Source organism: Amphiura filiformis, chromosome 3 (assembly GCF_039555335.1).
Source record: "Amphiura filiformis chromosome 3, Afil_fr2py, whole genome shotgun sequence".
In the NCBI taxonomy this organism is placed as follows: Eukaryota; Metazoa; Echinodermata; class Ophiuroidea; order Amphilepidida; family Amphiuridae; genus Amphiura; species Amphiura filiformis.
This window is the reverse complement of record NC_092630.1, coordinates 38396544-38450429: the sequence shown is the minus strand read 5'-3', so window position 1 is coordinate 38450429 and position 53886 is coordinate 38396544. Positions and strand designations below refer to the sequence as shown.

The window sequence follows — 53886 nt, the reverse complement described above, 5'->3', positions numbered from 1 at the left end:
TAAAATCTGTAGTCATTTTCAGAAATGTTATGCAGAATTTTGTTCTGGTTAAGATGATATCAAATATATATTTCAAAGTTGGACGTAACTCGACTTATAGCCAAAACGCGACCCCTATTTAGCACGTAAAGTCTCTGGAAAGCTTTTTTGTGGTATCCTTTATCTCGTTCAGCAGATAAAAACGACAACCAACGTGCATTTAAATTTGAGCTATCTGCAGTTGATAGCAAAATCACACGAATCCGACAAACACCAAAATGACATAAAACAGATAGAGAAATGTAAAGCTTTATTTCAAAGTTTGTTTCAGCGTCATACGGTATTCGGTTCTTGAGATATTTCAATTTTAATATTACCCATGTAAATCAATGCAGGAGCTCTATAGACACCGGCACCAGAATCGAGCAAATTACGGCATGTCTCGCCACATTTTCTTTTAGTATAAAAATGGGCACTAGGCCGAATGCAAAGCTATAAAGAAATGTTAAAATGACGAAGCTGACCAAAATTGCTATCTTTAGAAGATAGCAAGCAAAAATAATAATAATAATAATATTAAAAAAATAAAAAATATAAAATATAAAAAAAACCATTGCCTAGCACGGGTTGTAGATGATGATTCAGTACGGCGAGAAACGGCAAAACTGCATTGCGGGCCTAATAAAACAACAGAAAATATTTCACAAATTTAGAAAACGTCTGTTAGCAAAGTTTGTTTTGATGTTTTTTGTTTGTCTGTTTATTTGCTTGCTTGTTAGTTTTTCCGCTATCTACTCAAGATAGTTTTTATTTGTAAAATACAAAGAAATTGAGAAAGATTGAATATATTTTGTTAGCCCTATCTACTGATGATAGCATTTTTAAACCTAATGAAATAATACAAAAAGAAGGAAATCATTAGACTTAGCATGACGCGAGTCAGAAAGATCATTTGGTATATATTTTTATATTTCATGTTTGTTTGTCTGTCAGTTTGTTTGTTATCTACTTAATATACCATTTACGGTGCAATTTGCAAATCACCCGTTGCGACATCCATCATCTTCTATGGACACGCGCGAACCCACTTACGACCTGCATCATTTACGATCTGCATCATTTTCTCGTAACGCGCTCGCAAACGGCTATCTTCTGAAGATAGCATTGAATATTTCACAAATTTAGAAAACGTCTGTTAGCAAAGTTTGCTTTGATGTGTTTTGTTTGTCTGTTTATTTGTTTGCTTGTTAGATTTGCGCTATCTACTCAAGATAGTATTTATTTGTAAAATACAAAGAAATTGAGAAAAATTGAATATATTTGTTAGGCCTATCTACTGATGATAGCATTTTTAAACCTTATGAAATAATACAAAAAAAAGGAAATCATAAGACTTAGTATGCATGACACGAGTCAGAAAGATCATTTGGTATATTTTTTTTATTTTTTTTGTTTGTTTGTCTGTCTGTTTGTTTGTTTGTTTTATCTACTCAAGATACCATTTACGGTGCAATTTGCAAATCACCCGTTGCGACATTCATCATCTTCTGTGAACACGCGCGAGCCCACTTACGAAATGTAAAAATGACGAAGCTGACTAAAATTTAAAATGGCACTTATAAAGCAGAGATTATCATCTGCCTGTTTCTCTATTTTTACCTCTCCCCCTTTTTTTTTTTTTTGAATAGCGCGGCATATAAGGCCTAGGCCGAAGGCCGATTTTGTTATTCGCGCAGAGTAGGCCTAACCGTGCGCGTTTTAGGATTTTTTTTCCGCTACTATAGGCCTATCTACTGAAGATAGGCCTAGCATTTAGAATCTCATATAGTCCCAAATTAACGCCTATAGTCTCAAATTAAACCAAAACAAAATGTCGCAACATTTGAAATTTTAATTTGATCTTCAGAAGATAGCACATGATTCTATAAAATATCGCTTTAGGGTTCATATATCACTAAATCCGCCTGTGAAGCGGTTTCCGGTAAAAGTTTATCACGCCTATATTCCCAAACTTTGCATAAAAATTCTAGAAAATCTGTACAATATTAACAATTTTAGTGTTGAAAATCGTGTTTTACTAGAACTTGTGAATGTGATCTCTACAAATTTGAAAAGAAAATGCGAAAATTTGGGTGATATTTACGATTATATGCGCATGAACAAACGAGGTCAGAACGCAGTGAGTTAGCAGTCGGATGTAAACACGGGAAAATGTGGCCTTTTTCTATAGGCCTAGCACTAATTTTCTCAAAAATTAGTCGGACCTAAAATCTGTAGTCATTTTCAGAAATGTTATGCAGAATTTTGTTCTGGTTAAGATGATATCAAATATATATTTCAAAGTTGGACGTAACTCGACTTATAGCCAAAACGCGACCCCTATTTAGCACGTAAAGTCTCTGGAAAGCTTTTTGTGGTATCCTTTATCTCGTTCAGCAGATAAAAACGACAACCAACATGCATTTAAATTTGAGCTATCTGCAGTTGATAGCAAAATCACACGAATCCGACAAACACCAAAATGACATAAAACAGATAGAGAAATGTAAAAGCTTTATTTCAAAGTTTGTTTCAGCGTCATACGGTATTCGGTTCTTGAGATATTTCAATTTTAATATTACCCATGTAAATCAATGCAGGAGCTCTATAGACACCGGCACCAGAATCGAGCAAATTACGGCATGTCTCGCCACATTTTCTTTTAGTATAAAAATCGGCACTAGGCCGAATGCAAAGCTATAAAGAAATGTTAAAATGACGAAGCTGACCAAAATTGATATCTTCCGAAGATAGCAAGCAAAATTAATAATAATAATAATATTTTAAAAAAACAAAACAAAAAAAAAGCATTGCCTAGCACGCGTTGTAGATGATGATTCAGTACGGCGCGAAACGGCAAAACTGCATTGCGGGCCTAATAAAACAACAGAAAATATTACACAAATTTAGAAAACGTCTGTTAGCAAAGTTTGTTTTGATGTTTTTTGTTTGTCTGTTTATTTGCTTGCTTGTTAGTTTTCCGCTATCTACTCAAGATAGTTTTTATTTGTAAAATACAAAGAAATTGAGAAAGATTGAATATATTTTGTTAGCCCTATCTACTGATGATAGCATTTTTAAACCTAATGAAATAATACAAAAGAAGGAAATCATTAGACTTAGCATGACGCGAGTCAGAAAGATCATTTGGTATATATTTTTATATTTCATGTTTGTTTGTCTGTCAGTTTGTTTGTTATCTACTTAAGATACCATTTACGGTGCAATTTGCAAATCACCCGTTGCGACATCCATCATCTTCTATGGACACGCGCGAACCCACTTACGACCTGCATCGTTTACGATCTGCATCATTTTCTCGTAACGCGCTCGCAAACGGCTATCTTCTGAAGATAGCATTGAATATTTCACAAATTTAGAAAACGTCTGTTAGCAAAGTTTGCTTTGATGTGTTTTGTTTGTCTGTTTATTTGTTTGCTTGTTAGATTTCCGCTATCTACTCAAGATAGTATTTATTTGTAAAATACAAAGAAATTGAGAAAAATTGAATATATTTTGTTAGGCCTATCTACTGATGATAGCATTTTTAAACCTTATGATATAATACAAAAAAAAAAAAGGAAATCATAAGACTTAGTATGCATGACACGAGTCAGAAAAATTATTTGGTATTTTTTTTTTATATTTCATGTTTGTTTGTCTGTCTGTTTGTTTGTTTGTTTTTATCTACTCAAGATACCATTTACGGTGCAATTTACAAATCACCCGTTGCGACATTCATCATCTTCTGTGAACACGCGCGAGCCCACTTACGAAATGTAAAAATGACGAAGCTGACTAAAATTTAAAACGGCACTTATAAAGCAGAGATTATCATCTGCTGTTTCTCTATTTTACCTCTCCCCCCCTTTTTTTTTTTTAATAGCGCGGCATATAAGGCCCTGGGCCGAAGGCCGATTTTGTTATTCGCGCAGAGTAGGCCTAACCGTGCGCGTTTTAGGATTTTATCTACTGAAGATAGGCCTAGCATTTAGAATCTCATATAGGCCTAGTCCCAAATTAACGCCTATAGTCCCAAATTAAACCAAAACAAAATGTCGCAACATTTGAAATTTTAATTTGATCTTCAGAAGATAGCACATGATTCTATAAAATATCGCTTTAGGGTTCATATATCACTAAATCCGCCTGTGAAGCGGTTTCCGGTAAAAGTTTATCACGCCTATAGTCCCAAACTTTGCATAAAAATTCTAGAAAATCTGTACAATATTAACAATTTTAGTGTTGAAAATCGTGTTTTACTAGAACTTGTGAATGTGATCTCTACAAATTTGAAAAGAAAATGCGAAAATTTGGGTGATATTTACGAGTATATGCGCATGAACAAACGAGGTCAGAACGCAGTTAGCAGTCGGATGTAAACACGGGAAAATGTGGCCTTTTTCGGGCCTAGCACTAATTTTCTCAAAAATTAGTCGGACCTAAAATCTGTAGTCATTTTCAGAAATGTTATGCAGAATTTTGTTCTGGTTAAGATGATATCAAATATATATTTCAAAGTTGGACGTAACTCGACTTATAGCCAAAACGCGACCCCTATTTAGCACGTAAAGTCTCTGGAAAGCTTTTTGTGGTATCCTTTATCTCGTTCAGCAGATAAAAACGACAACCAACATGCATTTAAATTTGAGCTATCTGCAGTTGATAGCAAAATCACACGAATCCGACAAACACCAAAATGACATCAAACAGATAGAGAAATGTAAAAGCTTTATTTCAAAGTTTGTTTCAGCGTCATACGGTATTCGGTTCTTGAGATATTTCAATTTTAATATTACCCATGTAAATCAATGCAGGAGCTCTATAGACACCGGCACCAGAATCGAGCAAATTACGGCATGTCTCGCCACATTTTCTTTTAGTATAAAAATGGGCACTAGGCCGAATGCAAAGCTATAAAGAAATGTTAAAATGACGAAGCTGACCAAAATTGCTATCTTTAGAAGATAGCAAGCAAAAAATAATAATAATAATAATATTAAAAAAATAAAAATATAAAATAAAAAAAACCATTGCCTAGCACGGGTTGTAGATGATGATTCAGTACGGCGAGAAACGGCAAAACTGCATTGCGGGCCTAATAAAACAACAGAAAATATTTCACAAATTTAGAAAACGTCTGTTAGCAAAGTTTGTTTTGATGTTTTTTTTTTGTCTGTTTATTTGCTTGCTTGTTAGTTTTTCCGCTATCTACTCAAGATAGTTTTTATTTGTAAAATACAAAGAAATTGAGAAAGATTGAATATATTTTGTTAGCCCTATCTACTGATGATAGCATTTTTAAACCTAATGAAATAATACAAAAAGAAGGAAATCATTAGACTTAGCATGACGCGAGTCAGAAAGATCATTTGGTATATATTTTTATATTTCATGTTTGTTTGTCTGTCAGTTTGTTTGTTATCTACTTAATATACCATTTACGGTGCAATTTGCAAATCACCCGTTGCGACATCCATCATCTTCTATGGACACGCGCGAACCCACTTACGACCTGCATCATTTACGATCTGCATCATTTTCTCGTAACGCGCTCGCAAACGGCTATCTTCTGAAGATAGCATTGAATATTTCACAAATTTAGAAAACGTCTGTTAGCAAAGTTTGCTTTGATGTGTTTTGTTTGTCTGTTTATTTGTTTGCTTGTTAGATTTCCGCTATCTACTCAAGATAGTATTTATTTGTAAAATACAAAGAAATTGAGAAAAATTGAATATATTTTGTTAGGCCTATCTACTGATGATAGCATTTTAAACCTTATGAAATAATACAAAAAAAAAGGAAATCATAAGACTTAGTAGGACTATGCATGATACGAGTCAGAAAGATCATTTGGTATATTTTTTTTATATTTCATGTTTGTTTGTCTGTCTGTTTGTTTGTTTGTTTTATCTACTCAAGATACCATTTACGGTGCAATTTGCAAATCACCCGTTGCGACATTCATCATCTTCTGTGAACACGCGCGAGCCCACTTACGAAATGTAAAAATGACGAAGCTGACTAAAATTTAAAACGGCACTTATAAAGCAGAGATTATCATCTGTCTGTTTCTCTATTTTACCTCCCCCCCTTTTTTTTTTTTAATAGCGCGGCATATAAGGCCTAGGCCGAAGGCCGATTTTGTTATTCGCGCAGAGTAGGCCTAACCGTGCGCGTTTTAGGATTTTTTTTTCGCTACTATAGGCCTATCTACTGAAGATAGGCCTAGCATTTAGAATCTCATATAGGCCTAGTCCCAAATTAACGCCTATAGTCCCAAATTAAACCAAAACAAAATGTCGCAACATTTGAAATTTTAATTTGATCTTCAGAAGATAGCACATGATTCTATAAAATATCGCTTTAGGGTTCATATATCACTAAATCCGCCTGTGAAGCGGTTTCCGGTAAAAGTTTATCACGCCTATAGTCCCAAACTTTGCATAAAAATTCTAGAAAATCTGTACAATATTAACAATTTTAGTGTTGAAAATCGTGTTTTACTAGAACTTGTGAATGTGATCTCTACAAATTTGAAAAGAAAATGCGAAAATTTGGGTGATATTTACGATTATATGCGCATGAACAAACGAGGTCAGAACGCAGTTAGCAGTCGGATGTAAACACGGGAAAATGTGGCCTTTTTATATAGACCTAGCACTAATTTTCTCAAAAATTAGTCGGACCTAAAATCTGTAGTCATTTTCAGAAATGTTATGCAGAATTTTGTTCTGGTTAAGATGATATCAAATATATATTTCAAAGTTGGACGTAACTCGACTTATGGCCAAAACGCGACCCCTATTTAGCACGTAAAGTCTCTGGAAAGCTTTTTTGTGGTATCCTTTATCTCGTTCAGCAGATAAAAACGACAACCAACGTGCATTTAAATTTGAGCTATCTGCAGTTGATAGCAAAATCACACGAATCCGACAAACACCAAAATGACATAAAACAGATAGAGAAATGTAAAAGCTTTATTTCAAAGTTTGTTTCAGCGTCATACGGTATTCGGTTCTTGAGATATTTCAATTTTAATATTACCCATGTAAATCAATGCAGGAGCTCTATAGACACCGGCACCAGAATCGAGCAAATTACGGCATGTCTCGCCACATTTTCTTTTAGTATAAAAATGGGCACTAGGCCGAATGCAAAGCTATAAAGAAATGTTAAAATGACGAAGCTGACCAAAATTGCTATCTTTAGAAGATAGCAAGCAAAAATAATAATAATAATAATATTTAAAAAAAAAAAAATTTAAAAAAAATAAACATTGCCTAGCACGCGTTGTAGATGATGATTCAGTACGGCGCGAAACGGCAAAACTGCATTGCGGGCCTAATAAAAACAACAGAAAATATTTCACAAATTTAGAAAACGTCTGTTAGCAAAGTTTGTTTTGATGTTTTTGTTTGTCTGTTTATTTGCTTGCTTGTTAGTTTTTCCGCTATCTACTCAAGATAGTTTTTATTTGTAAAATACAAAGAAATTGAGAAAGATTGAATATATTTTGTTAGCTCTATCTACTGATGATAGCATTTTTAAACCTAATGAAATAATACAAAAAGAAGGAAATCATTAGACTTAGCATGACGCGAGTCAGAAAGATCATTTGGTATATTTTTTTATATTTTATGTTTGTTTGTCTGTCAGTTTGTTTGTTATCTACTTAAGATACCATTTACGGTGCAATTTGCAAATCACCCGTTGCGACATCCATCATCTTCTATGGACACGCGCGAACCCACTTACGACCTGCATCATTTACGATCTGCATCATTTTCTCGTAACGCGCTCGCAAACGGCTATCTTCTGAAGATAGCATTGAATATTTCACAAATTTAGAAAACGTCTGTTAGCAAAGTTTGCTTTGATGTGTTTTGTTTGTCTGTTTATTTGTTTGCTTTTTAGATTTCCGCTATCTACTCAAGATAGTATTTATTTGTAAAATACAAAGAAATTGAGAAAAATTGAATATATTTTGTTAGGCCTATCTACTGATGATAGCATTTTTAAACCTTATGAAATAATACAAAAAAAGAAGGAAATCATAAGACTTAGTATGCATGACACGAGTCAGAAAGATCATTTGGTATATTTTTTTAATAGTTCATGTTTGTTTGTCTGTCTGTTTGTTTGTTTGTTTTTATTTACTCAAGATACCATTTACGGTGCAATTTGCAAATCACCCGTTGCGACATTCATCATCTTCTGTGAACACGCGCGAGCCCACTTACGAAATGTAAAAATGACGAAGCTGACTAAAATTTAAAATGGCACTTATAAAGCAGAGATTATCATCTGTCTGTTTCTCTATTTTTACCTCTTCCCTCACCTTTTTTTTTAATAGCGCGGCATATAAGGCCTAGGCCGAAGGCCGATTTTGTTATTCGCGCAGAGTAACCGTCCGCGTTTTAGGATTTTTTTTTCGCTACTATAGGCCTATCTACTGAAGATAGGCCTAGCATTTAGAATCTCATATAGTCCCAAATTAACGCCTATAGTCCCAAATTAAACCAAAACAAAATGTCGCAACATTTTTAATTTTAATTTGATAGCAAGATAGCACATGATTCTATAAAATATCGCTTTAGGGTTCATATATCACTAAATCCGCCTGTGAAGCGGCACAAACACTTGTTAGGGGGAGGGGGGGCTGATGCAAAAAGGGGGCCCTGAAAAAATTTCCCTCCTCATAAGGGGCTGTGCAATAATTATGAGCCCTGGGGCACACCGACATCGCCTGGTTAATAATTTGTCAGCAGAGATACTAAAATAAATACCCGGGATCGATACACGTGAATTTGCTATGCACGAGTTTGATATGAGAAGAAAATCTTTTGATACCGGGATAGAAAATGATGTCCCGTAAATGATTTCGTATAAAGAAACCAGATGTGGTCCCTTGCACTTGAATATATATTTTGAACAGATATGATAGTCGTTAGCTTGCGTCTTGAGAAAGAACCGTGCGTCTTGAGTCAAAAACTGACAATAATGCTGGTTTATATGTGCCGACTCTTAGCGCAGTGTATAGGCCAATCGTTGAGGTAGTCTAAAAGAATATGACCTATGGCGTCCATGCTCGACCCACACATCAGCGAGGTCAGTAACCGGCTAATCGGGGCTATTGTCAGTAGCCTTAGTCAGATGTCCTTCGGCCTTTATACGATTCAAAACTATATTAAACAGGTCGATACAAAATGGCCATGCGTGGCGTTGGATTCAACCTACCATGGCGATTTCTGCCATGAAGATATCGGGGCGATGACACTGGGGCCGGGGAGGGTAAAATTGGGGGGGAAGAAATTGTTGGGGAGCCGAATGGAGGGGCAAGCAATTTTGGCAAGCCGAGGGGGGGGCAAGCGATTTTGGCACACATTCATGGGGTGCCTTTTAAATAAAACGCTCTAAAAAGGCTTAGGAAAACAGTACGGAAACGCTTAAATATGCACATTTTTCTGCTCGTTTCGCTCGCACCATGTATTTAGACCATTTCAGGTTTGAAAATTGGGATCCCCAAAATTTGGCATGCACAAGGGGGGGGGGGGGCCGGGGCAAAGAATTTTTGGCGGACCGAGAAGGGGAAAGCAATTTTGGTGGGCCGAGAGGGGGCAAGCGATTTTTGGCGAGCCGTTCGAAACTTTACCTCCCGAGGGGGGGGCTCATAATTATTGCACAGCCCCAAGGGGTGGGGGGGCGTGCCCTGAAAAAATGGCCACAAATTTTCCTGAGAAAATTGAGTTTAAATACCGTAAAATGGGGTAACTTCGGTCAGCGGGGTAACTTTAGTCGGTCAAATATATTTTTTTAAATGGTCATATTTTCGTACAGCAATATTGTTTTTAGTCATATTTGGTGTCAATTTGTTAAGAAATATGTTTGGAAGAAATAATAGTCGCTCATGTGTAATTTCCTTGAAATTTACGAAAAAAGCGGGATTTTGACCAAAAATCAGCATTTTTTTACATTTTTTTCAAAAAAAAATAAAAATCGATATTTGTGAGCAAAAATGTGTGTTTGATTAATTTTGCAAGGTGTCAAATGTCACAAAAAACAACAACTTGCCCATATTCAGCGAAGATCAATTTTTTTGATTTTTTTTTCCTTCATGGAATGTAATGCCCCAAAGGCGGGGTAACTTTGGTCAGGTCATTTTGAACCCCTAGGGCACCCTTACAAAATTATTAAAAAATCTTTTTCAACTTCAAGGTGTAGAAGTGAACCCTAATGTCACAAAAAAGAGTTAATTAGAAATATAATTGGTTTTGTTTGGAAGCAGTGGTTTAAAAACTCTGAAAAGTGCCCAAAGTTACCCCATTTTACGGTATGCGATGAATTTTTTTTTTGCATCAGCCCCCCTATAAACAAGTGTTTGTGAACGGTCCCTTAGCTCCTCTTCTCTTCTCTTCTCTTCTCCTTTCTTCCCCCTCTTAGCTCCTCTTCTCTTCTCCTCTCTTGCTCTTCCCCTCTCTTCGCTTCTCCTTCTCTCCTCCTCCTCCTCCTCCTCCTCATTAAGAATAACGAATATTCATGAGATGAAAAACCGAGGGGGCGTGACGTCAAAATCCAAAATGGCGCAGGCCTTGTCGGAAGAGGAGTTCCAGCGAATGCAGGTTAGTTTTCCACCTTATTACAACATTTACAAGACTAGATTACGTGTTAAATAAAAGTGGATTTATCATTAACCCGGTACTCTGTCTGTTATGTATAATGCTTGTCTGTAAGCGTTGTAATTGGTCTTAAACCGGCACGCTTAATCGTGTTTATTTTTGGGAGGTTGCAGAATTCTGCACCCCAGCCCAAGACTAATGCCGGGGACTAATGTAGGTTATAATTAAAGACAGAGATAAAAAGAATTTATCGCGTCTGATGTCACTGTCAATTACGATCCTTGATTGGTTAACACAGCATACACAGGTTAATAGCGCGTAAAAGGAAGACCGATCTATCTGGTGCTGATCGGAGAAAAGGAACAGCAGCAAATGGCGAAAAATTACGTACTTTACTTAACTTAAGGCAAAAAGCAGCTTTTCTAGGCATTGTTGACATGGTGCCTTCACCAAAGAAAGTTTCCTACTATAAAGACCTAACTTTTGAGATGGTTTGCATGTTTAAAAGTGCAAAATTAACAATAAGGCGACCGGTTATACCGCCGCGTTCAGCAAGTCATCATCACGACACTTGTAAACAACCATGCTCGAGTTTGATTGACAGATGACGTCAGACATGATAAATTCTTTTTATATCTGTCTTAAAAATTATTAAAAAGATTACATATTTTGTATTGTTCTCAGAAAAAAAACGGGTTTTCTACCTACACATGTATGCCGCTCTAGCTGAAATACAGCAAGATCATGAAGATAATGTACGATTTCCGTCAAATTTTAATTTTTTTTATTCTTTATTCAAAATGTTGAAATAATATTAGTAATAACTGACGGGAAGGGTTGCTGTCCATTTTAGGTTGAAATAACAAGGTAAAGTGAAAGAAACCCCACTGGTTATTTTGGCCATTTAACACGCAGTTCTATGGGAGGACATAAAGTCATAATAAAAAAATTATGACTTTATGTCGAACTTTGCTCTGTTGACCTACAAAGACAACAAATTTAGCCAATTCCATTTAGGTGCAAGTTGGGACATGTGTAAACATTACAAATATGCAAAAAAAATCAGGTTTGAAAAAATTAACCAATTTCATATTATAAGATCGTACATTATGGCTTTAAATGTAAGATACATGTAGTAAAATGTAAACCTGTATTTTTTAGCTAGGGTATCTCGAGCTAATGTACATGTACATGGTCATATACATTGTATGTATGGCCAATTTCTACCTATTCTTTGTTAATATTGTGGCAATATGTGAAGCCTGGTTTTACAAAATTATATTTTTAAAAATATTGATTTACGGTACCTTTTTTCTGGAATGATAAATTGACATTTGACAATGATTTGGAAATTGGACTTCAATCATACATATTTAGACAATTACAAGTTTTCCATTTGGATTTGAATGAAAAGATCATCCTATCATATTATTAGTCCACAAACACGATGAATTCGACAGTTGTGTAGCTTTTCGTCACACCGGAATCCCATCACTTCTTATTGGATACTGGTGGGATCAAGCGGTAGCTGTATTCGGGTCGTCATTTAGTGGTACTACTTTCCACGGTGACATTTTCCACTGCATCATTTTCGGAGGCATGATTTTTATTGATTCAATACACCTCTTGATAAATTTGTGATTATTTGTGCATTTTTCTCAAAAAATAATAACACAACAATTTGGTAACAAAAGTTATGTATATATTATAGGGACAAGGAATCTAGTTACTACACTAGAATTTTGGTGACTCAAGACAAGTGGTACGTTATTTAGGAAAAGAGGTACCTCTAGAATGTACCTCATTTCTTAACATAAACATGTAATGAACCACTTGTCTTGAATCACTGAAATTTCAGTGAAGTAATTTGATTCCTTGCCCTTTATATGTCTTTTGTTACCAGTGTGTAGTTATTTTTTAAGAAAAATGCAAAATTAGTCACAAAATAGTAGTACCACCTTAACCGTTGGACCTGAGTGACTAATTCACTGTTGGACACAGATCTCCCTTGATGCACAAGGTTATAGGGAGGGTTTACATACAGACAGGCATTACTGTGATCAAAACTGGCTGGGAGATATTTTTCATTCACTGCATCTGCCCAATAATTCAAATGCAGTAATGGAGAGAGTGGAGTGGATAATCTACCTGTAATTGAACTGGGGACCTCTTACATTGGAGTTAAAGACCTTGACTGATGGGCCATGCTGCTCTCAGCTGCTTTGTGTAAGTTGATTCCTTGAAAAGGTTTCTAGTGCAGAATCAGGGTTATAGCTAGCCCAAGTTGAGTGCCGGCTAATTTTACTATCCAATTAGAGGGCTGGCTCGGGGCACAATCTTTTTAGCGAACACAAGGGATATGGGATAGGCTAGGGGTATACCCCAAAAAATATTTTGGTTTTTTACTCTTTTATGATGAATAAAACATTTGTGGGAAATTTAAAAAAAAAAAAAAAAAAAATTTAGTGCCGGTCGGCACCGGTCTGTGCCGGTTACCCCCGACCGGCGTGGCTATAACCCTGTGCAGAATTGACAGAACAGAGCTGAAAGGGACATGTGTCGAGTGTTCAAAATTTGTAATCCCTGAAACTACAAAGAATACAAAATGTTATTAATTAGAGTTATTATCAGATGATTCAGATCAGCTAATGTCTTTTTTTCCTGCTTGTTTTCCAGGCACAACTTCTTGAACTTCGAACCTCTAATTACAGTTTGGTGGACCAGTGCAAAAAATTAAAGAATGGTAGGTTTTCAGTCCCGTGTCAGGGGAGCTGGGGGCAATGGGGACGGCAAAGAGTAAAGTGTTGACAAAAATTTGGCTTTGCCCCCCCCCACCAGGGTTCCGTTAAGGGTTTTAAAATGTCGTCATGTGTGGCGCAAGTTTGCTGACAAGATTGAAAAAACTTGCGTCCAGTCAGATTTTTGTGCGTCCATCTGAAATTCACGATCAATCACTGATCATACCGGGAAACGCAACGGCAACCCCTCGTTGCTAACACACGTACCCCGGGTCTACCTCATCAAATGTTGATTGTTAAAATAAAATTTTCGCCGTGATATTCCACCTCCAGTCGCAATGATAATTTTCTCATTTCTGCATCAGTTTTGTCGAAACATGGTCAGAAACAGCTGCAAAAACATGCGCATAAAGTCTGTCAATCTTTAGCAAATTTTCGTACTTTTACTTCCGGGTTTTACTTTTACTTCGATCCACGTGTTGTTGATGATGCTATAAATAGGGATGACCATCATAATTTCATGTTGCCCCTATTGCTACAATAGATTGTTTTCTGGAAAGAACTCATCAACAGAAGTATTTTGGTGGTTAAATGGTCAAAATCGGTCAAAAACTTTTCGAATTATGAATTTTCAAAGTTTCCCATTCTGACCGGTCATTGGAGCGAAATAAATTGACAAAGTCTAAATATAGCAATGTGAGCAAAATTGGTATAAGCATATATTTACCTTTTTATATTTCTTTATTTTAATATATATGCAAACATGAAACAAGCATATTGTGAAAGTATCAAAGCGGTTTCTTATGAAATGGCACTTTACTAGTCAATAGCATTAAGTATTTCTTCAAACCGAGGCACTGAAATCATGCTTTTAGAAAACATTTGCCAAAAATCATCCATAATGGCCAAAGTGGCACAAAATCAAAAGTCCAGGTGAACTTTTTTTCCACAACAATATACACTACACATAAGAAAAATACTAATGTACTACAAGGGATTTTCAACATAGGAATACAAACAATCAAGTACCAACATGCACAGCTTTGTCCTGATATCACTTCTGGGGTTTTAACAAAATGTTTAACCTCTATTGTGATTGGCAGCAGCATAAGGTATCTCTTTGATAGCTGATAATGCCCAGCCATTCAGCAAGTGGCTAATAACTGACCTTGATAGGCTTGAATGAATACTGTCATGTGCTACAAAACCATCACACTCCAGGGCCTGGTCATTCCATATGCTACAGAGAGCACAATACTTTAACAATGGAGTGAAAGACTCATTATTGATTAGGCGGCGTATTTTAAAAGTACAGCTCCTGTGCGTGTATAGCAACAAGTCAGTGCAGATGGTATAAATATAAGAAAATGTTTAGGGTTGAAATCAGGTGAAAAATACATCAAATGAGCACGAAACTTCACATTTATGTTCAGAAAGGTGTCTTCTTAGCATGATTCGAAAGGAATATGGAAATTCAAAGGGAAGCTGGTGATTTAATTTTTAACTCAAGATCTACTTGTTCAATATTTTAACCTTTGTACAGAGGGTATGATAGAGGTATTAGTGGCAACTCTGCCAAATTTCAGCTCAGTAGGCCACGTTTTTCACCTGAAATTATTGACATGAATATTTTGTGCCATTCTTGAGCAGTGCTGAACTCAGCCACTGGCAATTAAGCGCACTGTGGTGATGGACCAATTTTGATTCGCACTTACAGGAAAATTAAATAAGTTATGTTGCTGTAATTTGCAAGATAGTTACAAAATATAATTGGCAATAATTTCCCCAATTTTTACAGAAAAATATTGAAAAATAAAAGAATGAGATCAATTTAGAAATGTCTGTGCAAGCAGTGCACAGTTGAGCTCCCTGCATGTCTATGGGAGTGTTCTAATCAAGTTGATGGTTCATTGGTCATCCCTACTATAAAAGCTAAAACACGCGCTGCCACAAATAATACAAAAAAATGTTATCATTTGGATTCTGTCTTTAAAATTGCTTTTATTCATCGTAACAATAATACTAATAAAGGAAACGTAGATTATTTATGAAAAAATAAACTTAAAATATTAAAAAACGGAATATTGTCAGGTTGTGATAAATAACTAAATAAACATTAACTGCACGTCGTCAGTTCAGCATGCTTTGTAAACAAACAATTGCATCAATTGGGACTTTCCCCATCAAACAGCGATCGCGACGGAAAAAAAAAAAAAAAGTGCACGATTTCCTGACGTTGCATTTACAAATATTGCAGAATTTACTTCAATTCTTAGCAGGTTGGTCAAAATTTTGGGGCTTTTATTATCGTAAAAATAAAACAATTTCTTATTTTTATCATCAATTAATGATTAAATTTGAAGTTTTGTCTCGTCCACATGGATATAAAATACTTGATTAGCCATGTGAACTTGCGTCCAAATTTGTAAAATACGCGTCTGGACGCAATGACGCACACTAACGGGAAGCCTGCCCCCCACACACACACAAAATTCCTGGCTATGCCACTCTTTGAGTCAAATGAGATAATCCTAAAAATTGCAAAGATTTTTCGCCACAATTTACCGCAATCAAATCTGTATTGCAAAAGTCACCTGAAGACCTATCTGCACCTGAAGTTTTAATTTATGACCTCATCGTGTATATTCAACTTCCCAGATCACAGGTACCATTCCCTTGCTAGTGCTTATGAAGTTGAGTTTGGTCAAAAAGTATCTTCTACAAAATCAGAGTGTCCATTTCCTATTCACTCCATTATGAAAATAAGAATTTTAGGGTGTCCAAATTGAAAACAGGGCATCCAAATGACACCTGGACACCCCTCTGGCTAATGCCTTGGTTGAGTGTAGTTAATGCATGACTGGGAAGATGGTGATCTTGTAATCATATTACAGTATGTCTCCTGTTTACCATGACCACTGGATAAATCATGTCAATCTGTATGGTGTATTTATCTTTATTAGTATATTATATGTAAATATTGTGTAAATCACCCCGAGGTTGTTTGAGAGTAGGGCAATTAATGAACCAATAGCATTATTATTTATTTATTATTACATTATGTGATAATATTGTGCATTTGAGGATCCAGCATCCCTAACTTTGACCACTCAGACCCTTTTCTGAACAAATAGTCACTGATATCCATTTAAAGATTGTCCCATGTCAGTATGCGTATGTAGCAATTTAATACTGGACAATCCAGACTTCCATTCGTTTTATCTTTGCATAATCTTTGCATATAGCTGTAATCTAGGTATATGTTTGTATTTACAGAAGTGACAACTCTCAAAGAAAAAGCAGATAATTATGAGAAGGATCTTCAGAAAGCAAACAAGGTATGTACATGTATGCATTATCAAGAAGTTTGGTAGACTTCAAACTAGTGGAGAGCGTGGCGCAATGGTTAGGGTACTTGCCTTTAGTGCATGAGGTCCCAGGTAAAATACCCGGCGGTGGCAATTGCTAAAAAAAAACTTGGGAAAAAAAAAAAAGTATGAAATTAATTGGCGACTTCTGTAGATTAGATTCAGACTTCCGCTCTCCCCATGGTTCATTTAGAATTGGGTAAATGAATCATGAAAGTACTCAAATCCTTCGGAGGGGCGTTAAGCTATCGGTCCCATGTGCAGAGAGCCATACCTGCACACGTATCTCGCAGCCAGTTTCGAAAAGAGTAGGGTGTTAACCCCTGACTGTTCCCAACCCGTCCCGATATTCAAATGGACCCCAATGGAAATAAGCTTCAATAGAAGCTTTCTTGGGTTATCCAGGGTTGTCAAAACCCCGAACAAACAAATAAAAAACAAATCAAACTGTTTATGTGCACGAAGACTGGTCAGTGATCATGAGAAATGAGGAGTGTTTGGACATATTTTGGCTTTGCAAGACAAATTATTATGTTGCCATTTTAATGCAGCTTCCATAAAGAAAGTGGAATTTCTTTGAATTATGTGGTCTTTTTTAATTGTTAATTTGTATGATGTAGTGCTGTGGTCGGCACCGTTTTTTAATGTCGACATGACGATATAATTCGTATACCGACGTCGACAGTATGTCGACATAAAAAAAATTCTTAAAAAAAAAAAAGGTTGGAAACCAGAGAAATGCTGCTAATCAAAAGGAAAAAAAATGCCAATTTTTTTTTACAAAGTTGGATACAGTTGTATATTTTAATTACTTTTGCTTCTATTGAACAGCTAGCAATGCATACTACTTCAATGTGTCCCTGACTGTTCAATAGAAGCAAAGGTAATCAAAATATACAAATTTATCAACTTTGTAAAAATTGGCTTTTGGCTTTAGTAGCAGTATTTCTCTGGTTTCAACCTTGAATAACAAGTAATTTTGGGCCTATAACTTGCTTTTCTGGCCAAAAATATTTTTTGAAAATTAAAAGAATTTTTTTTGATGTCGACATGTCGGGATACGTGCCGACGTCGACATTATGTCGACATAAGGCATGTCGACCACAGCACTAGTATGATGATATATAGGCTACAATTCGGGGTCTTAGGCAGGATTTGAAAGTTTGGGTGTGTAAATTTAAAAAACTGGGCGTGTAAATTTAAGATTTGTGTACAAAGTACAGGCCATGTGAGCAAAAACTGGTGTGTATTTACAAATTTGGGTATGTAAAACACTCCCTACACGGCTGGCTGCCTAAGACCTTGGGCTACATGTAACTTGTTCAGTGTTCACTAGTTGGATCATACTTGGAATTAGGAAAATGTGATTAAACAAAGTTAATGTCTAGATACAGTACCTGTTTAGGGATAACAAAGTCATAATAATGTTGTACTCATTTGAGTACTAAGTTACAAACACACTTCTCTTAATTGGTAATTATTCAATTTGGTTTTCATTACAGACTATCAGTAAGAGCAAGAAAGCAAGGGTAAGTTTGTCCTCTTTCAAATTATGACCACTTGTATCTTTGAATGATAAATGTGCTTGCAAATATTATTGAAGCAGTGGGGAAATTGCCCGGGGGCCACTGGTAATAACAAGGGGGTATCATGCATGACCACAAAGTCTCAAAAAGCACCCTAAACAAGTATTTGCAAGGTTTGAAAATGCACCCCCTAAACAAGTATGACAAGTGTAATTTCTTATCCTAAACAAGTATTGACCATATTTTTACCCACATAAGCAAGTAAATTATTCATTTTCTTGACTGTATAAGCCCTTTATAACAACTGGGATACCCCCTGGTCAATGACCAGTACCCTCCTCCCCCCTTGGGGATTGTGTCATGAAGATGGATAATAACCAGGAACCATAGGTGTATGTGAAGGCAGGGGGGGGGTAGTGATTCCGGTCACTGCACACCACCGTCTGCCAGTGATAATATCACAAGCCCTTTTGATTGGCTGAACTCTTTCCCATGACATCATCAACCTGGCTGTGGAGGAGACTTGAATTAACAACTTCTGCTAAAATAATGTAAATCAATTCTTTCAAACCTATTGCGCATGGCAGGTGTAAAAAAAACTTTGTGTAAGTAGTTTAAGACATTTTAAAGTTTGTTATGTTATTACCATCAGGAAGTAGAGGCACTAATAGCTGAAAATGATAGTCTTCAGAGGAAGCTGCACAGTCAAGAAGAAGACTTCAGGCTGCAGAATTCTACTCTTATGGCAGAGTTGTCCAAGGTAGGTTTTCTCTACAGGTATGAAAAGACTGAAAGTGTCAATAAATTCCCAAGTGTACTGTTCAAATGAATAGTTTTGTTACTCTCAACATTTGTTGTAATTTATCATTCTTAAACATGTTTTAAATTTCAATCAAGTTTATTCATTTATAGTGTTACTAACTTGAACTCAAATGTGTTTATTTACAGTTATGCACCACAAATGAGAATCTAGAAAAAGAAGTGGACAAACTTAAGGCAGGTCAGGGGTCAAATGAGGTCAAGGCTGAAGATGGCGAACTGCAGGCTGAACTTAGACGGTTACAAGCAGTCAATGCAGCTCTACAGAAAAATGTTACAAGTGGGTTGCTTCTCTTATTTGTCTATTTTTGAGTAGGCCTATATTTTGCAGGGATAGTTGAAGTGAGACATGTATTCTAAATCTAAGTTACAAATAAATATCAATAGGCATTCTTGTGGACTTAGTATTGTCGAGATATTGGCTGATATCTATCTAAATATGTAGATTGATTCAGACACAAAAAGGGAATCGTAGAATGTCTTGATCTTGATTTAAAAAGGATTTATTTCAACGATCAGCTTTTGTTGTCCTCTCTCTTGTTGTGACAAACTTGAATGGTTTATTTGGGGCGCTAAATCCTTGGCCAAACAGATTAATCTGTGCCCAGTTACTGTAAATCGGATAAAATGAAATTATCTGGCAAAACCAGCACATAACAAGTATCCAATGTCATTATTTTATTTATTCAAGTTTGCTTTATTTTCATTGTTTGCCCAGGTATACAAGAAAAATATGAGGAAGAATTGGTATCATTGAAGAATAATATTCAGTAAGTTAAACCCAATGATTTGTGCATTGGTTTTTATTACCAGTAAAAGTTTTTGAGATTAACATGCATTGTGAAATAATCTACTCTGTATCACTAATGTCAATGTAATCATTATTTTTTATATAAATCCTTGAATAATTTTATCTGAAGGTGGTAATGTACTTTAAAAAAAAATTATCCTTTTTACAGCACTTTAACTGAAACCAACAATGAGTTAGAAGGCAGATGTTTCCAGTTATTAGGAGAGAGACCATCCCCTACTGGAGCTGCTGGTGATGGGGACATGAGTTCAGAAAATAGACAAGTTACAGCTCCAGTTGATAAGGAAGATGATGATGAAGATATGGTAGAAATGGGTGAGTACATCATTCATCGCTAGATGATTTATACATTTTTATTCATTTACAAATTATATATCTATATATATTGTATTTCACATTGTACCAAAGTGTTGCTGTTACAATTCAAGTATGTCATGTATATTTCATGTTCAAATCTACATGTATGTTAATATATGATTATATGTGAGCAACATCTCTCTGTTGTTATGGTGTTCATTTCAGATGAGATGTAGGCAAATTAAGGACTCGATTTCTTTTATGCAGTTTTGCCGGGCGCCATTAAATTTCACGTGATTTTTTTGTCCAGCAGATTATGTGTTATGCTCTCAATTACATCACTAAATCAAATTATTCATTCATACAAATAAAGCTTACTGTAAATGCATGGTGTTCTGCTGACACTGCAAGCATGTTTAAAATTTCACTTGATTTTGCAATATTTTTAAAGAAGAGCAAAAGGCAGGAGTTCTTACATCAAAGTAATTTAATATTGTGTTCATGAGATTTACAAATAAGACTTCAAGTCAAATCATATTGGGTATGTAAAGAAAGACTTTCTGCATTTAGAAGTTGATAATCTTGTGATTGAGCCACCATAACCGTAAGTCGAGTAAGTGGGTTATGTTGAGTTGAGATTTGGGTTTAGATTTCAAATTTGACCTGGAGATGTAGTTAGATTTAGAGCTAGTCATTCAACATTTAAGAGATAAATAAGAACCAAGCAAATATGTTTTCTTGCATTGTAAAAGAGGATATAGAGGATGACACAAATAAAGCTGAATTGGAAGACAAGGTGGATGAGGATGAGGAGGGTGAATCTCGTAAGTTAGAAGAGCTACTGGGAAGTAGATAACTGCCCTCAGAGTATTCTATTGTATTAGATTTCAATTTTTTATCAAATAGTTGGTATACAATTCACCTATTATGTTTTGTTACTTTACTCTGGCTTTGAACATAAGGGCAAAGAAGGTGTACCTCAATTTGAACGTTTAATGTGTAAATGTTTTCTGTGAGTTCAGATGGTAATGTGTGGATCATAATTTGAGATCATTGGACTTCTCTTTTGTTTCACACATCAGTTCGCATTAAAAAAATTTAATGGGCTAGTCCATTTAAAATGCACACTCCCATGTGGAAGATTTTGGAAATATCTTCCACAAGGGGTGTATGAATTTTAAATGGAATGAACACATTAGGCAGCTCTGTTTGGTTATTTTCATACACCCTCTGAGAAAGATCCAACCTGAATCTTGCACAACCTGAATCTTGCACAGAGGGAGAATGAGTTTCAATTAAGAGTTCGTAAATGTGCCAATTCAATTTGAAATTCATATTCCCCCTGTGTAAGATATTTCCAAATTCTTCCACAAAAGGAGTATGGACTTTCAATGGATTAGCCCAAAATCATAAATATGAGAATTATTTACTTCAAAGCCAGTTTGATGTGACAAAGCATGGAGCATGGATTATATTTTTTCCATTGTTATCTTTTGCCATTTCATATATATTTCCATATTTTTTCTGCATTTCTTCAAATAGCAAATAACACAGATTAAGGGGGTACTACACCCCTGCCCAATTTTGTGCCTATTTTTGCATTTTTCTCAAAAATTATAGCGCATTGGTGACAAGTAAGATATGCATATTATAGGGGCAAGGGCTACAACTACTGCACTGCAAATTTTATTTCAACACAGACAACAGTTGTGGAGTTACAGTCAAAAATGAGGGAAAACTAATATTTGATCAATAACTACATGCCTTGAGTTGCTGAATTTTCAGTGCAGTAGTTGTAGTCCTTGCCCCTATAATATACATATCTTACTTGTCACCAATGGGCTATACTTTTTGAGAAAATGCAAAAATAGGCACAAAATTGGCCTGGGGTGTAGTACCCCCCTTAAGCTAAATGTGTAATTACTAAAACTCAGCTATGTGTAGGTGAAACAAGAGCAAGCTATTTGAAGCCCTATTATTTACTGAAGATCTTAGTCTTTGGTGTAGAGGTGTGTTTGAAATTTGGTATCTTGATTCCTTTTTGGGGATTTTTGCTACTTTGGTATCTCTTTGTAAAAGATAATACAAATTATATTTACAAAGTGTATAAAGTTAAATTATGAGTTATACAAGTTAACTTAAGCAAAATGTGAACAATGTACAATGTGTTAGTCCGTAACGGCAAGCATTTTTGTATTAAGCTGGAAAAAGAAATAGCTGCACAAAAACATATTGATGCTGCTTTGAAAATTGGCATGCTGTGAACAAATGCAGACACCTTCATCGCCATACATGTGTGTATTTTATTTTGCCCGCATATGTTGCATGTGTTTATCATTTGTGTGCTCTTTGTATGTTACATGTTGCAGAATTGAATAAGTTGCTGAATACAGAGTTTGAAGCTTTCATTGAAGATCTTAAGTTATCTGCTGTCACTAGTGATTTTGATGATGATATTGAACCCAAAGGTTTGTGTTTACCCCATGGATGAAAAAGATAACAGACCGCGTACAAGCAGTCAAAGTCTCAGCATCACCCGATATTGAGGGCCGATTGTTCCATGAAATGCGACAGGCAAAACTGCTACACACTTATCACATATTTTTACAGTCTGTCGCGTAATCGCGATTGCACGCAACGCTCTGTGGTGTATAAGCAAAGGCATGCAACCCTGGTGTGATTGTTAGACACAGTATGATCGAACTATCGGCCCTCATGAATATGCGAGAATTCACAGCATACAATGCACAGGGAATTTGACTGTTGATACATGGTCTGTAGTAGTCTGTGGTTTACCCATGACCTTGTTAGTGGCATGTATTCAAGTCAGAGTGGCAAATCAATGAATACAGCATGATGAACAGTGTGTAAAATAGGACCCCCGAGACCAGCTATTTTGTCATCGGATGTGCTACTTTTTTAAACAGCATGTTTGACGGACACTCTGAAATTTTGCCAATCTAACTATCGGTGACGTACCGACCTGGATAAAATTGACCAAATTTGTAATGTTCATCTTTCTTTTGGTCTATTTTATGCCGCAGTTATCATCCTTATTTTGACCCATTTCAGCATTAAAATTGCAATTTTTTACTTGCTACATGTGCATATGTCCCAGTAAAGTCATGTTGGTATTACATCAGCTGAACAATTTAGGAATTTTTTTTACCATTGGATATTTTGCCCGGTTTGTCACTTGTGACTAGACAATAGATAGCACCCGTGCCCGACACATAAAAACCCAAGTTACACATAAAAAGATGGACAGGTTATTTTTAGGCAAGACAGGTTGCTTTAGGAGCGGCCTGTCATGAAGACTAGTTGCTTTTTTGCTCAATTTTACACACTGGGGATGAAATACTGCATTCTGACCATGCATCCATGATGATGCATCCACTGGGGGCTACAGTACACAGCAGATACTTGCAATTATTTGCCCATCTAAAATGGAACATTGTGTTCATTCATTCATTTGCCATTCTGTTTGTAGTTTTGGGTGAGCCCCTGTAAGCCACATGTTAAATCAAATGCAAGGTTCAAATTTTGGCGGGAATTTGTGAAGTGATTCTTGCCAAGACTCTTGTGAATCAAAGTAAATTTGAAAACTCTTCATAGAGACTGCTTATTTTATTTGCAAGTATCAAGGCTGCATTTCTTATTTGATCCCTGGATTGTGTAGGCAGTAGACCTTCTTGTTTAGTTGTAACTTGGAAGAAGAGGATGTAAGTATGTATATTGGCCACCTGCCACAACAAGGATATATACATGCAAGCTATAACTGTCAAGTACTGTTTCGTCCTTTTTCCAATATGCGTAGGGTGTATTAATGTGGGCATTTAGTTTGTACATGATTTAGTTTAGTACAGTGTTTATCCTTTTTTCATTCCTTTATTTGTCAACAAATTTACATAATCTCTTTCATGTACACCTGGAAATAATTATGCACTAAACCTCACCCGTGCACAAATTTGTTCATATAAAATTGTTCAAAATATTTAAGAAATGTAAGAACCCTGCAGAATAGTACCCTTGTGCACCCTAGATATTATGTGATTTTTAGATTTAAATAAAATCATCATGGAAGTGTAAAAGGTTTTTTACAGCTAGTATATTACTTTTTCTGTCCTTTATGATAGTAAAAGAATGTAAACAATATCTTTGCCCACGTATAAAACCAGCTGTTTTATACAAACGAGTCCTGAAGAACATCTGACCTAACAAAGCATGAAGAAAAAGAAACAAATATTTTTTGGGCCATTAGAAAGGTAAGATAGTAAAACATATCTACTACATAAAGCTAATGAAGCTCTTGTACTATTGATTCTTCAGATCCAGTAACAGTTTTACAAGGTCATGCTAAACAACTCAAGACTAGACTAAGTGGTGTACTAGTACGCAATATGGAGAGCCTGGTTAAACTCATGTCACAAGGTAAACTAAACTAACTGTACATTTCCTCTATGAATTATCTAAAAATCTAACAGTAGACTTTTTCAAGAATGTACATATTTGAAAACATAGAATACACAAATCAGGAGCATATTCAAAAGCTCAAGCTAAGAAATTGTCAGCATATGTCCCAGAAGTATTTCCTTGAATTAATGTGAACTGTCTCCCAATTGTCCCAATTAATTGTTCAGTTTAGAATTCTTTTAGTGGTAGTAGGAATATGTAAAATATGAACATTGCATCTTATAGAGTTGTGTTGTTGTGATTTGTGTTTTGAATTGATGTATGTTTTATTCAGATGAAGAGGAACCGCCAGGTAGTCCTACAAGTCCAGTAAGTTCAGCACCTGAAGTACAGCTACCGGTAAGAGCATTTCAGATGATATGCAATACAATGTCACTCATCATGACGGTCATCCTTGTTTTTTAAAAATCTGTCTTTTCCACAATAATAGTACTATAAATTAGGTAGTAATGAATGATTGGAGAATCGTTCTAGAGACCTGTTCCTCTGTCATCTTAGAACTGTTCTCCAACATGGCTGCCATTTTAATTTGTATACTTTTCACACTGTTTGGACATGAGAGCACATCAGACACATCCAATTGCATTCTGAACATGTCTTTCTGATAACAGTCCTCAAAGAATTATAAATCTAATGATATGTAGCTGGGAGGAAAAGCCGTCAATCATATGAAAATTTTGACCTTTCGTATTCAGAGTTACTATTCATTTTCAGAGTTAAACTTTAGGCTAAAACACAACTTCAAAGATTAAGATTTTTTGACATGGATTACTACAGTTTGTATTTGGGCATAACACTTGTTAATATATATATTTACATGCAGAGTGAGCCACAAGGAACCAAAGTTGAAACAGCCGATGTCAAGAAATTAAGTGGTAAGTGATTAAAGAGTTTAACTTCGACACTACACTATTTTTCGCTCACCTGGAACGTTTTCAAGCTAGTTCGACTATAAACAAATGCAGTAAACCTTTGACGTAGCGCGTATTTTAAGTATACATCAGCGTATTTACTGCGTTGGACGCACTTGTCTCTGATTGGCTGTTGAGGCAATCTGCTGTTGCCAGTGGAAATTTATGAATGAACTGTGCGCCGACGCGTTCGCTTCGTCAAAGGTTTGCTGCATTTGATTGTAGCGACTAGCAGATGGTGATGCTGTGATGATATCTTGTCTACGATCGGGATAACCTTCACTGATGACGTCATATGATTGACAGAATTACATCATAGGATGTTACGATGTAGCCCCGGCATCAGCAGGTTGTCCCAGGTAGGGACTAGTTCGAGTCCTTTGTCACGATTCAGTCTCGGTTTCTGAGTTCTTATGTGTATAGCTTCCAGAACTCTGCGGGAATATTCTTTTTGTTCCCGTTCTAGATAAGTGGTAAGTATTTAGGGATAGATAAGTCATCTGTTCAAATTTTTACTTGAAATGAAATCAAGTACTAAAAACAAAATTGGGCAACTTAATATTATGTTACTTTCCTGTATGCACATTTGATATACTGAATTTTAAATCAATACCGAAACTGATACCAAACATTTTTGTTTCGAAATGTTTTTCCTAACCGATAAATGCCTACCTTCCGGTACCACCTACTATGGCAATCACCCATCAAGTTTATATGAATGACAAAAGGAGAGAGTCTGTTAAAAGATAAATTTACAATGAAAGGAGAACGATCTACTATCATCACAAAAAGGGACTCCTCCTTCCCATCACATTAGTGGAACCTGACTTTGAAAGGTCTTCGCTGTCTTTGTATAATGTCATCAACAAGTTGATGTCTGTTAAAATCTGATGGTGCAGTATGCTCAACTGTGTTGGAAAATCTTTGCTGTGTTCATATGAAGTACTCTCTTTTTGTCCCAATTCAACACATGGACATTCGATGCAGAATTACACACTGATCCAGATTTTTAACTTATCTGGCCAGTGCTGGGCTGGGTCCCGTTATGCCAGATAAAAAAGAGTTTGGGCTTTAATGTTATATGCTGAACATTTTGACCTATTGCCAAGAAGCCTGGAACATGACAAAATTTCACTTGTTAGGCCACACACACACACAAAATTATATTGCTTCCGCTTCCTCCTCACTTTCAGGGATCAGTTCATAACTTCATGGTTTTTTGTTTTGTTTTTTCAATTTTCATATTAAATTTTTAAGTTTTTAATACTTAAATAATTAATGCTGATAAACAAGTTTTATTAGTCCTCATGAATCACTTGTTTTTGTGGCACTCTAAGGGTCTAACTCTCATAATCTTAAGTGCAGTAGAATGTAATAGCTGCCAGTTGCAACATTTCAATAAATGTACTTACTTTTGATCAATAACAATTGAAGAACACCAACTACATAAAAAGGTGATATCTTGGGATAGGTTAGTGGCCATCAGGAAAGTAATACAATTAATAATGAGTGAATTGTGCTGCAAACAATTGGTGTTTTACATAAGGCAGCTATTACAATTTTAAGCACTTTGGGTGGTCTTGCACTCTGCTCTAAAAAGCCAAGTTCAAAAATTGAACTAATTTTTATGTGTGCATAATCTCTAAGGTATCTTTCTCAAATTGGGTCTGCATGCACCAGGTGGTGCAGGAACGGATCACATTTATGCAGTTTATATATGGTTCATTAGATCTGGATTGTCCATAATAATTGGTAGAAAAATTCAAATTAGCAAATCCATAAATTGATAGCAACAGCTTGAAACTGTAACTACTAGGTGTCATGTAATTATTGATTTTGCTGAATGTGAATTCACAGCAGTTATACATTTATTTATACAATAGTGTTTTATGATATATTCAATTGCGTACATCTATTCAACAACATCTCTGCAACCAAATATTGTTTCATTATGTCCAATGTAGAAATGCAGCTACAGATTGATACAGAAAAGGAAGAGAATAGGCTTATGAAGGAACAGTTGCAACAAGCAAAGGTAGGTTGAAATATGAGGAATATAAGTAATGAATACAATGACTCCATTCAAGTCTTTTGTATTGTATAACACCGCAGTAGCAACAGTGGCGTAGCCAGTGGGGAACCAGGGGACTGCCCCCGCTCGTCATGGCCGTGGCCGGTAGACGGAAGGCGTTATTGAGAAAAAAAATTGGGTTAACAACAGACTATTTCTTACCCAGGGTGACAGAAAAAAGGGGCGAGTTAAATTGAATTATACCAACAAAAAAAAATTTGTTTTTATGTCGGTAGCGCTTATTATCCTTTTTTTTTTTCTCTCTTCACTATTTCAAACCATGCAAAAAATATTTGGGTCAACAAATCACAACTTCTGTCGGCAAAAAATATCCTGGCTACGCCACTGAGTAGCAATAGTGTCTGTAATTCCTATTGTCAGGTTGAATAGGTTCTAGACATGTTAGACAATAGGGCCCATTGAATTGCATGGATGTGTTAAATATCACCATTGTGAAAAGAACAGAATATGTTATGCATATTCAGTGGCGTCAACCCGTCTTGAAAAGTGTGACATTTGGCCTGAATTGTCAAAAACTGGGTGAAAAGAACAAAAATTGGATAATTTTCCGAAAACGTAGGGACATGCCCTGTCCTACACAGGATTGAAGCCCATGCATATATGTGATGCGATCAAGAAAAATCAGTCGGAACTTGATTTTGAGATATAGCCAAACAAAGGCAATATTTCCTTTTGTTTCCTGTTGTTTTGGAAACTCTTTAATTGCCCATAACTTTGTAACTGATTGGTTAATTTTAATGGGGTTTTCTGCAAAATGCAGCTTTTTAAATGCGTTTTACTATCCTATTTCCAAATTCCGACTGATTTTACTTGATCGCATCACATATGTGTAGATTGATAAAAAGTTGGTATATTTTGGCACTCCTTTTAATAAATTCCAAATTTGATTGACAGCTCTCTGACCGTAGAATTCCGTCTGCAAACATATACCGTAAAACCCCGTCTACAAGCATATATGGGGTTTTTGATTAAAGTTAAATTAATACGATACATGCGTATATATGCCAATACAATAGATTGATCTTACAATAATACTTGTTTGTAAGTGCTTGGATCTATAATTTATTTGCTCTAATTCCATAATGGCGCCTGGATTAATTTAGCTTTTATCAGAAGCACTCTATATGCTTGTAGACAGGGTTTTACGGTATGCCTCTAATTGAGTGTTTGTTTGATGAAAGAGACTAAAGGTATACACTCTCCACAAACACATTACAATACATAGGTCTTACAATAATACATGTATGTACAGCCGCATGTATCAGTAATATAGTTACTCAAACTCCAAATAATTTTTTTGTGGAGGGGTCTGACTTTTGTCTTTTTCACCCAAAAAACACTCATTTGTGTCATATAAGTTTTTTGATGGAATTCTACGATATCCATGATAGCCTTTTGTGGGAAATAAAATCAATTACAAAAAGCGTGTTATTTAATGAGGCAACTTACCAAATACATTTGATTGATTTGATTCATAAATAAAATTTTAGAGGTGTAAACATTGTGACACAAATGGTTATGAATATTTAGCAGTGGTATACAAAACCACTATTCATCTGTGATGAGAAAACAATTAAGAACCCACCACAGAATTAGAGAAGGAGAACCGAGACTCCCTATACCGCCACATACAATCGCGCCGTCAGCTATGGGGAGAAAATTGGGGGTATTCGGGTCCTTGCCGACGGTGCGTGGAGACGAACGAAAACAATTCTGCGTCTCATCTGTCGTGTTGGTACTCGCGTGCAGGTCGCATCAAGTGCGTCTCTCAAATCGCCCATTATCTATGTCGCGCCTGCATGCCAACGAATGCCTCGAGCGCAGTCCGAGGGAAACCGAATACCCCCAATTTTTGCTCCATGCCTGTATCAAGATGGCGGTCGAGTCCTGGTTCTCTGGTTTTAATTCTGTGGAACCCACACAAAAAGATATAAGTTGTTTTTAGATTTTTTTATTGGAAATTATATGTGATGCGATCAAGCAAATTCAGTCGGAACTCCAAAATATTGATTTTGAGATATAGCCAAACAAAGAAAATATTTTTCCTGTTGTTTTAGAAACTCTTTAATTGCTTGTATCATTACACAGCCGTGACGTTAGTCACGGCTGTGTCTTTTTTCTTACAGGTTCTTTCTTTCTTCTTTCTTTCTTCTGTCAACCATTACATTTGCTCTAGCACTCACATGCTTACATCGATTTTAACCTAACTTGGTCACAATGATCATTGACCATGCCCCTACATGTCACATGAAAATCGCTTGGTCAAAGGTCACGCTTGGAGGTCACAGGGGTCAAAAGCGTGATTTCAACTAAAATGCATCTTCTCCCACAACTTACGTGGGACAGCAACCCCACTTGCACACATGTATTGCTATTACCCAGTGTCTATGTGGTGTACACAGATTTGGTGTCAAAGGTCATTAAGGGGTCACTTCCGGTATAAAACGAAAAACCTTCAAAAATTTTTATTAGCTAAGTAAAACATAGCGCAGTAACGGTATGTTCACATATGATCTGCAGTTACCCAATGTATATGTGGTATTTTTTTTATTTGGGGTCAAAGCTTATTTATTGTGACTCATCCGGCGTCCACCGAAATACCTTTAAAATGCATCTTCTTCCACAAATTCTGTAGCTCAGTGACACCAATTGCACACATGCATTGTTATTACCCAGTGTCTATGTGGTGTACACAGATTTGGGGTCAAAAGTCATTAAGGGTCACTCCCGGTATAAAGCGAAAAACCTTCAAAATTTTTTATTAGCTAAGTAAAACATGGGACAGTAACGGTATGTTCACACATGATCTGCAGTCACCCAATGTATATGTAGTATTTTTTTATTTGGGGTCAAATCTCATTAAGGGGTCACTTCGGTATAAAACGAAATACCTTTAAAATGCATCTTCTTCCACAGATTCTGTAGGACAGAGACGCCACTTGCACACATGCATTGTTATTACCCAGTGTCTATGGGGTATACACAGATTTGGGGTCAAAGGTCATTAAGGGGTCACTTCCGGTATAAAACGAAAAACCTTCAAACTTTTGTATTTGCTAAGAAAAACATAGGACAGTAACGGTATGTCCACACATGAATTGTGGTTACCCAGTTTATATGTGGTATTATTTTATTTGGGGTCAAAGGTCATTAAGGGGTCACTTCCGGTATAAAACGAAATACCTTTAAAATGCTTCTTCTTCCACAAATTACGTAGGACAGTGACGCCACTTGCACACATGCATTGTTATAACACAGTGTCTATATGGTGTACACATATTTGGGGTCAATGGTCAGTAAGGAGTCACTTCCGGTATAAAACGATATACCTTCAAAATGGCCCTTTTGCCACAAAAAGCATAGCAAAGTGATGCCACGTGGACACGATGCATTGACATTAGCCAATGTCTATGGGGTTTTCATATATTTTGGGGTCAAAGGTGATTAAGGGGTCACCACACGGCTGTGTTCGTGGTCTTAGACCACAGCTAAGTCTAGTTGGAACTGGTTGTTCAATTTCAATGGGGTTTTCCGCAAAATGCAGCTTTGTAAATTCTTTTTACTATCCTATAAGAAACTGAAAATTTAATATTTCCGAGTTCCGACTGATTTTGCTTGATCGCATCACATATATAGAAAGACTGTTTCAAAATGTATTCTGATAGAACATTTGATGCATAGAATCATGTGGTATCATCAGAAGTCCACTTAAAATGTCAAATGATTTTCATAACCAATGTACAAACTAATTGTTATTTGTATTTCATCTTCTTCCTCTTTATAGAATGCACATACGGCAGAAATAACTTCTTTAAAGGAAGAAATAGCCAAGGTAAGCTATTGTATGTTTATAAATCATAAAAAATGACTACCAATAGATTATGAACTTTGTTTTGCAAAGTTCTGAAGTCATGACCTGATAAAAGTGATCCCAGTCTCACTTTCGCAATTAAACGATGGAGTGTTTATCATATGAAAATGGTTGGAATTAATTTCTCTGTATTTGATCAAAATTTCAATATAAATCATTAAAAAAATCAATTATTGCATACTAACAATGTTTTCAAGAAGTAAGAATGGGAATGATCAGTTGTTTGTTTCTCTTCACAGTTAACTGAAAAGGCTAAGAAAAAACAGGAAAGGTAAGGATTTTTTTATGTAATAGAATTGCAGTATCTCATGTAGGCTATATGATTACATGTTTCAGATTTTCTTTGTCTCTTGTTTTTAATGAATGATTATCTTGGATTGCACCATTAAGCATGTGACAGATTAGCAAGATTGATGAAATATAATGTTAAAAAGAGTCCAATGTTGATTAATCAGCAGCACTTGGTGTTTTTGCTGTGCTGTTGATGCATACTTTGTCTCATGTTAAAGCCATAATGTATGATTTATGTCAAATTTTCTGCAAGAATTATTACATAATATTAGTAACAACTTTTGGGTCCAAATTTAGATCCCCTAACTTTAAATGACTGCCACAGAATATCCGTAAGAGCTATAGACCTCAAATTTGCAGGTTTTTAATATCTTTTACAGGTACAACATATGAGTAAAATATAAAGCAAATCTGAGGGGGTCAGGTGGGGGCCTCTTTGATATGATATGGAGTGACCCACATCATCCATGCATTATGGAAAGACATTATTTTCTACTGTCAAGCTGAAAGATTTTGTAATGTATTGTATAACTTTATTTTCTCTGCACAGTATTGATATTTCAAATTGCTTAGGAATGGCAAGTTGCAAATTATGTTGATAAAATGATTGTGTATTTTTATCTTTACTTTATATGTATATTCATTGCTTTTGCAACAACAAAACATTTAAAACACCTACCGGTACCTTTTACCTTATATTCTCTAATAAACACCCCAGGGTGTGAAATTTTTTGCAAGGGGTGGGGGCGTGTGCATTTATTATAGAGGCAAATTTTCAGTGAAAATCAAAAGTATTACTCATTTCCGGTTTGTTTCCGATTTGAAATCCAAGATGGCGGGGCCCACGGAATACGATATTATTGCAGTAAATATTACAGATTACATTTGTAAGTGCATATGAAGCAAAAATATCGTCACTGGGCGGGAAAAACCTTGTAAGTACTTTTTGCCCTTGAACATGGATGAAACAAGCCATTCAATATAAAGTCTACACCTACAAGGTTGTATCCATTTTCAAGGGCCAAAAGTAAATATGAGGTGTTCCTGCATATACTTTTGGCCCTTGAACATGGATGAAGCAACTTCTTCAATATAAAGTCAACACCTACAAGGCTTTATCCATGTTCAAGGGCCAAAAGTACATACAAGGTTTTTCCCACCCAGTGACGATATGATTTATCTAGTGAAATTCTACCATAATTTGGCAATTACTGGATGGAAGTTTTTGGTTTTGTCCATGCAATTTAAAGATTATAACAGTCAATATTGACTCGACTGCTATAAATTTAAAGCTTGCTCACACAATAGAGGCCGCCAGCCTCTGCATGTTCATGCGTCGGACACTACGCGCAGGGCGCAGCTTGCCACGCAGCTGTTATCACGCATCAACACGGTGATTTTGCTGCCCACGCATGGAGATCGAACGACCACCACAGCATGTACCCACAAGATGGCGGCAAATGACGTCACGCTGACGGCCTCTATATAGCATGTAAAATTTAAATCTCAGGGGAGTATTTATTAGAGGAGGGGCATTTATTAGAGGAAATAAGGTATGTACAGAATATTTGCATGGCTGTTATATGATTTTGGTTTGATAAAAATGTTGCTTTGCTTTCAGTTTATTACAGCTGCAAAATGAAAAGGAGCAGCTTTATACAGATAGTAGGTAAGGCATGGGTCTTCTTGCTGCCGGTTAACGTCAATTCATAACCTCATTAATATACGCAGCAAGTGCGATCCAATCACAGATAATAACTTATAAATACGCGGACGCAAATGCAGGTCATTGAAAAAGTATAATGACCGCGTCTTGTGACGTAGCTAAAAGTACGCTCTACAATGACAGTGTTGCGTGACGTGTTATGCGTTCAAACAATTTACGCGGATGCTGGCCACCGTATTTGGACATCGCATGATTGTGATTGGTCGCTAACGGTATTTCCTAAATGGGCTATTCGATTTTTTACAGGGATAACGACAGATAAAGTTAAAATTGTGTTCTGTTTTTAAATTAAAAGAAGAAAATGTGACGTAAATTGAATTAAAAACAGTAAAAAGTGACGGTTATGAATGAGGTTAATGACTTTGCATCAGTTATTTTTCGGGTATTGTGAAATATCTAAACATTGTGCTTTGGACCTTATATCCCTCGGTTCCAAAGCACAATGTTTAGATATTTCACAATGCCCTCCAAATAACCGATGCGCAGTTATTAACCTCTAAATAATACTTTAGGCAACAAAACAACAACAACCCTGATTTTTGAGACTGTTCTTTTTGTGTATGCAGGAGCCATTATAATATTATACTTCTCATGCTCATTAAATTTGCTGCTTCACTTTGTATGTTTGCTGGTTATTATATTCATATATACTTTCAAATTATGTATAAATTGATGTATTTCACAATGTATTGTTCTTGATGTATAATAAATAGAATGAACAACTTGTTTAATCCAAAAATGGAGATGGTATCTCTCCAATTATAAACTGGCCTCAAAAAGAAACTTATAATTTTTCACAAGTTCATATCTTAAAATCCTCTCCATAAAAATGAACAAAAATTGCATACAGGATTACTTCAATACTCTACTCTAAACACATGTCAGTAACCAAGCAGTTGTCCAACTGACACAACAGCAAAATGCACTTACATGGAACACCTTCCTGGACCAAAATTCACAGCCCAACAGATTTCTTTTGTTGGGTTCCAATTATTCGCCTGTACATGAACACAAATTACACACAGGATAACTTCAATACTCTACTATAAACACATGTCAGTAACCAAGCAGTTGTCCAACTGACACAACAGTAAAATGCACTGACACGGAACAGTTTCCGGGACCACATTCACAGGCGAATAATTGGAACCCAACAAAAGAAATCTGTTGGGCTGTGAATTTTGGTCCAGGAAGGTGTTACTGACATGTGTTTAGAGTAGAGTATTGAAGTAATCCTGTGTGCAATTTTTGTTCATTTTTATGGAGAGGATTTTAAGATATGACCTTAAGAAAAATTATAAGTTTCTTTTTGAGGCCAGTTTATCACTAACAGTATGTGACAGTGGTTTTTGAGTTATGTTGTGTACAAGGATTTCAGCTTTGTTGCAAAACATAGAAAATCAACTTATTAAATCAGATATGAATCTTTGCATGTCATTGGAATAAATAAACTGACTTCAACCAGAGAAGATGTATCTTTTCTGCTTTAACATATATTAATGATATGTCAAACACATTTATTTACATTGCATCAGATATTTTGGCCCATTTCTAATTAGTGTTTGTATTAACATTTCTGGTTTGGAGTGAAATAACAAAAATTGTATTGTTTATACATTTTTCCAATTGCAGAAGGCAATATGATGATCTGCAGGTGTGCAGTGAGAAAGAAGTTGTTGTAAGTAATACTTTGTAACTATTAACTTAGCCTGAATGTTCAGTCAATCAAAACAATGTATTTTAGGAAAAAGGATAATGACTAAAGCATGCAGACTGAATGGTACCCATCAGTATTGCAGCGTTGCCAGTTGTCAGGAAATTTCCTGATTTTAGGAAATTTTACTCGGATGATCCTTTACAAATGTATAGGGAAAGTACATTTTTCAGGAAATTTGTTGCCATTTCAGGATTTTTGTCAACACTGACTGGCATCTCTGGTATTGCAGTTCATTGAAAAGCCTGCTTATTTTGAATATAAAATTGGATCATATTGAAATGACTACAATTTATAGTTTTATGACCATTCATTTATCTACTAACTGAGTGGATCATTTGCATTTTGTGGCAGTCTGGTCCAAAATCACTAGAAACTGATGGATACACTTATTTTGATATAGCCAATATAGTATTGAAATACTGACACACTCCCCAACTTATCATTGTATTCTTGTTTCCATTTTGTGTAGGATCTTAGAGCGGAAAAAACCAAATTATTAGAGGAGTTAACCAAAACCAAGCACACATTAGCAATACAGCAGGATCAGTCATTCCATAAATTAGAACAGTTAGAAAAAACAGTATCATCATTATCGTCACAGGTGAGTGAACTTTTAGTTAGCGTTTGTATGATAAGATCTGGTGTGGTTTAGTTGTCAATTCAAAATCACTAAAATATTATGTGATAAGAAATATTTAGTGCTGTTAAATACAGGAACCTCACATATGTGACCGTTCACGGCGAATGAGCCGTAAATTCCTCCCCCGGTCAATTTTGTTTTATTTCATGTTTAAAAAATAAACATCATAAACTTTAAAATGGTATATCATTTGACTTCAAGCGATATCCAGAAGCGGGGTTATGGTTTGTTAAACTTTGCTCCTTCAACAAAATTATAGCTTTTACGTTTTTACATGTGTCTCTTTTTCCACATTGCTGGCAATAAATATCAAACAGTCATAATTGGCGGTCACTTCAAATCATCCCCAAGTCAACGAGGTTTAAGAATATAATGCCTGGTAACCCACCACTTGAACAGGATTTAGCAAAAGAAAACAAAGACCAGAGCTATTAAAAGTTTTATAGCCATCTAAGGTAGAAACTTATTATCCACTTCAACAATAGAATTATTGATTAGTTTTTGACTATCAAAATAAGACAGATGTCGGGCCAGCTTAAGTTACCGATGAATACGACCTTCGTACACATTTTACACTGTAACTCAGAATACAATTTAGGGAATTTACGGCTCATTTGTGCTGCCGGGTCACATATTATATAGATTTGAAATTGACCTTAAATTATGTGATACCTTGGGGAGATACGCAATAATGGTTTTCAATGATTACATGTCTGGCCTGTTGAGTTTTTAGACCTTATCAGTTACTTGTATATTTCATTGTCAGAAAGATTGACATGTATAAATTACCGAAACTAACTTGCTTTTCTTGTGCTTGTTTGCAGACTATGAGTAGTGAACAGGTTGCCAGTATAGAAGCCGAAAATTCAAGTTTAAAACATGAATTAGAAAAGATTAAACAGGTAGGTTTTTATTAGTATTAATGTCTTATTGTCGTATATATTAAACTGTGTTTAATCATCAAGTAAATTGGACACACAGGGAACGGCTTTGTACATATCAAACATGTTTCATACAAACTTTGCCTACCAAAGAGTTAAGGGCTGGGGTATGAACGTTTGGACAGTATTTATTGTGGGACATTGGAGCACATTAGACATATCGAATTATATTCTGAATACGAAGAATGTCCTTCTGATATCAAATAATTTTGATTTTTTGAAATTTGCAATGTTATACACATTTTATGGCAAATGATTAACAATTGATATTATTGATATTTAACAGTACTCGAAGTAAACTTTATATCTGATAATTTATACTTAAAGTGTATGTAGGTGGGATGAAAAGCTGACGATCAATTGAAAATTTAGACCTTTCGTATTGAAGATATGGATTTTCTTTCCCAAAACACCAGAAAAATTAGGTCTTTTGGGAAAAAAATCCATATCTTCAATTTGAAAGGACAAAATTTTCAATTGATCGTCGGCTTTTCCTCCCAGCTACATACACTTTAAGAATATATCATTAGATTTATAATATTTACTTCAAGGACTGTTATATATCAAAAATGTGAAAAATATCAAATTTTAATAATTTGTCATAAAATTTGTATTATATCGTGAATTTCAAAAATGAAAATTATTTGATATCAGAAAGACATTCTTCGTATTCAGAATGCAATTCGATATGTCTGATGTGCTCTCATGTCCCACAAAAATACTGTTGAAATGCTCAAAACGCTCATTCCAGATCCCTTAATGAATAAAGAAAACACTAAATTGGTCAGGTCTGTCATTCAAATTGAACCAAAGAAGACAATTTTCTCTTCCTCTTTCTGCTTCCTTCCTTTTTACTTCTTTTTGCCTAAAACCAGAAGGAGAATTTAATTTATGGTTAAGAGAAAGTCTGAAAATTAACTCAAGTTTTCCATTTAATGTTAATAATTTGACCATGTTTTGTGATCTATTTTGTTATAGGCATACTCAGCTACTATAGATGAATTAAATCAATTAAGGGTAAGTAAGTATCCTTACTGGCCAGCATATAGACCACTTGACATCATTGTTTATCAACAAAGGCGAGGGACTGGTCTATCGATATGCTTGAAGGAACCGCTACACTGTTCAATGGCTTAATTGTACTATATGAAATGTGGTGGGCGATTTAAAATGCATGTGCCCTGAGCAAACTATGATGTGTAAGCACACTGCAGGGCAAAGAACAATGAAAATTGCCATAATTTGTGTGTATACTGCTGGGCAATGACGTCACATGTCAAGTGGTCTATATTTAAAGCTGTTGAAGGAATTTTAGAATAACAGCAATAATCAGTACAGCATTGAGGGAAAATGTAATAAAATTCCACAAACTTATAACTTTAACAAATGAAGAATATTTGGCAATTAATTGAAAACTATGTTGCTGTTGCAAGAAGATGTGGTGCACCAATTCATGTCAATACCGTATTTTGTCAAATAGTCGCCCCCCTCAAATAAACGCCCCCCACCACTTTTTTCAACCAAGATGTTTCAAAAATTCCGATATTTCCATGTTATCTTGTGTAGTAAGCTTACCAAGTTGCTCACATGGTTGGTAATAGCAGCAATAAATGGCGAAAATCTGCATCAGAAACCCGGAAGTGAACCAAAAGTCAGTGTCAAAAGTTCATAGTTCGTCATTTTAGCGTGACTTTTAAGCTTACCTAATGATTTTAACGGGAATTCTCGTGCTAAAAATGACCTCTAATAAACGCCCCCCCCCCCTTGTGAAAATGTAACGCCCCAGGGGCGTTTATTTGACGAAATACGGTATTTTGTTTTGTAAAAAGTCTAGTTATGGTAGAATTGATGGTCTTCACAAATATCACCATGCTCACTAGAAAAGTATATGCTTCATACATGGGCTAATTGTGGCAACAATTTTCTGCTTGCACTTGGAAACCTGATTTTTTATTTGTGACACGATATGGTCCATCTGGGCCAAAGGAGGCAAAAATATGGAGTAAAAAACAATAAAATATATAATTAAGTAAATAGAAATCACAAGACTTCATAACCAAGTATGCTAGACCCTTTGTGTTTTCAGTATATGATAGTTTGTGTAATAATTATAGTAACTCAATTGTCAAAAATGCCTCCTTGGGGCCCCCCATGGAGCAGATTGTGTCACATTTGTTTTGTCACCGCTTTCTACTTCTTAGATTATTGAAAATTAAGTCTTAATGAAATTAATTTGTTTGCTCATACTTTACCACCCATAACAGGTCAATTTTGCTACAGTACAGAGCCAATTAGAACAATTACAAGTAAATTATAAGAAAATCTCGGCTGAGAAGGAAGACATTAGAGGCCAGCTGGGAGAGTGTTTAAATGCCAGCACAAGATTAGGAGAAGAACTACAGGGTGTACAAAACGACAGGGATAACTTACATAGGGATCTTGGCGAAGCTACTAAGGTAGGTTCAAATAAAAATGGTCACCCAAAATATCTCGAAACAGTTGGGTGATGTATATCAGTTGGCATTCATATGTAGTTTTGTTGATATCATATATATTACAAAATGAAGTCATAGTTGAACCACCTTTTTAAGATGCCAGTCCAACTGGTAAACATTTCAGTGCAGGCAAAATGTGTAATGTTGAGATTAAAATGTTACATAATCAGTGGAACATTATTTTGTTCTTAAATGGATATATTTCTTAAGAAAATAAAGCAGAAATAAAACGTGTATCTCCATTGCTTGAGAATGTGAGTTAGTTAAATAATAAGAAAATTGTGAATGAGTGAGAATGGGACAGAAAAATAGAGAGAAGCAGATAAAGGAAGAAGAGAGGAGACATAAAGGAATGAATGGGTGTCATTTATACACGCACTGAAGTATAAGGATATTTTAATTTGCTATAGTGTAGTTATATAATCACCAAAATCTAGGGCTTTCCTCATTTATCGCAGTACATAATTTCTATTAACCATTATTTATTTTTTGTAACAGCTTGCTGAAAATAGGAAAACCATGCTAGATGACATGGCTATCCAAACACAAACCATCAAGCAAAATCACACTGATGAGGTCAACAGGCTGAAGGAAGGTCACATGGTAGGTCATAGGTCAACAGGTCAAAGTGTAATGAAGTTTATAAAGGTCCAAACTACAGTTGGAGGGGGTAGTGTATATTGCTGCTGGGAGGGGCCATGGACATTGAAAGTACATGGGGATTTATTCTTAATGGTATATTTTCACAATAATCTCCATGCTAGTATGTTGAAGAAACAAGAAATAAGCCTAGTAAGTTACATTACTCAATTACTAAGAATATCACGGTAGATTTCAAGCAAACAATTTAGTGTGGAGGACAAAGGACAGACAGGTGTCATTTATAGATTAAGTCCACTGATATTCTGATAATATAAATATATTTTTATGTTACAGAAAGAAGCAGATGAATTAAGAGAGCAACTTAAAGATGAACAGGTAAGACTACGAAAACAGAAAAGCATATGAATTATATGTACATGATAAACTATTGAATTTTATCTCTATTTAATTCTTACAGTTAATTTTTTATTTCTTCCGTGGTCAAGGTACGCGCTGGTGATCGGCGATCGTGTAGAAGTGGGGAGGTCTCTTCCTATTATACGCGCCAATGACCAATGGGTAAACATCTTGTTGTCAAGACTGTTGTCAAGACTATTGATCAGCCAATCAGCGTGATTGTTTTTCGCCTGTGTGTTTACGCTCATGTACGCGATACGCACATCTGACCATGGAAGAAATAAAAAATTAATTGTAATTGTTTGCAATATTTGTTCATCTTTGTATGTACAGAGGGCCTTTGTGGAAAACAGTGCTAGTTCATTGAGCAAGGCTACCCTCTTCAATATGCTTGAAATAAATAAAAATAAATAACTAAACTTCAAGACTTGATTATCTACTTCAGCTTAATATCATAATTACATAAACTAGAGAGCAGCACTGGTTAAGGTCTTTGCCTTTGGTGCAAGAGGTCCCGGGTTCAACTCCCCTCAGAACTAAAAAGAAAATCTTATCCGCTCTCCCGTGGCTCATCTGGTAAAGGCAAAGCAGATGACCCATGATAAGACCTGTTACAGTCGGTTCCGATCAGGGTAATAAGCCCGATTGTTGGCCACACTTGCCTGTCCTGGAAAATGTCCCGACCAGCTGTCTACAGTGACCCCCTTCACAAGGGCATTTTTTCCTGACTGAAGTTTCATCAGCGTTATCTCCCAGATTTCAGTTGTTTATGCCTAGATATGGTTCAATGGTTTGTGTATATGTACTCTCTATTCCAGAAAAATACAGAACTAATTTTTTTGAATAAAAAAAATATCCTGTTTTGCCAAATGAAACATAGCTACATCCTAATCCTTTAGTTAGTCCGAACTAGCAATAAAAGTCAAATTTTAATATTTAGCCAATTTTTGGAAATAAGGGCCAAAAACATGCATTTTTAGGGCGTTTTTCAACCTTTTTCGGATTCTGTGACAATCGAATCAAAGACTTGAACAAAGACTAATTTCAAGTTAAGGGCTGGGGTATGAACGTTTGGACAGTATTTATTTTGGGACATTAGAGCACATCAGACATATCGAATTGCATTCTGAATACTGAAGAATGTCCTTCTGATATCAAATAATTTTGATTTTTGAAATTCGCAATTTAATACACATTTTATGGCAAATCATTAAAATTGATATTTTTGATATTTAACAGTACTCAAGTAAACTTTACAAATCTGATGATTTATACTTAAAGTGTATGTAGGTGGGATGAAAAGTCGACGATCAATTGAAAATTTTGACCTTTCGTATTGGAGATATGGATTTTTTTTCCCCAAAACACCAAAAAAAATTAGGTCTTTTTGGGGAAAAAATCCATATCTTCAATATGAAAGGTCAAAATTTTCAATTGACCGTCGGCTTTTCCTCCCAGCTACATACACTTTAAGAATATATCATTAGAATTATATAATTAAATTTGAAGACAGTTATATATAAAAAAATTGAAAAATATCAAATTTTTATAATTTGTCATAAAATTTGTATTATATTGTGATTTTCAAAAATGAAAATTATTTGATATCAGAAAGACATGCTTCAGTATTCAGAATGCAATTCGATAGGTCTGAGGTGCTCTCATGTCTCACAAAAATACTGTCGAAATGCAATAAACGCTCATTCTAGATCCCTTAAGCATTCTAATTTTTGGAAAGCACATTTTCCAATCTTTTTCATAACCAATTGCCAAATATAACTTACAATATTATGAGCTAACCCTATACTCAAGATTTTGAATGCTTAGACTTGTGCCAAGTCTTACAATTTTGTGACTACAATTGTAAGAAAACATGCCATATTGCATGTTTTTGGACCATTTTCCCTCAAATTGCAAAAATATTAAAATTAGACTTTTATTACCAGTTAGGACTAACTAAAGGATTAGGATTTATCTAAGTTTCATTTGGCAAAACAGGATAATATTTTTTTAATCTCAAAAAATTAGTTCTGTATTCTTCTGGAATGGGGAGTAGAACAGGATTTCTCTGTATAATGTTATCAGTTGTAACATTTTAACAGTATACACGTATGTATTTGACTTTTGTTCTCTATTGTAGAGTAAAAGAAAAGTTTTAGAACCATTACAAGAGAAAGTAACAGAGCTTGAGGAAAAAGTGCAATCATTAGACAACTCTAGAGGCTGGTTTGAAAGGAGATTGGAAGAAACAGAGGTGAGCTTAGTTTCAACATGTTCATTTATCCACTTGGGTGGTTTGGTTGGTTGCTAGACCTAAAAAAAAAGATTTGTATTTCCCTTTTCGAACCACCCCAAAATCTGAAAAAATAGTGTTGCATATTTTTTTCACATTTGTATATAATAGGCAAAAATTGTTGTGAAAATGTTTTGCATGTTTATGAGAATTGATTCAACACTTTACCAATCCCATCCCTGAACTAGCCAAGTCAGTTTGCTTTATTCTCACCAAAGTTGTGTTGTAATGATTTAAACTCAAGCAAGTTGGTTTTAATGATTTGATTTGATAGCAACAAAGGAAAGAAGCTGAAGAAAATCATGAGCAGACAGTAAGTGAACTGAAGACTGAACATGAAGAACAAATACAGGTGAGTGGGTCACTGAGCCATGTGGGGCTGGGTAGGGTCATATAATAATAATGCAATGGGTCAGGTGACTTGGTTGGTCATTTTATGCAATGACACTACAAATGTTACTGAATGATACTGCATGCCAGGCCAATTCATATTTTATTTATTAATTTTGTGAATAAGAGTATCATATCATTGGGAATTGGGGGAAAAGGTGATCATATTCAAAGCTGTATTAATTTCCCCTGCAAGTGCCCCTCCAGCTTATCATGTTGCTAATGTTATGAAATTGGTGAATAATTCATATTTCAGGTATTAAAAGATGATCTTGCTGAAAAGGAGCTGAAATTTGCCCAAGCAAATGAGAGTAGTGACAGACATCTTGACTCAATAGCAAAATTAAGACAAGAAATCAAAGATGGATTGGAAAATAGGAAACTGAGTGAGAAGAAAGGGCTTACCATGGTAAGTTGCAGGGGGAAAAGAAGGTGTTTGATGTAGCTATATCATTTCTCACTCTGATGTGGCAGTGACGTCAGTGTGCATTTCATTTGGGTGCAGCCCTAAATGACTAGCTTTTGCTCAAAACTGGCGTAAACATGCATAGAGGTGCAAGCGAGACAGCCCCCTCAACGCGTTGACATCACTGATACCACATCAGGGTGAAAAATGGTATGTGTCATGAAGGTGATAGAATCCCAGTAACTTGTATTTGGATGTGGTGTGTTATTTTCTTCAAAGTTCAGTGATTTAACTGAGACACTCAAAAGTAGGATCTCATGCTTGGAACATGGAATTTAACATTGATGCTTTGCTATCATCATGAGTACATATTATATGCTAGTATGTTGCACTGCACAGATGATCTTTTATTGGTGATCAATTATTGCTTATAAACTTGCAAGAACACTAAAGCCAGAAACATAATATTTCCGGTATGTGATTGTGTGTCTCATTGCAATGCATGACAAATAGCTGAACAAATGTGAAGACATCTTTATTATCTGGTATAGAATTTTATTATGGAAACATATAGAAATAGTGAAGATACTGGTCAAAATCTGAAAGTGAAAAGACAAGGTGCAGGGTATCATGTATTGGTGCATAGTGAAGAAATATACTGTTGGATTATATCAAATTAATACATTTTGTTTTAAATTTGTCCTGGAATTAGGTAAAAGATTTAAAACGTCAGCTGAAGCAGGAGAGAAAGCGAGCAGACAAACTGCAAGAGAAGATATCCGAGGTGTTATCTCAACATAGTCAGGGCAAACCAGGCATGGATGAACTCTTTCAGAATACACTATCAGAAAACAGGCAAAAACTGGAAACAAGGTGAGACCATTACATGGCTCAAATTATTTAGGCCTATTCATTCAAAATTGATTGTATGAAATGTTTTAATGTGTGTTATATTCTCTGTGGATCAAAATAGGATAAGATTTGTAATCACAGGTTGATTAAAATGTGTAGACATGCTATTTCAATTGGCTATTCTATTTGAAACCAACATTCCCCATGGAAGATTTAGTTGAAGTATTCCACAGAAGGAGGATGGGTTTCAAATAGAATAGACAATTGGGTAACTTCCATTTGAAATACTCACTCCAGTTGTGGAAGATTTAGGAAAAGCATATACAGAGGGAGTACGGGTGTCAAACTAATAAGCCCAATCAGCATTGTAACTTTTGGTTTTTGAGAGAGGTTTTGGGACACTTTGATCTCTGACATATCAGAGAAATGCTGTAATTATTCATTCATTTATTATTGTAATAATAATATCATTAACAATATTTTTACAAATTAATTTTTCAAATAATCATGTATTTTAAACAATTTTTATTCCAGTAAAACCTTTTGAATAACATTTTACGCACAAAAAAACAATTTTCCCGATAGGTCAGAGGGCAAAGTGTCCCAAAACTGCAAAAACTGTCAACAATGCATTGTAAATTTCAATGCTGATTTGGCTTATTAACCCTAGCCAATTTCATTTAAAAAACATACTCCTCTGTGGAAAACATTAGCTAAATCTTCCACAGGGGGAGAATGGCTTTCAAATGTAATTGGTCAGTGTCAATCATTCTGAAACCCATACTCCTCCTGTAGTATGGCTTTACCTATATCTTCCACAACTGGAGTGAGTATTTCAAATGGAAGTTACCCAAATGTCTATTCTACTTGAAATTCATACTCCCTCTGTAGGATTTAGCTCAATCTTTCACAGGGGAGTGTGGCTTTCAAATTGAATAGTCCATTCTATTTCATTCATGACTGATTCTGTTCATTTGTTTTTATTGGTGCAAATGATAAAATAGATTTACATGTCAATTTGAGTGAGAAGTGTAAAGCAAGTCAGTTGACATGATACTAAAATTCATCATCACAGAAAAATGAAAGATTCCACAAGTTACTGTCTTTTGTCTCTGAACTTTTAGGATTTCAATTCAGTAAAATATAAGATTTTAATTGTGTTCCCAATGTATGTTTTAAACATTCTGTCAATGTTTAATCATGTCCTTTTTCACCCCAAGCAGTAGTGTGTCATCATGGAGTGCTAGTGGTACGAGGGAGTATGCTGGCAGTGACCAAGGACAGGTAAGCAGTCATTATATTCACTTGAAAATGGGACATTTTCACACAACATTCATTTCTGTGCTTTTTGCATTCCAAGCAGATACAGCAAAAATAACAACACATGAATACATGAATATAATTATTCTCTTGTGTATAGGTCAAAGTAAGAAAGCTTACAAGTGAAACAGAACACAATTGGGAAAGCAAATTCACTTTCACAGTACATTTGGTACATCTAGTATATTAAACTTCATACTTTTCATAGAAAATAGGTCTTGATGATAAGATATCTTTATCATTTAGACGTAATAAATACTGATAGAGCTTAAACTTGACAACAAGTTGTGCTTTTTACTCATTGTGATATATTATAAGACCATCTAGATATAGATATAATTGCATTAAAGAGGTGGTATATGTTGATAGATGTTGAACTATTACCTTGTGTATTAAATGGCGAGATTTATATTTCCATTCCAACCTGTTCTCACTGATGACCTGTGGTCTTCTTTGCAGTCCCCAGATGGCTCAATGAATATACCTAGTGTGTCATTGAGTGAAGAGACTACAGAATTAATAGCTAGATTGACAGAATTACAACAAGAAAAATGGTCACTGGAAGAAAAGGTAGGTCATTTATAGCAAGTTATTTAGGCATGGTCAAAAAATATCTTCCTTACTGTTCTCAGCAGGAGTCAAAATTGCATAGTGTTATGTAACTTAGCTTATTTTTGCAGTAAGGTATTTTTGTGACTCATACTAAGAAATGAAGACATTCATAGCTTCACAACTGCTAAATATCATTAAGATTTTTAATCACATTTTAGGGGAAAAAAATGGAGAAAATTATATGTACAATTGTTCTCTAGTTACTCTGCAGTGAGTAGGGATATTTATTTTGACCAAGAGCATCATCTAATGTGTACTTCTGTGGAAAGAGAGTAAAGTTAGTCACATCATGTGTGGTTGAAGGAAAGTATACTCTGGTTCGATCTAAAAAGACATACAAATTCTTCTTAACTATAGAAGTGAGTATACTGCTGTGATGTGACTTACTTCAAATCCCCCTTAAGACACTGACCAATTAACAGCCCTCTTGACATACAAGGCTAGTGACCACTGACCAGTCATGTTGTATACACATAATATAACATGGAAAGAGGGATTTGACATTTACACAGGCATGTGGCATGGATTATACTCAGCAGGGAATTTGGCCAGGAGGACCTATTATTATTTAGTGAGCAATTTTTGTTTTTTGGTCCATTTTTGTTAAGATAGTGACCAGGGTATAATGGCTATACCATTTTTCACCCTGATGTGGCAGTGACGTCAATGGGTTGAAATAAATGATGTGCATATCAATGTGACATATATGTGGGGTTCAAACCCACATTCTTATGGAATTTACCGAGAGTGACTTATTGCAGGAACACATCATGAAATTAACTGAACTATGGGTTACTTAAGTGGGTACTACACCCTCGATAAATTTGTGTCTATTTGTGCATTTGTCTCCAAAACTAATAACCCCCTCGTAACAACCGTTATGTTTATTATAGGGGCACCGAATCCAATTACTACACTGGAATTTCAGTGACCCAAGACAAGCGGTTAGTTATTTATGATAAGAAATAAGGTACCGCTGGGATGTACCTCATTTCCTATCATATATACTGAACTGCTTGTCTTGAGTCACTGAAATTTCAGTGTAGTAATTGGATTCCTTGCCCCAATAATATACATAACTTTTGTTACCAGTGTGTTATTATTTTTGAGAAAAATGCAAAAATAGTCACAAATTTACCACATGGGTGTAGTACCCCCTGAAAGGAATAAAATGTCCTGGACCCTTGTAACAAATGAAGGTTGATCATTGTTTGTTAATGTCATATTTGTACAATAATTACTTCCTTCACCAGGTACGGCATTTAGAAGAAAGCAACTCATGTATGGCAGATGACCTGCTCAAGAAAAGTGCAATAATTGAAGCCCATGTTATGGAAAGGAAACTCATAGGTAAGATATGGATGGACATATATTTGGGGTCAGGGGTCAACCAAGGTTAGCTCATTGTTTAATATTTGGGGTCAGAGGTCAACCAAGGTTAGCTCATTGTTTAATATTTGGGGTCAGAATTCAACCAAGGTTAGCTCATTGTTTAATATTTGGGGTTAGAGGTCAACCAAGGTTAGCTAATTTTCTCAAATTTGGGGTCAGAGGTCAACCAAGGTTAGCTCATTGTTTAATATGTAAAAGGTAATGCAGTATCATTTACACCAAAATTAAAACAATTGACAAAGGCATGAAATGTGTTAAACATGCTCACCTGATTAACAGCTATGACCAAATTGTCCCCATGTTGTTGTGTAGATTTGTGTGCATGACACAAGTTGTATACTTTGATCATCTCGTAATAGTCGAGAATTACTCAATTTTGGTTACTACGCATGTCAGTAAAGTCCCAACCTATGCCCGTATACATAATACATTCACAAAAGCGTGTGTCGATATGCAAAGCGCAGTTCGCCCATGTGCTGCATCCTGCTGTGTGTTCTATATCAATACAAGATGTTATGAGTTCCACCTATTATGAGCTGATCATAATATAGTATCGTATAGTTCAGTTCAATTCAGTTTTATTTCATCAAATTCCATCTATGCAAATACAATATAAAAAAAGCTTTTACAAACATTGTATAATATGGTAAAAATGATGAGGATGCCACTGAAATGCAGAGCGAGTTGTTGTGGCACCCTTTACAAAAGTTAGTATTAAATAATAAATGATAAACAAAATTATAGAAGGATAATAAATACATTTGTAAGATATGTGCCGCCGCCTTCTTTGTATACAGTTCAACACCCCTGGTGAGGAATACGAACTGGGTTGTGGTGTGCGCACATGCTAAGTTACTGGTAGTTAATGACTTGTGTCTTGAATTGTTTGGGGTCTTCGATATTTACTATCTCCTCTGGCAAACTGTTCCACTCCTTAAGAGTCCTAGGTAGAAAAGAGTGCTTATAACAGTCTTTAGATGATTGTACTTCAATAAATGCTTAGCTGTGTGAGCGATGTGTTGTACGTGTGACCGGGCGTAGCAATGTTCGGATAGGTATGGACAGGTAACCCTGGTATGCTTTCTGGAAAGTTGACAGTCTTGCTATCTAACGTCTTTGCTGTAGTTATGACCAGTTTGAGTTCTTTAGCATTTCGGTTACACTAGCTCTCTTGTCATAGTTATTCTTGACAAAGCGTTGTGGGTTTAAGGTATAAACTTATTATCACAAGAGCGGCTATGCTTTCAATAGTAAATCAATAGGTAATGATGGTGAAAATAACAACCAAACCTACACAGTAGGTGTAAATGGGTTGTAAAATCCCATTATAATAATGGTTCGGGCATGGCATAAGTAATACAATAGTAACAAAAATATATTTAGCCTGAGTGATAGCATAAGCATTGCACATGCAGTCTATAGGCCTATAATGAGTTATAAAGTTATAACCTACATTGCAGTTAACTATAAACGAAGATATTGCAATGGTAATTTAACATGATAAATAGTTCTGCAGGGCAAGAACAATGAAATGTAAATGTGATAATCTGCCTACAAGGCGCAAACGAGATTACAACCGGTTGCTGATAATATTTAGCAAAAAATTCACTTACATGTTGTCCAAGTCGCTTTGGGAGTTGATGGTAACACGTTTATTGCTATAATAGTGATGCAGTGAATTTTCCCATCAATAGTCCAGGCAGCTTTCACGTCTCCAATGGCTTTGGTAGCTTTCAATAGTGCTCCACGTTTAGGAGTCACAATTTTCTGTAATCACGATACCTGTTTTTTTAGCTTGCTTTTGGTTGTGAAGATCTTGATGTTGTAGCTGCAGAACTTCGTAATTATCGGCCTAGGGCGTGTTCTCATTATCAGTGTTAGCGCAATTTGAGTGATAGGACCAAGACAATGTGTACGGTCAAGATTTCGTTCATCAATTTTGATATTAAGACGCTCACTGATAGTATCCATGATGATCTGGTCAGTAGACTCCTTTGTTTTTTCTGGGATGCCATGGAGTAACGGGCAGTTTCTCCTAGAATATTGCTCCAGATTTTCGAGCTTGGTTTCTAGGCTGTCTTCTTGCATGGCTGCTTGGTGAACTTGGATTTGCAGGTCATCGATGGTATCATCTTGCCTCTTGATGTCGAAAGACACTGATGCATACACATCTTGCTTAACTTCCTCAGCCATCTCATCTTTCAAGGCCTCTTTCAACTTTTCAGAGACCGTTTTTAGTAGTGGTGGTGAACCAATAATGCAGGCTGCAATCATGTCCGCCTAGTTCAGGGTCTGATGTTAGCAATGACTTAAGTTGGCTGGCTAGCTTAGATTGTGGAGTGGCCTTTGCCGTACCGGGTTCGGTGCCATGGGCGCCATCTTGGTCAGGCAGAGATGATTTTGAAAATATCTTTTTTCTTCATTTGCCTTGTTTCCACAGCTTTATCTCCACTCATGATGTTGTCTGGTGAGAAGCTTTGATATCTAGATGTGATGATGATGTCAATTTCAGCAGCCAAAGTGTAAAATTTGAGGTTTTTGGTACTCCGTATTAGACGATCTAAAAAAACATGTCCGACACCATCAATCAATCGACCAATTTTTCAATAGTGTGTCCATTGGAAAGTTAACTTTGTACATATCTTCTTATCAAGGATTATTTTTGAGGATTTCAACCAAACTTTTTTTACAGATCCTAGCAAGTCGGCGCCACCTGTTGACAAGAAGACGGCATTACGTAATAAAATTGTAGACTTTGTGAAAAATGATGATTCTGAAATAAGTCAGAAAGAAATGAATCAGAAACTACAAGTCATGCTGGAGGAAACGTTAACAAAGAATATGCACCTACAAAAGGTAGGAAGCAGTAAACTTACTAAAACTTTCTATTATTAGGAAGTGAGTGAAGTCTACAGTAAGCTTTATTGTTATAATTGCAATTCAGTTATGATTTACATTATAGCAAATGTGCAGAAATACAAACTATCCTAAATATTACTAATGTTATCGATATAAATATGGGCACTCTAAGAAGACCACCCTTCACTTGCATTGTATATTATTAATATCTTATGAATATCATGTAAATGATTTCACTTACATGATGTATGTTTTCTGTAATCACAAATTACAGGCTTTATAATTGGCAAAAAATTCTTTGGTTTTTATTACTTAATGTGTCAATAAAGTCCCAACTTACGGTTGTATAAATTTACATCACGCATTATGTAGTGCACAAGTAGTGTAACTGATGCACCCAACTGCATGAACACCATTCTATATCAATACAGAATGTTCCGAGTCTCATTTTTTGCCAATTATAAGCCGAACAAAATATAGTTAATATATAAACCTTACCTTCTCCTCGCCACAAAACAAGACTAGAAATGGATCAAAACAACATCAATGTTTGTAAGCGTATAAGGAAAAATGTTAAACCTCTCTCTAACTAAACTAGTTTCATTCATAGGAATAGGCAATCTTTCCTCAACATTCATATGATTCATTCAAATGTATTAAATCTCCATGATTTATTCTCCCCTTGCAGGACATTGAAATGCTTTCAGAAGAAGTGGTACGGTTAAGTAAACTGGTGCCTCTATCGGGTGCTGGCACCCCCACCACTGACCTGCCTCCACACACAGCTGCAATGAAGACAACATCCTCAACAGAAGCTGCCATGGCTGGTGCTCTAGCTACTGCTGCTACCCCCTCTGATTTGACCAATGCTGAGAGTGCAGTAAAAGAAGAATCGTAGCAGTAAGGGACACAGATGTTTGTTGGTGCTCTCTAATTCCCATCTATACACTGTTGTCTAAGTCGTGTGTGAGATATGAGAATTTTTCGGAATGTTATGTTGATCATGCGTGTTGATTAGTTAATTAATTGCTTCTTTGAAACGAGGAATTATTGTCCTACTGAAATGAAAATATACCTCTTATACGATAATTTATTAGATAAATTTCATAAATTTCACGATGGTGAAAGAAAAATCAGTACAATGATCTTTTTATATTATAACTTCAATTCTATTTATTTCCTTTTCAGATAAAATTTAAAATTAACAAAATTTAACAATTTCTTGCGACAAATTTTCTCATTCTTAAAAATACAAATTCAAAAAATGGCAAGATTCTTGTATTTGAGTGTATGGATGTGTTTTTTATTCAATATGTATATTGGCTTTATATATCGTTTCCTTCCCTGTGTAATGTCATTCCCTTGATGTGTCTGCTTTTGAAATCAATATGAAATGATTTGGCAAATATTTATTTTTATTTTTAATAAATTGGTAAATTTGTTTTATGCCATAAGTATTTGCAATGTTATCCGTCTGGATGATGTATCTCTAAAATGGATAGGCAGATTGACATCAAATATTCTAGGATAGGTGGGCCATGGTCAGAAACCCTTGACTACTTTTTTGGGGTCGTAATTTACAAGTTTGTTTTATAATAATGAGCTAATTTGCTTATTTTTATGTTTTTTCACAAATATTTTCTTTCAAATGGTTTAAAAAAATCATGAATTGTTTACAACAACGCGCATCACAGTCGATGTATTGTGGTCGATGCTTTGCGTAAAGAATCACAAATTTGTAGTTATTTTGTTTTACTTTCTTTTCATATCTGATTCGGTCCATATCTTGAAATTAACTCCACCAAACATATTTTCCCTTTCCATATGATGCCAGCATTGCAAATTTCTGTTCTCTTGCCTCAAACGTAGAGTAGGCTACTTTTGACTTAAACATTTTGGAGCAAAGAAAATACAATGTTTAGTAAAGATGTGAATATGAAAGCACTGTGCGCAAGAGTTTACAAGCTATTGTCCTGCTGTTGAGTAACTCACGTGGGGTGAATCAGGGGTATAGCCAGGAGCGCACCCCAATCGCCAAAGGCCAAAAAGGCCCGCTTTACGTGCAGGTTTCTTATTCCTTTTTTCATCAAAATTAGGTTCTTAAATGCTTTCTTGATCAAAAAAATTCAAAAATTTTTGGAACAGGTCTACTCTTGAGAAAAAGGTCCACGTTTTCAAAATCTGCCCACCCCCCCAAAAATATTAAATCCAGGCTATGCCCCTGGGCTGAATACAACTGTGCTGCACATGATAACCCATTATATCCACATTTGCTAAAGGGAATATGAGGATGGGTGTGAGGAGTAAATTGTAAGTCTCTCGCTATTTTAACATTTATTTTGTCATAATTATGATTGTTTTAATGTTTGGGCATTAATTTGGGAATGTGTCAGGTAAGCAATAAGGCTAGATTGTAACTTTTTATTTTTGATTTCATTTGTATAAATTGGAGAATATTATTGCAGATTTGTTGAAATTTAATGAAAAGTGTAAGTTGCCAATGTAACACACATGTTGTAGGTTGATGATTTATGAAGAACCAATGCAAACTTATTAACACTTTCTCATAATTATCAGAGATGTGTTTGTTTCTTTTGGTTCTGAAAGGGAATGATATGTTGTAATAGTATTATATTGCGGTAGATGGTTACACTATATTCTGTCTCGTCTCAAGTTGAGAGTAACATAACCGTGTAAACGCATAGATCTGCCACCAACATGGCGTTACTCTCAACTTGAGACAAGACAGACTGTACACAATATATTTTCATATTGTACTTGGCGTAGAGATGAACGCCGGTTCTGCCCGGTTCCATCTGGTTTCATTTGTTTAGAACGATAGAAACAGGATGGAACCGCCGGTCGAGTTGATTTCATCCATTAGTGTCCTCAGTGTTACAAACGCATCATTTGACCTGCTACACAATGAAGCTACTTGCTTAGTGTTGCCAATGAAATAGACGCATTAGCTGCTTACCTCTTTACTGGTGCAGATAATATATTGGTGCATGTTCTTTTTCTAATCTGTAGCTGTCTGTAAGAAGTTTTGATTTAGCAAAGCTGAGACTACTAACCAAGTAGCTATTTGCATAACTTTCACTGCCAAGCCTACCCAAATTTGGGAAATGAGTGCTTTTTTTACCTCACTGGGAAATAGTGCTGTCATCATCATGATGGGATGTTAACATGTTGACATGGGACAGATTCCGACATGTTGATAAGTAAACTCTGAAAAGTAATAATACTTTCAGTAAGAATTTCAGAATGAGCACAGCATGACAAACACTCTGTTCATGTGTGGAAATGAATCCATCTCATTCCTGATTGGCCGGTATTCCCGATGTCTTTTGATTGATTTGGTCAGTATTGTCGCACCGTCCACATTTTGTCCTTTGAAATACGATTACGTA

The 53886-nt window shown here is 35.6% G+C and overlaps 1 protein-coding gene across 4 annotated transcripts; it reads left to right on the top strand.

Annotated features, from left to right (window-relative positions):
* Nucleotides 1-10590: 10590 nt before the first annotated feature.
* On the top strand, nucleotides 10591-51627 carry LOC140148472 (GRIP1-associated protein 1-like). 4 transcript variants are annotated; one of them, XM_072170449.1, is made up of 32 exons: nucleotides 10591-10640; nucleotides 13314-13380; nucleotides 16652-16713; nucleotides 18246-18272; nucleotides 18922-19029; nucleotides 19218-19368; nucleotides 19807-19858; nucleotides 20048-20214; nucleotides 22566-22664; nucleotides 24526-24627; nucleotides 24944-25008; nucleotides 25493-25544; nucleotides 27545-27615; nucleotides 31457-31504; nucleotides 31783-31814; nucleotides 33456-33503; nucleotides 35193-35238; nucleotides 35747-35878; nucleotides 36742-36819; nucleotides 37837-37875; nucleotides 39123-39314; nucleotides 39852-39953; nucleotides 40287-40331; nucleotides 42493-42606; nucleotides 42920-42997; nucleotides 43292-43444; nucleotides 44154-44314; nucleotides 45514-45577; nucleotides 46073-46183; nucleotides 47479-47575; nucleotides 50310-50473; nucleotides 51165-51627. In XM_072170449.1, the coding sequence occupies exons 1-32, from the start codon at nucleotides 10599-10601 to the stop codon at nucleotides 51372-51374; spliced, it is 2979 nt and encodes a 992-aa protein (XP_072026550.1). In that variant the 5' UTR covers nucleotides 10591-10598; the 3' UTR covers nucleotides 51375-51627. The 4 variants fall into 4 exon arrangements, with proteins under 4 accessions (XP_072026550.1, XP_072026549.1, XP_072026552.1 ...); XM_072170448.1 differs by having other exon boundaries at nucleotides 39852-39956; nucleotides 40290-40331; XM_072170451.1 differs by lacking the exon at nucleotides 22566-22664 and adding an exon at nucleotides 20949-21020 and having other exon boundaries at nucleotides 39852-39956; nucleotides 40290-40331.
* The last annotated feature ends 2259 nt before the right edge of the window (nucleotides 51628-53886 follow it).

Bases quoted from the DNA above. Each gene is read 5' to 3' on its own strand.
- LOC140148472 (XM_072170449.1), top strand. From the start codon at position 10,599: ATGGCGCAGGCCTTGTCGGAAGAGGAGTTCCAGCGAATGCAG. The intron at 16,714-18,245 runs GTATGTACATGT...TTTTCATTACAG, and splicing joins ATCTTCAGAAAGCAAACAAG to ACTATCAGTAAGAGCAAGAA. The intron at 31,815-33,455 runs GTAAGGATTTTT...CTTTGCTTTCAG, and splicing joins GCTAAGAAAAAACAGGAAAG to TTTATTACAGCTGCAAAATG.